This window comes from Ranitomeya variabilis, chromosome 4 (assembly GCF_051348905.1).
Source record: "Ranitomeya variabilis isolate aRanVar5 chromosome 4, aRanVar5.hap1, whole genome shotgun sequence".
In the NCBI taxonomy this organism is placed as follows: domain Eukaryota; kingdom Metazoa; phylum Chordata; class Amphibia; order Anura; family Dendrobatidae; genus Ranitomeya; species Ranitomeya variabilis.
This window is the reverse complement of record NC_135235.1, coordinates 367,970,206-368,042,294: the sequence shown is the minus strand read 5'-3', so window position 1 is coordinate 368,042,294 and position 72,089 is coordinate 367,970,206.

The window sequence follows — 72,089 nt, the reverse complement described above, 5'->3', positions numbered from 1 at the left end:
CCTGTTTGCCTTTTTAAATCCTCTTTTGATGGTCCTTTTACTGTATCCACGGTCAACTAGCCTATAGGCCAGATCTGATGCTTGCCGCATGAAATCTTCTTCCGTGGTACAGATTCTTTTTAACCTCATGAATTGGCCAGTCGGAATACCTTTTAATGTTGATCCATGATGGGCTGAGGATGCGTGTAACAGACTATTAGTCACTGTTTTCTTTCTAAACACATCCGTAACCACATTTCCATCTGCAAGGGCTTCAATTTTGAGATCCAAAAAATCAACTTTTCTCCCATAATTGAAAGTAAGCTTAATGTATAGCTCATTCTGATTCAGCCTTTCCATGAGTAGCAGCAAATTTTCAACAGAACCTTCCCATATAAAGATAATGTCGTCGATGTAGCGACTCCAACCATGTATGGAGTCGCTACCGACGACAACCTCTTCCTGAAAGATCTTTCTCTCCCAGAATCCCATGAAAAGGTTCGCATACGAGGGGGCACATAAGGCCCCCATCCCTGTACCTTGATCTTGCAGAAAAATTTCTGTATTAAAAATGAAGACATTATGCTCTAATACAAATTTAAGAAGCAACAATATAAATTCAATTAGAGGGGGGTCCAAATTACTCTCATATAAAAAATGAGAGACTGCCAACAAACCATCTTCATGCCTTATGGACGAATACAGTGCTTCTACATCTGCAGTGACAAAAATTGCCCCCTCTTCCAATTGTAATTAGGGTTGAGCGAAACGGGTCGTTCATTTTCAAAAGTCGCCGACTTTTGGCAAAGTCGGCGTCTCATGAAACCGAGCCGATCACAGCGTTGCATCGGCCATGCGGTACGCGACTTTCGCGCCAAAGTCGCGTTTCAATGACGCGAAAAGCGCCATTTCTCAGCCAATGAAGGTAAACGCAGAGTGTGGGCAGCGTGATGACATAGATCTCAGTCCCCACCATCTTAGAGAAGGGCATTGCAGTGATTGGCTTGCTTTCTGCGGCGTCACAGGGGCTATAAAGGGGCGTTCCCGCCGACCGCCATCTTACTGCTGCTGATCTGAGCGTAGGGAGAGGTTGCTGCCGCTTCTTCAGAAGCAGGGACAGTGATAGGCAGGGTACATAAAGCTGCAAACCACTTGTGCTGTAGCGATTTCCACTGTCCAACACCACCTTTTGTTTGCAGGGACAGTGGAAGCTAAATTTTTTTTTCCTCAGCGCTGTCGCTCATTGGGCTGCCCTAGAAGGCTCCCTGACCCTGATAGCTGCGTTGCTGTGCCTGTGTGTGTACGACGCTGTGCAAACCAACTGCTTTTTTCAAAGCACAAATCCTCTTGTTCCTTCCTTTTTGCACAGCTATCTTTTTTGTTTGTCCACACTTTTTATTTAATTTGTGCATCAGTCCACTCCTTATTGCTGCCTGCCATACCTGGCTGAGATTACTGCAGGGAGATAGTAATTGTAGGACAGTCCCTGTTTTTTTTTTTTTTTTGTGGGAGATTAAGATTGGCATTTCTGCTAGAGTGCCATCCTTGTGTGTGCCATCTCTCACTCAGTGGGCCATAGAAAGCCTATTTATTTTTTTGCTTGATTTGGGTTCTAAAATCTACCTGACAAAAAATCACTACATCAATCAGTGGGAGAAAAATATTGGCCTCAGGGCTTGTGTGCCACTCCTGACTCCTGTGTGTGCCGTCTCTCACTCAGTGGGCCATAGAAAGCCTATTTATTTTTTTGCTTGATTTGGGTTCTAAAATCTACCTGACAAAAAATCACTACATCAATCAGAGGGAGAAAAATATTGGCCTCAGGGCTTGTGTGCCACTCCTGACTCCTGTGTGTGCCGTCTCTCACTCAGTGGGCCATAGAAAGCCTATTTATTTTTATTATTTGGTTTCTAAAGTCTCTCTGAAAAAAAATAAAAAATTCAAACAGTGGGAGATTAATATTGCCCTTTCTGCTTGTGTGCCACTCCTGACTCCTGTGTGTGCCGTCTCTCACTCAGTGGGCCATAGAAAGCCTATTTATTTTTATTATTTGGTTTCTAAAGTCTCCCTGAAAAAAAAAAAAAAAAATTCAAACAGTGGGAGATTAATATTGCCCTTTCTGCTTGTGTGCCACTCCTGACTCCTGTGTGTGCCGTCTCTCACTCAGTGGGCCATAGAAAGCCTATTTTTTTTTTGCTTCATTTGGGTTCTAAAATCTACCTGAAAAAAAATCACTACATCAATCAGTGGGAGAAAAATATTGGCCTCAGGGCTTGTGTGCCACTCCTGACTCCTGTGTGTGCCATCTCTCACTCAGTGGGCCATAGAAAGCCTATTTATTTTTTTGCTTGATTTGGGTTCTAAAATCTACCTGAAAAAAAATCACTACATCAATCAGTGGGAGAAAAATATTGGCCTCAGGGCTTGTGTGCCACTCCTGACTCCTGTGTGTGCCGTCTCTCACTCAGTGGGCCATAGAAAGCCTATTTATTTTTTTGCTTGATTTGGGTTCTAAAATCTACCTGACAAAAAATCACTACATCAATCAGTGGGAGAAAAATATTGGCCTCAGGGCTTGTGTGCCACTCCTGACTCCTGTGTGTGCCGTCTCTCACTCAGTGGGCCATAGAAAGCCTATTTATTTTTATTATTTGGTTTCTAAAGTCTCCCTGAAAAAAAAAAAAATTCAAACAGTGGGAGATTAATATTGCCCTTTCTGCTTGTGTGCCACTCCTGACTCCTGTGTGTGCCGTCTCTCACTCAGTTGGCCATAGAAAGCCTATTTATTTTTTTGCTTGATTTGGGTTCTAAAATCTACCTGAAAAAAAATCACTACATCAATCAGTGGGAGAAAAATATTGGCCTCAGGGCTTGTGTGCCACTCCTGACTCCTGTGTGTGCCATCTCTCACTCAGTGGGCCATAGAAAGCCTATTTATTTTTTTGCTTGATTTGGGTTCTAAAATCTACCTGACAAAAAATCACTACATCAATCTGTGGGAGAAAAATATTGGCCTCAGGGCTTGTGTGCCACTCCTGACTCCTGTGTGTGCCGTCTCTCACTCAGTGGGCCATAGAAAGCCTATTTATATTTATTATTTGGTTTCTAAAGTCTCCCTGAAAAAAAAAAATAAATTCAAACAGTGGGAGATTAATATTGCCCTTTCTGCTTGTGTGCCACTCCTGACTCCTGTGTGTGCCGTCTGTCACTCAGTGGGCCATAGAAAGCCTATTTATTTTTTTGCTTGATTTGGGTTCTAAAATCTACCTGAAAAAAAATCACTACATCAATCAGTGGGAGAAAAATATTGGCCTCAGGGCTTGTGTGCCACTCCTGACTCCTGTGTGTGCCATCTCTCACTCAGTGGGCCATAGAAAGCCTATTTATTTTTTTGCTTGATTTAGGTTCTAAAATCTACCTGAAAAAAAATCACTACATCAATCAGTGGGAGAAAAATATTGGCCTCAGGGCTTGTGTGCCACTCCTGACTCCTGTGTGTGCCGTCTCTCACTCAGTGGGCCATAGAAAGCCTATTTATTTTTATTATTTGGTTTCTAAAGTCTCCCTGAAAAAAAAAAAAAAATTCAAACAGTGGGAGATTAATATTGCCCTTTCTGCTTGTGTGCCACTCCTGACCCCTGTGTGTGCCGTCTCTCACTCAGTGGGCCATAGAAAGCCTATTTATTTTTTTGCTTGATTTGGGTTCTAAAATCTACCTGACAAAAAATCACTACATCAATCAGTGGGAGAAAAATATTGGCCTCAGGGCTTGTGTGCCACTCCTGACTCCTGTGTGTGCCGTCTCTCACTCAGTGGGCCATAGAAAGCCTATTTATTTTTATTATTTGGTTTCTAAAGTCTCCCTGAAAAAAAAAAAAAAATTCAAACAGTGGGAGATTAATATTGCCCTTTCTGCTTGTGTGCCACTCCTGACTCCTGTGTGTGCCATCTCTCACTCAGTTGGCCATAGAAAGCCTATTTATTTTTTTGCTTGATTTGGGTTCTAAAATCTACCTGAAAAAAAATCACTACATCAATCAGTGGGAGAAAAATATTGGCCTCAGGGCTTGTGTGCCACTCCTGACTCCTGTGTGTGCCATCTCTCACTCAGTGGGCCATAGAAAGTCTATTTATTTTTTTGCTTGATTTGGGTTCTAAAATCTACCTGACAAAAAATCACTACATCAATCAGTGGGAGAAAAATATTGGCCTCAGGGCTTGTGTGCCACTCCTGACTCCTGTGTGTGCCGTCTCTCACTCAGTGGGCCATAGAAAGCCTATTTATTTTTATTATTTGGTTTCTAAAGTCTCCCTGAAAAAGAAAAAAAAAAAAAAACAGTGGGAGATTAATATTGACATTTGTGCTTGAGTGACAGTCCTGCATGTGTGGCATCTCTGTGATTTGGTGCCACAGAAAACAGAGTGTGTAACATTGTGCCTGATTTTCCTTGTGGTCTCACCAACCTGTTAAGGGATATTGAAATCATACTGAAGTTATAGCTCACCGTGTAAGTTGTTTGACAGCAACAAATAAAGTTACTTTGGTTAAGTTTTTAAAACAATGAGGAAGTCTGGTGCAAGAGGTCGTCGTGGCCGTGGGCGTTCATTGTCAGCTGGTAATGATGGTAGTGGTAGTGGAGCATCAGGTGGTCGTGGGGATAAAAATATTCCACCTAAGTCTGGAGCTGTGGAGCCAGTTTCGTCGTCTGGCTACACAAGGCCTCGAACGCTCTCTTTTCTGGGAGTAGGAAAACCGCTTTTAAAGGCGGAGCAGCAACAGCAAGTTTTGGCTTACATTGCAGACTCAGCCTCTAGCTCTTTTGCCTCCTCTTCTGAAACTGGTAAATGTAAAAGCAGCGCGTCGCTTGTGGATGTTCACGGTCAGGGACAAGTCGCTTCCTTGTCCTCTTCAGCAAAAACTACAACAAGAGAGAAGGATGCAGCAGGCGACACAACGGGTTACTCCATGGAGCTCTTTACACATACCGTCCCTGGCTTAGAAAGTGAAACACTTAACAGGCCATGCCCATTACAAGTAGATTCTGACATGGAGTGCACTGATGCACAGCCACAGCCAGAGTACTATGCTGCTCCTTTGACTCAGACCACCACATTGCCCTCTCAGGGTACTGATCCACAATCAGACCCTGATGAGACTATGTTGCCCCGCCACGAACGCTATACCACCGACCGACACAGTGACACAGACGAAGTTGCACACGAGCTCGAAGAGGAGGTAATAGATGACCCAGTTGTTGACCCCGATTGGCAGCCATTGGGGGAACAGGGTGCAGGCGGCAGTAGTTCAGAAGCGGAGGTGGAGGAGGGGCCGCAGCAGGCATCAACATCGCAACAGGTTCCATCTGCCGGGCCCGTATCTGGCCCAAAACACGTGTCAAAGCCAAAATCTGTTGGAGGACAGCGTGGCCATCCGGTTAAAGCTCAGTCTGCAATCCCTGAAAAGGGATCCGATGCTAGGAAGAGTGCAGTCTGGCATTTTTTTAAACAACATCCAATTGATCAGCGCAAAGTCATCTGTCAAAAATGTTCAACTAGCTTAAGCAGAGGTCAGAATCTGAAAAGTCTCAATACTAGTTGCATGCATAGACACTTAACCACCATGCATTTTCAAGCCTGGACTAACTACCAAACGTCCCTTAAGGTTGTAGCACCCTCGGCCAATGAAGCTAGTCAGCAACGCAACATCCCTTCCGTCACTGTAAGGCCACCATTTTCCGCACCACCGGCAGTATCTGTGCAGGTTTCTTTGCCAGCCAAAAGCAGTCAGGGTCAGGGAATCACCAGTTTTGTAGGAGGAAATATTGCATCTAGGTCACCGGCGGAAACAATACCGCCTCCAACCGTCTCTCAGTCTGCCATGTACACCGGCACACCCGAAAGTTCCTTGATCTCCAGCTCTCCAGTCCAGCTCACCCTACATGAGACTCTGGTTAGAAAAAGGAAGTACTTATCCTCGCATCCGCGTACACAGGGTTTTAACGCCCACATAGCTAGACTAATCTCGTTAGAGATGATGCCCTACCGGTTAGTTGAAAGCGAAGCTTTCAAAGCCCTGATGGAGTACGCTGAACCACGATACCAGCTACCCAGTCGACACTTTTTTTCCAGAAAAGCCATCCCAGCCCTGCACCAGCACGTTAAACAGCGCATCGTCCATGCACTCAGGCAATCTGTGAGTACAAAGGTGCACCTGACTACAGATGCATGGACCAGTAGGCATGGCCAGGGACGTTATGTGTCCATCATGGCACACTGGGTGAATGTGGTGGATGCAGGGTCCACAGGGGACATAAATTTCGGGACAGTTGTGCCTAGCCCACGGTCTAGGAAACAGTTGGCTGTAGGCGTTCGCACCCCCTCCTCCTCCTCCTCCTCGTCCTCCTGCAGAAGCTACAGCTCTTCCACAGACCGCAGTCGGCCAACCACTCCATCGGCAAATGACACTGTTGCACACCAGTTGTCCCATTATGGGCCAGCTACTGGCAAGCGTCAGCAGGCTGTATTGGCTATGAAGTGTTTGGGCGACAACAGACACACCGCGGAAGTTCTGTCCGAGTTCTTGCAACAAGAAACGCAGTCGTGGCTGGGCACAGTAGATCTTGAGGCAGGCAAGGTAGTGAGTGATAACGGAAGGAATTTCATGGCTGCCATCTCCCTTTCCCAACTGAAACACATTCCTTGCCTGGCTTACACCTTAAACCTGGTGGTGCAGTGCTTATTGAAAACTTATCCTGGTTTCTCCGACCTGCTCCTCAAAGTGCGTGGACTTTGCTCACATATCCGACGTTCGCCTGTACACTCCAGCCGTATGCAGTCCTATCAGCGGTCTTTGAACCTTCCCCAGCATCGCCTAATCATAGACATTGCAACAAGGTGGAACTCAACACTGCACATGCTTCAGAGACTGTGCCAACAGAGGCGGGCTGTTATGTTTTTGTGGGAGGATACACATACACGGGCAGGCAGTAGGATGGCAGACATGGAGTTGTCAGGTGTGCAGTGGTCAAAGATACAAGACATGTGTCAAGTCCTTCAGTGTTTTGAGGAATGCACACGGCTGGTTAGTGCAGACAACGCCATAATAAGCATGAGCATCCCCCTAATGCGTCTGCTGATGCAAAGTTTGACGCACATAAAGGATCAGGCGTCTGCACCAGAGGAAGAGGAAAGCCTTGATGACAGTCAACCATTGTCTGGTCAGGGCAGTGTACAGGACGAGGTAGCGGGCGAAGAGGAGGTGGAGGACGAGGAGGATGATGGGGATGAGTATATTTTTAATGCGGAAGCTTTCCCGGGGGCACTGGAAATTGGTTGCGTGGCAAGGCCGGGTTCTGGTTTTTTGAGGGACACAAGTGACGTAGATTTGCCTGAAACTGCCCCTCAACCAATCACAACCGGAGATTTGACAACTGGAACTTTGGCCCACATGGCGGATTATGCCTTACGTATCCTAAAAAGGGACACACGCATTACGAAAATGATGAACGATGACGATTACTGGTTGGCCTGCCTCCTTGATCCACGCTATAAAGGCAAATTGCAAAATATTATGCCACATGAGAACTTGGAACTAATATTAGCAACCAAACAATCAACTCTTATTGACCGTTTGCTTCAGGCATTCCCAGCACACAGCGCACGTGATCGTTCTCACACGAGCTCCAGGGGGCAGCAGACTAGGAGTGTTAGGGGTGCTCACATCAGAAGTGGCGTTGGACAGAGGGGTTTTCTGACCAGGTTGTGGAGTGATTTTGCTATGACCGCAGACAGGACAGGTACTGCTGCATCAATTGAAAGTGAAAGGAGACAACATTTGTCCAGTATGGTTACTAACTATTTTTCATCCCTTATCGATGTTCTCCCTCAACCGTCATTCCCATTTGATTACTGGGCATCAAAATTAGACACCTGGCCAGAATTGGCAGAATATGCATTGCAGGAGCTTGCTTGCCCGGCAGCAAGTGTCCTATCAGAAAGAGTATTCAGTGCTGCAGGTTCAATATTAACCGAAAAAAGGACTCGTCTGGCTACCCAAAATGTTGATGATCTAACATTCATTAAAATGAACCACAACTGGATTTCGAAATCTTTTGCCCCACCTTGCCCGGCCGACACCTAGCTTTCCTATGAAAAGCTCTTGCCTGTGGACTACTGTGAATTACTTTTCTATTGTCTAATTTGCTGCAGCTGATTGTCCAGCATACGACATGTTTACACCTCCCTAAATGGCCAAACTCCCCACACGGGGCCGTGGTATCGCGACTTGGCGCAAGCACCCGAGAGACTGCTGTTTGTCTGAAGAGGTGGGTGTGCTCGCTTTTGGTCGACGGCATTGCTACTGGGTCCCTCATAGTACAATAAAGTTTCTCTGGCGGTGGTGGTGCGCACCCAACGTCAGACACACTGTTGTAACATGAGGGGCCCTGGGCCTGTACCGCCGGCCACAAGAGAGTTCACCCACCCCCAGGTCAAACATTGCTCTACCACTTCCACAGTTATCTCTCACACTTCCACCAATGTTTAGTCTATGCGCTGACATCCTTCCATACCTGCCACTGACAATACCATTGTGTTGACATGTATGATGGTACTTAACATAGTCAGGGGCAGTGTCCTCTATTTACCACAGTAAATACTTTGCGCTAAATTAGTAGGTCTGAAACAACGCAGAGGATCCCACCCCTGAACCTAACAATTGCACCCTTTAGTGTTTTTGTTTTGTTTTAATGCGAGACATTCACATTTATTTTTTGTTTTTGACTACTAACTGGCAGACACTCATTCCACTAGGCCTCCACTGACCTGACCACTGCTGCCCGTGTACCCCTGGAACCTATTTTACAGTGCCTACAGCCAGCCCATTTTATTATGTTAGGCCTTCGAAGCCTGTCTGCGGTCCCTCCTTCCACTAGGCCTCCACTGACCTGACCACTGCTGCCCGTGTACCCCTGTAACCAATTATAAAGTGCCTACAGCCAGCCCATTTTATTATGTTAGGCCTTCGAAGCCTGTCTGCGGTCCCTCCTTCCACTAGGCCTACACTCACCAGACCACTGCTGCCCGTGTACCCCTGGAACCAATTATAAAGTGCCTACAGCCAGCCCATTTTATTGTGTTAGGCCTTCGAAGCCTGTCTGCGGTCCCTCCTTCCACTAGGCCTCCACTGACCAGACCACTGCTGCCCGTGTACCCCTGGAACCTATTTTACAGTGCCTACAGCCAGACCATTTTATTGTGTTAGGCCTTCGAAGCCTGTCTGGGGTCCCTCCTTCCACTAGGCCTCCACTGACCAGACCACTGCTGCCCGTGTACCCCTGGAACCTATTTTACAGTGCCTACAGCCAGCCCATTTTATTGTGTTAGGCCTTCGAAGCCTGTCTGCGGTCCCTCCTTCCACTAGGCCTCCACTCACCAGACCACTGCTGCCCGTGTACCCCTGGAACCAATTATAAAGTGCCTACAGCCAGCCCATTTTATTGTGTTAGGCCTTCGAAGCCTGTCTGCGGTCCCTCCTTCCACTAGGCCTCCACTCACCAGACCACTGCTGCCCGTGTACCCCTGGAACCAATTATAAAGTGCCTACAGCCAGCCCATTTTATTGTGTTAGGCCTTCGAAGCCTGTCTGCGGTCCCTCCTTCCACTATGCCTCCACTGACCAGACCACTGCTGCCCGTGTACCCCTGGAACCTATTTTACAGTGCCTACAGCCAGCCCATTTTATTGTGTTAGGCCTTCGAAGCCTGTCTGCGGTCCCTCCTTCCACTAGGCCTCCACTGACCAGACCACTGCTGCCCGTGTACCCCTGGAACCTATTTTACAGTGCCTACAGCCAGCCCATTTTATTGTGTTAGGCCTTCGAAGCCTGTCTGCGGTCCCTCCTTCCACTAGGCCTCCACTGACCTGACCACTGCTGCCCGTGTACCCCTGGAACCTATTTTACAGTGCATAGAGCCTATTGTTTTATTTTATTTAATATGAATAAAGCCATGATGGACTACGCTGTACCACGCTATGAGCTACCCAGTTGACAATTCTTTTGCGAGAAAAGCCATCCCACCCCTCCACCAGCATGTTAAAGACCACATTGTCCTTTCATTCTGTCAATCTGTGAGTCCAAAGGTACACCTGACAACAGACACATGGAGCGGAAGGCATGGCCACGGAAGGTTACGTGTCCTTTGTGGCGCAATGGGTTAATGTATTGCATGCATGGTCCACACAGGGGACAGCCTGGTAAGTCTGTCTGCAGTCCCTAATTCAAATTGTCCTCAACTAAATAAAGCTGAGCTTCTACCTTCTGGCTCTGATTAACTGCTGTTTTTAAAAAAAATTGGTGGTTTCCGGCCTACTAACGGTGTCTGCCCCTGCCTGGTGTTGTCCTCAACTGAATAAGGCTGAGCTTCTACCTTCTGGCTCTGATTAAGCTTTTTTTTTTTTTTTTTTTTTTTTTTTTTATAATTGCTGGATGGGGCCTAATACCTCTGTTTGCTGCTCCCTGGTGTTTGTCCTCAACTGAATAAAGCTGAGCTTCTACCTTCTGGCTCTGATTAACTGCTGTTTTTAAAAAAATTGGTGGTTCCGGCCTACTAACGGTGTCTGCCCCTGCCTGGTGTTGTCCTCAACTGAATAAAGCTGAGCTTCTACCTTCTGGCTCTGATTAACTGCTGTTTTTAAATAAATTGGTGGTTCCCGCCTACTAACGGTGTCTGCCCCTGCCTGGTGTTGTCCTCAACTGAATAAAGCTGAGCTTCTACCTTCTGGCTCTGATTAACTGCTGTTTTTAAAAAAATTGGTGGTTCCGGCCTACTAACGGTGTCTGCCCCTGCCTGGTGTTGTCCTCAACTGAATAAAGCTGAGCTTCTACCTTCTGGCTCTGATTAACTGCTGTTTTTTTAAAAAATTGGTGGTTTCCGGCCTACTAACGGTGTCTGCCCCTGCCTGGTGTTGTCCTCAACTGAATAAAGCTGAGCTTCTACCTTCTGGCTCTGATTAACTGCTGTTTTTAAAAAAATTGGTGGTTTCCGGCCTACTAACGGTGTCTGCCCCTGCCTGGTGTTGTCCTCAACTGAATAAAGCTGAGCTTCTACCTTCTGGCTCTGATTAAGCTTTTTTTTTTTAATTGCTGGATGGGGCCTAATACCTCTGTTTGCTGCTCCCTGGTGTTTGTCCTCAACTGAATAAAGCTGAGCTTCTACCTTCTGGCTCTGATTAACTGCTGTTTTTTAAAAAATTGGTGGTTCCGGCCTACTAACGGTGTCTGCCCCTGCCTGGTGTTGTCCTCAACTGAATAAGGCTGAGCTTCTACCTTCTGGCTCTGATTAAGCTTTTTTTTTTTTTTTTTTTTTTTTTTTAAATTGCTGGATGGGGCCTAATACCTCTGTTTGCTGCTCCCTGGTGTTTGTCCTCAACTGAATAAAGCTGAGCTTCTACCTTCTGGCTCTGATTAACTGCTGTTTTTAAAAAAATTGGTGGTTTCCGGCCTACTAACGGTGTCTGCCCCTGCCTGGTGTTGTCCTCAACTGAATAAAGCTGAGCTTCTACCTTCTGGCTCTGATTAACTGCTGTTTTTAAAAAAATTGGTGGTTTCCGGCCTACTAACGGTGTCTGCCCCTGCCTGATGTTGTCCTCAACTGAATAAAGCTGAGCTTCTACCTTCTGGCTCTGATTAACTGCTGTTTTTAAAAAAAAATTGGTGGTTTCCGGCCTACTAACGGTGTCTGCCCCTGCCTGGTGTTGTCCTCAACTGAATAAAGCTGAGCTTCTACCTTCTGGCTCTGATTAACTGCTGTTTTTCAAAAAAAATTGGTGGTTTCCGGCCTACTAACGGTGTCTGCCCCTGCCTGGTGTTGTCCTAAACTGAATAAAGCTGAGCTTCTACCTTCTGGCTCTGATTAACTGCTGTTTTTAAAAAAATTGGTGGTTCCGGCCTACTAACGGTGTCTGCCCCCGCCTGGTGTTGTCCTCAACTGAATAAAGCTGAGCTTCTACCTTCTGGCTTTTGGCCTACAGTAGCAAATATTAAACTGCATTTGGCCTATTAGTGTGTTTGGGCCCTTAAAACAGTGTCTGCTGCTCCTGGGTTTGCTACTCCACTCAACAAAGCAATGCCGCCTGTTTAGTCCTGTTACCAATTTTGAACTGCATTTAGCCTACTTTATTCTTTGGCCCTATATCTGTTTCCTCCTCATCCTGCCCATTCCCCAGCCACTGCTAGATGAGTCTGCTGGTACATTGACCTAGACCACTACATTCCCCTTGCACTCTACACAGCCAGAATCTGACCCTGCTGAAAGTAAGGTTCCCCTTCCCGCATGTTATACCACCTTACACAGGGACAAAGAGGAAGGTGCAGATGAAAGTGCAGGTTCCTTCATCAGGTGGGGGGGGGGCATACTCGTTGGCGACGTCACTGGCACAGGGCCCCTCAGAGTACGCAAAAGTGTCGCTGCCGGTGGGAGGCGCCCCCGCCGTGCAAACACACCGCTGTACTTTGAGGGGCCCTGTGCCAGTGCCAATGCCAACGAGTGGGCCCCCCCTGCTTGCTTAGGATCACAGCACTTGCAAACTTGACATACTTACCTCTCACTGCTCCACCGCCGTGACATAGTCCACGTTTCCTGTGCCCACTAAAACCTTGAACCAGCCCTACCCCCCACAACTTTTGCCAAATGACCCCAATTTCCAATGCCCAACTATTATTATAAAGTTAATTAAGATTGACAAGCTTCAGAAACAAGAATGGATGTTTTTGCCATTAAAATGGGCACTGTAGGTGTTTTCCTGGCCTCCACTCACTGCCGACTATGCTTCCCTATTGACTTGCATTGGGTTTCGTGTTTCGGTCGATCCCCGACTTTTACCGATAATCGGCCGACTGCACTCGACTCGACTCTGGACAAAGTCTGGTTTCACAAAACCCGACTCGACCGTAAAAAAATGAAAGTCGCTCAACCCTAATTGTAATGAGTCTAATCTCCTCAACATACTGGTCGTATCTTTAATATAGGAAGGTAAAGAAAGCACTAATGGCTGCAAGTAGTAATCAATTATTGCACAGATGTTTTCACATAGACCCCCTATGGCTGACACAATAGGTCTCCCAGGTGGGTCTATTAGGTCTTTGTGCAACTTAGGTAAAATGTAAAAAGTTGCTAGTCTAGGCTGCAATTTTTTGGTTTCATCTACCAGTTTTTTAGGGATGATGCCGTCCTCATATGCTGTTTCAAGAATATTAACCAGTTTTTGCTGAAATTCAATAAGGGGATTATAGTGTAATTTCCTGTAGCATTTATCATAATTCAAAATTTTAGCAACCTGTCTTTCGTATAGTGTACAGGGCCAAATCACTGTATTTCCCCCTTTGTCAGCCTTTTTGATGACTACATCTTTCAAAGACTGTAATTCTGTAAGTGCTCTCTTATCTTTACCACTTAAATTTGAGACCCAATTAGGAACCAGGGGTAAATTTTCAACATCCTCAGTCACTAATTTCGTGAAAATCTCCACAGCAGAGCAAGTGCTCAGACTTGGAAACTTACGCGATTTATTGATCAAATGTATTGGAAACTTACCTTCTTCCAATATTTTATTCTCTTCCAGAAGATCTTCTAAATCCCTCAAAGTTTCTCTTTCCACCTCAGTATAACAGGCCAAATCACAGTCATTTCTATGATGCAATTTTTGTAAAATGACTTTTCTTGCGAACAGATGAAGATCCTTCATTACCTGGAATGTGTCTAGATGTGAGGAGGGGGAAAAATTAAGACCTTTCTCTAATAATTTAATTTGAGAATCACTCAAAATATAATTAGATAAATATATTGCCTTTGGTTTATCGGTGAATTTCCTATTCGTCCTTCTATGATTGAAGATATCAGGGTATTTTTTATTTTCACGATTACCTGCTCTGCTTTGCATACGGCTGTCACTAATACTTTCAGCTTCACTGCATGAAGTGCTGCTTTCAGCATAAGATATCTGTTCACGTCTTGTGCTTGTATCTTTGAATCCATCTGATGCAGGTTTTTTCTTTGGAAGTTGCCATCTAAAAATTTTATCTGCTTCAAAGTCGGCTGTATCTCTCAAAAAATTTTTAAGTTTCAATTCACTAATATCCTTCTCCCATTTATCTATGTCTTTCTCAATTGTTATGATGAAGTTCTCCATTCTATCCACAGCCAACTGTTTTTTGAGAGTTTTATGTAGCTCTTCAATTTCAATATCCAGGGCATTCATGCTGCTTGTGTTCTTATCTATAATAATTTTAATAAACTCTATAGAACATGCAATAGCCGCCTTTTTCCACCTCTGGACTAACTCCAAATCTTCTAATTCAAAAGAAGGGTAAACTTGCACTCTAAGCCCCCTGGGGACAATAGTCTGTGTTAGATAATTCTCCAGGGTGGCTTTATTCCACCATAATTTTGTTTTTTTATGAATGGCATTTTTATATTGCAGGGAAAGATCTCTATGTTCCACTGTAAATTCCTGTGATCCTGAAGAAACCCCTTGCTTGAACAAATCTGATACTTTAGACCACCAAGTGGTTTCCCTGGCTCTTAGGTCCATTTTAGATATAGCGGACACTCTGTTAGAAAACAGAACAACAATTTTATACATTACCAAAAAAGGTCCAATAGTGGAACAGCCACCTCCAATCAATATAATAAACTCATATTCACCAGAAAAATAACTGGTGAAATACCGAGGCTAAGACAAAAGTAGATAAAAATAAATGTTTTTATTAACATTTATTTAACAACAAAAATATAAAATCGCACATAAAGTAAGACAAGGGAATTTCCAAAATACGAAATAACTGATGGTCACACACATGCAAGAATCAAATAATAATGAGAGTACACAGATTCAAAAACGGTATAAAGATAAATCCTATATTGCCCATTTAAATGAAGTGCATCATGCAAACAAATGTTACTGTTATATTAAATAGGGCAAGGCAGAGAGAAATTGCTGACTACAAGGAACTCTATTGAATCTAGATACTGTATTTATATATATATGAACACTAAATATGTCCTAACCTGATATATATAAAGTGCATAGTACTGTGCAAATATGCATTTAACTATTTAGAGTAACAGCAATAGTAACCGGCATTATATAAAGTGCTCTGTGCTGTACAAATTATGCATATTGCAAACGGACTAGCTACAGAAAAAAGGATAATGATCCAAAGTGCAATAAAGAATGACTGTACCCCAGCATGCGAATGTTATTACTTACACAGGAGAGATACAAAGATTCAAAAACGGTATAAAGATAAATCCTATATTGCCCATTTAAATGAAGTGCATCATGCAAACAAATGTTACTGTTATATTAAATAGGGCAAGGCAGAGAGAAATTGCTGACTACAAGGAACTCTATTGAATCTAGATACTGTATTTATATATATATGAACACTAAATATGTCCTAACCTGATATATATAAAGTGCATAGTACTGTGCAAATATGCATTTAACTATTTAGAGTAACAGCAATAGTAACCGGCATTATATAAAGTGCTCTGTGCTGTACAAATTATGCATATTGCAAATGGACTAGCTACAGAAAAAAGGATAAAGATCCAAAGTGCAATGAAAAATGACTGTACCCCAGCATGTGAATGTTATTACTTACAAAGGAGAGACCATCAGTGACCCCGACAGCGCCGTTTCGCCATATTGGCTTCCTCAAATGGGGGCATGTCTGTGTGCTATGATGTCCGTCCATTTAAACCCACCTAGCGCGCGCATACACAGCTGTTTCAGATGTCAGCGTCCCCGGCGTATATTTGCGCATGTGCCGTTTTGCGGGCTTCCTCTAATGAAAAGAGTGACTTCCCTTGCTGCACGCCTGTAACGCAGGCGTGGAACACACTGCATCCAGCAGAGGGCGGGACAGGAAGTCACAGAGTCACCCCAAACCGCGCATGCGCTGGCCGTGCGCTGAGATGAACAGAAAAAAAAAAAACGAGAAAAAAGAAAAAATAAATAAAGAGGAGACTATACGGACTGCAATAGTAGCCAATACTAAGTAAGCACTGGACACCACCTTATCCATCCACAAAGTGCGACCAATGTATTCCTTTGAAAAGGAATCCTAAACCTCCAAATCGGCCCTGATCTCCTGATTAATGCAAACAAAATGGTGTGGGACAGACTTCCCTGACATGGCCACTAATAACCGCCTGAAAAACACCCGGCCTATTGGCATAATCTGGTAAGCAAAGTTAAGCTTACCCAATAGAGACTGTACTACCTTCAATCTCACTTTCTTGGCTCGACTCAAAGCCGCTACCGCCAGAGGCAAATCAACCACTTTTTCCTCTGCAAGGCTACACTCCATTGCTATACTATTGACCTCTATGTCAAAAAAACACATCACTGTAGGCGGGCCCTCAGTTTTGTCTGAAGCTAATGGAATACCAAACAATGAAGGAACCTTTTTAAGATTACCAGTAAAACTAAACAAACCATCGAACCTGAGGGACCAACACAAAAGAAATCGTCCAAGTAGTGAAAGATCAAAGGAACACCTGACACATTCCATACAATACGCTCAACAAATGAACTTAAATCCTTGAAATACGAATGCGAGATGGAGCAACCCACGGGTAAACATTGATCAATATAAAATTCTCCATCCCACATACACCCCCAGCAGTTGAAAACCTTGTACTGGGAGCAGGCGAAAGCCGTTTCAATGTCGGATTTCACCATCAAAGCCCCTCGTCCCGCTGTCCTTACCAAATCCAATGCCCTATCAAATGAGACATATGACACAGACAATAGATTTGACGAGATGCTGTCACGGAGCCCCCTGCCAAATGGGATAAGTGATGGATGGAGGATCCCGAAATGGACATGACATGCGTCCCAATGCCACTTCTTTGCATATCTTTTCCTTCACTATCCCTGGATGCTCCCTTGCTAACTTCAAATTTCCTGGAAGAAAAATAGGCTTTCCGGGGTCAAACGGGATCCTGAATCCTTTTAAAAAACAAACTTAAAAGAAGAACTCAGCCACTTCCTCCACCAGAAAAAGTCCATGGTGAAGAAGAGTGCATTGTGGATAAAATTCTGGACTCTAGAAGATTTAGAGAAAGATTCGAATGGGATCCAGAATCCTTCCAAAAATACAAACTTAAGTAATGCATCAGCCTCAGAATTTCGGTATCTACTAAAAAACGGAAGCATTACAGCGACCCTCACCAGGGTCCTCCCTTTTTCCAGCATCTTTACCTGACTTTCTCTTTGATCGCTTGAATCACCTGGTGAGACCATAACTGCCCCCACAACCGGAACATTCATGTTTAAACTTGCATGTTGCCCCAAACTTGCACTGACCCTCGTTAAACTGCCAACAGAAACCTTTCTTTTGGGTCGCCGAGGATCCACTGGCTGAGCTAGAACCCCAAGCACAGTTCTACATCTCAAAGTCCCAAAGCCCATTTTTTGGTAACTGTGGCTTGCATCCGATATTCGAAAGTATCGGTATCGGATTGGATCGGCCGATACCGGCAAAATATCGGATCTCGCCGATACCGATACCCGATACCAATGCAAGTCAATGGGAGCAAAATATCGGAATTAAAATAAACCCTTTATTTCCTTGTAGCCTATTTCCACATGAAGGAAAACAACTAAGAATAACGTAGAATGTATCGGAGAAGGTGGAGGGGACATTAAAGGCATAGAGGTTTAGCCCATTCAAATGGAATAGCAGGAATTATAAATTTTTTAAGACGTTCAGAGTTACAAAGAATTTGACTATGTTTAGATTTTTTAGATTTTGTCAGATATTTTTGTTTCTCTACTTCCATGCTCTGCACCTTTTTTTTACTTCTAACACACTTTCTTCTTCATCAACCTCAGCAGCAGCATATTTTTCATCAACTTCTTCTCCACCTTATTCCTCTTCTTCACCTTCTTCCTATTATTCTTTTTTAAAAAAATCTTCATATTCTTCTCATTCAACTCTTATTCTTCTCCATATTCAAGTTCATAATCTCCTTCATATTCCTCTTCTTCATCAAAATCTTATGTGTGACAGGCATTCCTGTAGTTGTTATCTATCAAAGTTTGAAGATTACACCTTCGGTTCTGCCTGTCGCAAAAGATTTAAAACAGGATTTGTCCGCGTTCAGTTTGGCCTGCAGCAGCAGGCTTTATCCAGGGGCACCACGAGGAGGAACGGACTCACCCCCATACACTGCTTAGTCTTCTTCTGCTTATAATTTAGATTATATCTTTTGCTCTGATGTCTAGTCTTATGCTTAATGTTCTTCTGCTCTTTGTTCTGCAGCCTCTTGTTCTTCTGCTTCTCGGTCTTCCATGTCGTCGTCTCCAGGGTCGTCGTCTCCGGGGTCGTCGTCGTCATCGGGGTCGTCGTCATCGGGGTGGTCATCAGGGTCATCGTCTCCAGGGTCGTCATCTCAGTGGTTGTCGTATCTGGTGTCGTCGTCATCTTAGGGGTGGTCTTCTGGGTTGTCGTCTTTAGGGTCTTGAACTTGGAAATGTAGCAGAAGGTACAAGAAGGCTGAGAAAATGCCGAGAACCAGCTGATGGAACTGGAACTCGGATGGCTACCCGAAGGTCCAAGAGCCAATGGAACTACCGAGGACCAGCTGACGTTACTGGAACCCGGTTACTAAGCAGGAGGTACCCGTGTCAGAAAGCACTACCAAGGACCACCTGACATTGGTGGAACTCGGATACCCAGAAGGAGGCACCTAAGCCAAAGGCTCTGCCCGGAACCAGCTGACGGTACTGGAACCAGGATGGGGAGCAGAAGGTACAAGAGCAAAAGACACTGCCGAGAACCAGCTGACGGTACTGGAACCCAGATGGGTAGCCGAAGGTCCAAGAGCCAATGGAACTACCGAGGACCAGCTGACGTTACTGGAACCCGGTTACTAAGCAGGAGGTACCCATGCCTGAAAGCACTACCAAGGACCACCTGACGTTGGTGGAACTCGGATACCCAGAAGGAGGCACCTAAGCCAAAGGCTCTGCCCAGAACCAGCTGACGGTACTGGAACCAGGATGGGGAGCAGAAGGTACAAGAGCAAAAGACACTGCCGAGAACCAGCTGATGGTACTGGAAGCCGGATGGGTAGCCGAAGGTACAAGAGCCAATGGAACTACCGAGGACCAGCTGACGTTACTGGAACCCGGTTACTAAGCAGGAGGTACCCGTGCCTGAAAGCACTACCAAGGACCACCTGACGTTGGTGGAAATCGGATACCCAGAAGGAGGCACCTAAGCCAAAGGCTCTGCCCGGAACCAGCTGACGGTACTGGAACCAGGATGGGGACCTATTCAAGATTGTCTTCCTAGAGCCCCAACTAGCGGTGTTAGAGCAAAGGGTCAGCAGGGGGAGCAGAGTGTAGGCCGAAGCCTGCACTGGAGGCATTTGGAGGTCCGTTGTGTCTGCGTGGCGTTTGCAGGACACGATGCCAGCTACACAGCAGGGGAACAGCTGGTGTTGCTGAACTCCACTGACAAAGTGGCGGGTGTTTTTCTCTGTGCAGCCAGCACTACCGGGCACCAGCTGGCGGTGTTAGAGCCCAGGGAATCAAGGAGGAGCAGAGTGTACGCCAAAACCTGCACTGGAGGCAGCTTTGTGTCTGCATGGCATTTGCAGGACACGTTGCCGGCTACACAGCAGGGGAACAGCTGGCGTTGCTGAACCCCACTGACACATTGACGGTTGTGTTTTTCTCTGTGCAGCTAGCACTTCCGAGCACCAACTGGCGGTGTTAGAGCCCAGGGTCAGCAGGAGGAGTAGAGTGTAGGCCGAAGCCTGCACTGGAGGCAGTTTAATATCTGTTGTGTCTGCGTGGCATTTGCAGGACACGTTGCCGGCTACACAGCAGGGGAACAGCTGGCATTGCTGAACCCCACTGACACATTGACAGGTGTTTTTCTCTGTGCAGCTAGCACTTCCGGGCACCAACTGGCGGTGTTAGAGCCCAGGGACAGCAGGAGGAGCAGAGTGTAGGCCGAAGCCTAATTGGAGCAAATTGAAAGGCAACGTTTAAACCCCCCTCAGGTGTTACAAACTAGAAGAGCCACCTTGTGCAGCAGTAATGCTGCACAAGTAAAAGATTGCGCTTTTAATTTCGTTCCTTGCACACGCTGATTGAAACACGTATAAAATTTAGCCCCTTATACAGTCAAACTGTCTTGGAGACGGGACTTTCCTTCTGAATGAGACGCAGCACAGCTGTCAAAAATACCACCTTGGTGCTGGGCGCTGCCTCCTGAGTGTTGCTTTTTTGTGTTCCGTAGTCTGCTGTTATGATCCTTAGTGGTATAGGATCACGAATTACTCCAGCTAAGTAACAAACATAGGACGAGCTCTAGGGAGGTGGCAAACTGGACTAACCGCAAATCTGAACCTATCCAAACACACTAGAAGTAGCCGGTGAACGTGCCTAAAAAATCCTAGACGTCTCGAGCCAGCCTGAGGAACTAACTACCCCTAGAGAGAAAGAAAGACCTCTCTTGCCTCCAGAGAAATAATCCCCAAAAATATAGAAGCCCCCAACAAATAATAACGGTGAGGTAAGAGGAAGGCACATACATAGGGGTGAAAACAGATTCAGCAAATGAGGCCCACTAATACTAGATAGCAGAAAATAGTAAGGGGTCTGTGCGGTCAGTAAAAAACCCTAACAAAATATCCACACTGAGATTTCAAGAACCCCCGCACCAACTAACGGTGTGGGGGGAGAAACTCAGTCCCCTAGAGCAACCAGCAAGCGAGGAGATCACATCTTAGCAAGCTGGACAAGAAACATGATGAATGCTGATAATCAAAAAATGAACGGACAAAAACTTAGCTTGTCTTGGAGAGGCTGGGAGCAAGGTAATCACAAGGAATCTGAAGAGCACTGAATACATTGATAGCAGGCAAGGAACTGAGTATCCAGGTGAGTTAAATAGGAAACGAACCAAGGATAACGAACCAACTGATGCAGCCAACCTGCAGAAGACAACACTACACAGTACCGCTTATGACCACTAGAGGGAGCCTAAAAATAGAGTTCACAACAGTACCCACCCCTTGAGGAGGGGTCACCGAACCCTCATCAAGACCCCCAGGGCGATCAGGATGAGCCGCGTGGAAGGCACGAACCAAATCGGCCGCATGAACATCAGAGGCGACAACCCAGGAATTATACTCCTGACCATAGCCCTTCCACTTCACCAAATACTGAAGCCTCCGTATAGAGATACGAGAATCCAAAATCTTCTCCACCACATACTCCAATTCACCCTCGACCAGCACCGGAGCAGGAGGGTCAACAGAAGGAACCACAGGTACCACATACCTCCGCAACAAAGACCTATGGAACACATTATGAATGGCAAAAGATGCTGGGAGATCCAAACGAAAAGACACCAGGTTAAGGATTTCCAAGATCTTATAAGGACCGATGAAGCGAGGCTTGAATTTAGGAGAGGAGACCTTCATAGGAACATACCGAGAAGACAGCCACACCAAATCCCCAACACGAAGTCGGGGACCCACACCGCGGCGGCGGTTGGCAAAGCACTGAGCCTTCTCCTGTAACAACCTCAAATTGTCCACCACATGGTTCCAAATCTGCTGCAACCTATCCACCACAGAATCCACCCCAGGACAGTCAGAAGACTCAACCTGACCCGAGGAAAAACGAGGATGGAAACCAGAATTGCAGAAAAAAGGCGAAACCAAAGTAGCAGAACTAGCCCGATTATTAAGGGCAAACTCGGCCAATGGCAAAAAAGTCACCCAATCATCCTGATCAGCAGAAACAAAACATCTCAAATAAGTTTCCAACGTCTGATTAGTTCGCTCGGTTTGGCCATTAGTCTGAGGATGGAAGGCCGACGAAAAAGATAAATCAATGCCCATCTTAGCACAAAAAGTCCGCCAAAACCTGGACACAAACTGGGATCCTCTATCAGACACAATATTTTCAGGAATGCCGTGCAAGCGAACCACATTCTGAAAAAATAGAGGAACCAAATCGGAGGAAGAAGGCAACTTAGGCAAGGGCACCAAATGGACCATCTTGGAAAAACGATCACACACCACCCAGATGACAGACATTTTCTGAGATACTGGAAGATCCGAAATAAAATCCATGGAAATGTGCGTCCAAGGCCTCTTCGGGACAGGCAAAGGCAAAAGTAAACCGCTGGCACGAGAACAGCAAGGCTTAGCCCGAGCACAAATCCCACAAGACTGCACAAAGGAACGCACATCCCGCAACAAGGAAGGCCACCAGAAGGACCTAGCCACCAAATCTCTGGTACCAAAAATCCCAGGATGACCCGCCAACACCGAAGAATGAACCTCGGAAATAACTCTGCTGGTCCATCTATCCGGAACAAACAGTCTCTCTGGTGGACAACGGTCAGGTCTATCCGCCTGAAATTTCTGCAGCACTCGTCGCAAATCTGGGGAAATGGCAGACAAAATCACTCCCTCTCTGAGAATACCAGCCGGCTCAGAAACTCCCGGAGAGTCAGGCACAAAACTCCTAGAAAGTGCATCAGCCTTCACGTTCTTCAAACCAGGCAGGTATGAGACCACAAAGTTGAAACGGGAGAAAAACAGCGACCAACGAGCCTGTCTAGGATTCAGGCGCTTGGCAGATTCGAGGTAAATCAGGTTTTTGTGATCAGTCAAGACCACCACACGATGTTTAGCTCCTTCGAGCCAATGTCGCACTTAGCGCTGCCCGTCTTCTGACATCATTTGGTGTCAGGCTGGCTGTGCCTGTGCGGCCGCGCTGCCCGAGATCCCGCCTCGCAGTGTCGTCTAATGTAATCCCACTGCGGGCCTGGGATCCATGGGCATGCGCAGTGCATATCCTCGCCTCTCACTCCCCTCCCTCCGGCTTCTTCAGACTGTGCGGCGTCACGGCCGTGGCATGCTATTAGGGATCAGCTGACGGCGCACAGTCTGAAGAAGGCGGAGGGAGATGAGTGAGAGCCTGAGGTGAAGATATGCACTGCGCATGCCCATGGATCCCAGGCCCGCAGTGTGATTAAATCAGAAGACACTGCGAGGCGGGATCTCGGGCAGCGCGGCCGCATAGGCGCAGCCTGCCTGACACCAAATGATGTCAGAAGACGGGCAGCGCTAAGTGCGCCTGGCCAAGGGATAACATAACAGCGCAGGCCCCGTGACAGAATCAAACAACGCTGAGGAGGCGGCGCACGGAGCCAAGGGGGTAGGAATGACGGCTGTGTTGCTTCACAGTACAAAGGAAAGTACCACCTACGGGACGGTTTAACGGTGTGAGGGGACACATTTCATAAGTGTTAGGTTCAGCATGTGCAAGGAGCACAACGAAAAGAGGCACCTTTTCCTTGTGGAGCATTACTGCTGCACAAGGTGGCTCTTTCAGTAACAAACGCCTGGGGGGGGGACAGGTTCCCTTAAATTTCAGTAGTTGTGTCAGCGTGGCGGTCGCATGACACGTTGCCGGATACACAGCAGGGGAGCAGCAGGCATTACTGAACCCCACTAACACATTGGCGAGGTGTTTGGCTCTGTGCAAACAGCACTTCCGGGCAGCAACCAGCGGTGTTGGAGCCCAGGGACAGCAGGAGGAGCAGAGTGTAGGCCGAAGCCTGCACTGGAGGCATGTAAATGTCTGTTAGTGTGCCAGCGTGGCGGTCGCATGACACGTTGCCGGATACACAGCAGGGGAGCAGCTGACGTTACTGAACCCCAATAACAGAGGAGCGACTGTTGACTGTGCGGACAGCACTTCCAGGCACCAACTGGCGGTGTTGGAGCCCAGGGACAGCAGGAGGAGCAAATTGGAGGTATTGCCGCACACACAGCTGAGGAACAGCCGACGTTACTGAACCCCAATAACACGGCAGCAAGTGTTAACTGTGCAGCCAGCACTTCCAGGCACCAACTGGCGGTGTTAGAGCCCAGGGACAGCAGGAGGAGCAGATTTGTTTTGCCAGATACGCAGCAGGGGAGCAACTGACGTTACTGAACCCCAATAACACGGCAGCAAGTGTTAACTGTGCAGCCAGCACTTCCAGGCACCTACTGGTGGTGTTAGAGCCCAGGGACAGCAGGAGGAGCAGATTGGAGGTATTGCCGCACACACAGCTAGGGAACAGCTGACGTTACTGAACTCCAATAACAGAGGAGCGACTGTTGATTGTGCGGACAGCACTTCCAGGCACCAACTGGCGGTGTTAGAGCCCAGGGACAGCAGGAGGAGCTGAGTGTAGGCCGAGGCCTAATTGGGTCAAGTTAAAAGTGAACCTTTAATCCCCCCCATGCGTTAGCAACTGAAAGAGCCAACTTGTGCAGCACAAGGTGGTTCTTTTAATTATGCTCCTTGCACACGGTGAACTAAACACTTATAAAATGTGACCCCTGATACCGTGATACCGTCCCACAGGTGGTACTTTCCGTCGTGATGAGACGCAGCACAGCCGGCATTCACACCCCCATGACGCCGGGCGCCGCCTCATCAGCGTTGCTTGAATCTGTCACGGAGCCTGCGCTGTTATGTTAAACCTTGGCCATGCTGTTGTGAATTAGACTTTTTGGCTCCCTCTTGTGGTTACTTGTGATATGACTCTGGGATTGTCTTTCCTCAGTTTGGCACCCACCTGGGTCGTTAGTCCAGGGGTGTTGCTATATAAGCTTCCTGGATCCTTAGTCCAGTGCCTGGCATCGTTGTAATCAGATCCTTTCTGTTTGCTCCTGTCTGCTGGTCTTGGTTCGTGCTAAATTAAGCTAAGTCCTGCTTCTTTGTTTTTTGGTTATTTGCTTTGCTCTTATTTTTGTCCAGCTTGTACTAAATGTGATTCCTGACTTTGCTGGAAGCTCTAGGGGGCTGGTGTTCTCCCCCCGGGCCGTTAGACGGTTCGGGGGTTCTTGAATATCCAGCGTGGATATTTTGATAGGGTTTTTGCTGACCATATAAGTCATCTTACTTATTCTGCTATTAGCTAGTGGGCCTCTCTTTGCTAAATACCTAGCTCATTCTTACGTTTGTCTTTTCCTCTTACCTCACCGTTATTATTTGTTGGGGGCTTGTATCCAACTTTTGGGGTCTTTTCTCTGGAGGCAAGAAAGGTCTTTCTTTTCCCTTCTAGGGTTAGTTAGTTCTCCGGCTGGTGCGAGACGTCTAGAACCAACGTAGGCACGTTCCCCGGCTGCTGCTATTTGTGGTGCTAGGATTAGATATATGGTCAGCTCAGTTACCACTGCCCTATGAGCTGGTTTTTTGTGTTTGCAGACTTAGTAATTATTTCTGAGACCCTCTGCCATTGGGGTCATAACAGTATGCCAGGCCCAACATTGAATGTTTAATGCATTGCAGAAGCGGGATAATAAGAAAGGAAATTCTGAGTTTTTTTTGTTTTTTTTTTTCCTCTCTTCCTCCCCTTTACCTCTGAGTGGCTTGTGCTTGCTGCAGACATGAATGTCCTGACCTTGATTACAAGTGTAGACCAGCTTGCTGCTCGTGTGCAGGGCATACAAGATTTTGTTACCAGTAGTCCAATGTCTGAACCTAAAATACCTATTCCTGAACTGTTTTCTGGAGACCGATTTAAGTTTAGGAATTTTTGGAATAATTGTAAATTGTTTCTATCTCTGAGACCCCGTTCATCTGGAGATTCAGCTCAGCAAGTTAAAATTGTTATCTCTTTTTTACGGGGCGACCCTCAGGATTGGGCTTTCTCGCTAGCGCCAGGAGATCCGGCATTGGCAAATATTGATGCATTTTTTCTGGCGCTCGGATTGCTTTACGAGGAACCCAATCTTGAAGTTCAGGCAGAAAAAGCCTTGCTGGCTATTTCTCAGGGCCAGGATGAAGCTGAAGTGTATTGCCAAAAATTTCGGAAATGGTCCGTGCTTACTCAGTGGAATGAGTGTGCTCTGGCCGCAAATTTCAGAAATGGCCTTTCGGAAGCCATTAAGACTGTGATGGTGGGTTTCCCCATTCCTACAAGTCTGAATGATTCCATGGCGCTGGCTATTCAAATTGACCGGCGTTTGCGGGAGCGCAAAACCGCTAATCCTCTGGTGGTGTTGTCTGAACAAACACCTGATTTAATGCAATGTGATAGAATTCAGACTAGAAATGAGCGGAAAAATCAAAGACGTCAGAATGGGTTGTGTTTTTACTGTGGTGATTCTACACATGTTATATCAGCATGCTCTAAACGCCTAACAAGGGTTGTTAGTCCTGTCGCCATTGGTAATTTGCAACCTAAATTTATTTTGTCTGTGACTTTAATTTGCTCATTGTCTTCTTACCCTGTTATGGCGTTTGTGGATTCAGGTGCTGCCCTGAGTCTTATGGATCTGTCATTTGCCAAGCGCTGTGGTTTTGTTCTTGAACCGTTGGTAAATCCTATTCCTCTTAGAGGTATTGATGCTACGCCATTGGCGGAAAATAAACCGCAGTTTTGGACGCATGTAACCATGTGCATGACTCCTGAACATCGGGAGGTGATTCGTTTTCTTGTTCTGCATAAAATGCATGATTTGGTCGTTTTGGGTCTGCCATGGTTACAGACCCACAATCCAGTCTTGGATTGGAAGGCAATGTCTGTGTCAAGTTGGGTCTGTCAGGGAATTCATGCTGATTCTCCGCCGGTGTCTATTGCTTCCTCTACTCCTTCGGAAGTTCCTGAGTATTTGTCTGATTATCAGGATGTATTCAGCGAGTCCAGGTCCAGTGCTCTGCCTCCTCATAGGGACTGTGACTGCGCCATAGATTTGATTCCAGGTAGTAAATTTCCTAAGGGAAGACTGTTTAATCTGTCTGTACCTGAGCATGCCGCAATGCATTCGTATATCAAGGAGTCTCTGGAGAAGGGGCATATCCGTCCATCCTCTTCCCCTCTTGGTGCGGGATTCTTTTTTGTGGCCAAGAAGGATGGATCTTTGAGACCTTGTATTGACTATCGGCTTCTGAATAAAATCACTGTTAAATTTCAGTATCCTTTGCCTCTGTTGTCGGACTTGTTTGCCCGGATTAAAGGTGCCAAGTGGTTCACCAAGATAGATCTTCGTGGTGCGTACAACCTTGTGCGCATTAAGCAAGGAGATGAATGGAAGACAGCATTTAATACGCCCGAAGGTCATTTTGAGTACTTGGTGTTGCCTTTTGGGCTCTCTAATGCTCCCTCAGTGTTTCAGTCCTTTATGCATGATATTTTCCGGAAGTATCTGGATAAATTTATGATTGTTTATCTGGATGATATTCTGGTTTTCTCTGAAGATTGGGACTCACATGTGGAGCAGGTCAGGATGGTGTTTCAGGTTTTGCGTGAGAATGCTTTGTTTGTTAAGGGCTCAAAGTGTCTCTTTGGAGTACAGAAGGTTCCCTTTTTGGGGTTTATTTTTTCCCCTTCTGCTGTGGAGATGGACCCAGTCAAGGTCCGAGCTATTCATGATTGGACTCAACCCACGTCAGTTAAGAGTCTTCAGAAGTTCTTGGGTTTTGCTAACTTCTACCGTCGTTTTATCGCTAATTTTTCTAGCGTTGTTAAACCTTTGACGGATATGACCAAGAAAGGTTCTGATGTTGCTAACTGGGCTCCTGCAGCCGTGGAGGCGTTCCAAGAGTTGAAGCGCCGGTTTACTTCGGCGCCTGTTTTGTGCCAGCCTGATGTCTCACTTCCCTTTCAGGTCGAAGTGGATGCTTCTGAGATTGGGGCAGGGGCCGTTTTGTCGCAGAGAGGCCCTGGTTGCTCGGTAATGAGACCATGTGCTTTCTTCTCTAGGAAGTTTTCGCCTGCTGAGCGGAATTATGATGTTGGCAATCGGGAGTTGCTGGCCATGAAGTGGGCATTTGAGGAGTGGCGTCATTGGCTCGAGGGTGCTAAGCATCGTGTGGTGGTCTTGACTGATCACAAAAATTTGATGTATCTCGAGTCTGCTAAACGCCTGAATCCTAGACAGGCCCGCTGGTCATTGTTTTTCTCCCGGTTTGACTTTGTGGTCTCGTATTTACCAGGTTCAAAGAATGTGAAGGCTGATGCTCTTTCAAGGAGCTTTGTGCCTGACTCTCCTGGAGTCGCAGAACCAGTTGGTATTCTTAAAGAGGGAGTTATCTTGTCGGCCATTTCTCCTGATTTGCGACGTGTTTTGCAGAGATTTCAGGCTGGTAGACCGGACTCTTGTCCACCTGACAGACTGTTTGTTCCTGATAAGTGGACCAGCAGAGTCATTTCCGAGGTTCATTCCTCGGTGTTGGCAGGGCATCCGGGAATTTTTGGCACCAGAGATCTGGTGGCTAGGTCCTTTTGGTGGCCTTCCTTGTCACGGGATGTGCGGTCATTTGTGCAGTCCTGTGGGACTTGTGCTCGAGCTAAGCCTTGCTGTTCTCGTGCCAGCAGGTTGCTCTTGCCCTTGCCTGTCCCGAAGAGGCCTTGGACACACATTTCCATGGATTTCATTTCAGATCTCCCGGTGTCTCAGGGCATGTCTGTCATCTGGGTGGTATGTGATCGCTTTTCTAAAATGGTCCATTTGGTGCCTTTGCCTAAGCTGCCTTCCTCTTCCGATCTGGTTCCTGTGTTCTTTCAGAATGTGGTTTGTTTACACGGCATTCCTGAGAATATTGTGTCTGACAGAGGATCCCAGTTTGTTTCCAGGTTCTGGCGATCCTTTTGTGCTAGGATGGGCATTGATTTGTCGTTTTCGTCTGCCTTTCATCCTCAGACTAATGGACAAACAGAGCGAACTAATCAGACTCTGGAGGCTTATTTGAGGTGTTTTGTTTCGGCAAATCAGGATGATTGGGTGACCTTCTTGCCGTTGGCTGAGTTTGCCCTTATTAATCGGGCTAGTTCCGCTACTTTGGTTTCGCCATTTTTCTGCAACTCTGGTTTCCATCCTCGTTTTTCCTCGGGACATGTGGAGCCTTCTGACTGTCCTGGGGTAGATTCTGTGGTGGATAGGTTGCAGCAGATCTGGAATCATGTGGTGGACAACTTAAAGTTGTCACAGGAGAAGGCTCAGCATTTTGCCAACCGCCGCCGCGGTGTGGGTCCCCGACTTCGTGTTGGGGATTTGGTATGGCTGTCTTCTCGATTTGTTCCTATGAAGGTCTCCTCTCCTAAATTTAAGCCTCGCTTCATTGGTCCTTACAAGATATTGGAAATCCTTAATCCTGTGTCCTTTCGCTTGGATCTTCCGGTGTCATTTGCCATTCACAACGTGTTCCATAGGTCTTTGTTGCGGCGGTACGTTGTACCTGTGGTTCCATCTGTTGAGCCTCCTGCTCCGGTGTTGGTTGAGGGCGAGTTGGAGTATGTGGTGGAGAAGATCTTGGATTCTCGTCTCTCCAGACGGAGGCTTCAGTATCTGGTCAAGTGGAAGGGCTATGGTCAGGAGGATAATTCCTGGGTGGTTGCTTCTGATGTGCATGCGGCCGATTTAGTTCGTGCCTTTCACGCTGCTCATCCTGATCGCCCTGGTGGTCTTGGTGAGGGTTCGTTGACCCCTCCTTAAGGGGGGTACTGTTGTGAATTAGACTTTTTGGCTCCCTCTTGTGGTTACTTGTGATATGACTCTGGGATTGTCTTTCCTCAGTTTGGCACCCACCTGGGTCGTTAGTCCAGGGGTGTTGCTATATAAGCTTCCTGGATCCTTAGTCCAGTGCCTGGCATCGTTGTAATTAGATCCTTTCTGTTTGCTCCTGTCTGCTGGTCTTGGTTCGTGCTAAATTAAGCTAAGTCCTGCTTCTTTGTTTTTTGGTTATTTGCTTTGCTCTTATTTTTGTCCAGCTTGTACTAAATGTGATTCCTGACTTTGCTGGAAGCTCTAGGGGGCTGGTGTTCTCCCCCCGGGCCGTTAGACGGTTCGGGGGTTCTTGAATATCCAGCGTGGATATTTTGATAGGGTTTTTGCTGACCATATAAGTCATCTTACTTATTCTGCTATTAGCTAGTGGGCCTCTCTTTGCTAAATACCTAGCTCATTCTTACGTTTGTCTTTTCCTCTTATCTCACCGTTATTATTTGTTGGGGGCTTGTATCCAACTTTTGGGGTCTTTTCTCTGGAGGCAAGAAAGGTCTTTCTTTTCCCTTCTAGGGTTAGTTAGTTCTCCGGCTGGCGCGAGACGTCTAGAACCAACGTAGGCACGTTCCCCGGCTGCTGCTATTTGTGGTGCTAGGATTAGATATATGGTCAGCTCAGTTACCACTGCCCTATGAGCTGGTTTTTTGTGTTTGCAGACTTAGTAATTATTTCTGAGACCCTCTGCCATTGGGGTCATAACACCATGCGCAGTTAGCGCTGCCCGTCTTCTAACATCAATTGGTGTCATGGTAACTGTGCCTGTGCGGCCGCACTGCCCGAGAAACCGCCTCACAGTGACTTCAGATTTAGTCCCACTGCAGGGCTGGGATTCCTGGGCATGTGCAGTGCATATCTTCGCCTCTCACTACTCTCCATCCGCCTTCTTCAGAGTGTGCGGCGTCACGGCCGTGGCATGTGAATTGGGATCAGCTGACGCCACACTGTCTGTAGAAGGCGGAGGGAGAAGAGGGAGAGGCAAAGATATGCACTGTGCATGCCCAGGCATCCCAGCCCTGCAGTGGGACTAAATCAGAAGACACTGCGAGGCGGTTTCTCGGGCGGTGCGGCCGCACAGGCACAGTTACCATGACACCAAATGATGTTAGAAGACCGGCAGCACTAACTGTGCATGCCCAAGGTTAAACATAACAGCGCTGGCTCCGGGACAGATGCAAACAACGCTGAGGAGGCGGCGCTCGGCACCATGGGGGTATGAATGCCGGCTGTGCTACGTCTCATAGCAAAGGAAAGTCCCACCTACGGGATGCTTTCACGGTATGAGGGGACACATATTTTATATGTGTTAAGTGCAGCGTGTGCAAGAAGCAGAACTAAAGGAGCCACCTGTTCCTTGTGCAGCGTTTGTGCTACACAAGGTGGCTCTTTCAGTTACAGACGCCTGGGGGGGACAGGTTCCCTTTAATTGCTGTTGTAGTGAAAGCTGGACACGTTGCCGGATACACAGCAGGGGATCAGCGGACGTTACTGAAACCCAATAACACTGGGTCATGTGTTGTCTGTGCAGCCGGCACTTCTGGGCAGCAACTGGCAGTGTTGGAGCCCAGGGATTTAAGTTCAGTTGGTTGAAACATGAACACAGCTGGAGACCTGGATACTGTTGGCAACCAATTATTTAATCGGTAAGAGGAGTGGCGAATTCCTGTGAGATCCAGGCCTTGTTCATTTTCAAAAAAGTAAGCCGGTCAACGTTATCGGATGATAGTCGCATGTGACGGTCTGTTAGTACACCACCTGCAGCACTAAAGACGCGTTCCGATAATACACTGGCAGCAGGGAAAGCCAGCACCTCCAACGCACACTGGCTAAGCTCTGGCCATGTATCCAGCTTAGAGACCCAAAACTTGAAGGGGGAAGAACCGTCTGGGAGTACACTGAGAGTGCAAGACATGTAGTCTGTCACCATCTGACGGAAACGTGGCCTCCTGCTGACTGGATCCGTCACCGTCAGTGATGGTGTAGACATTAGTGGCGGGCACACAAAACTTTGCCACTGTTGGAACAGACTGGTCTTGGCTTGTGCTGGGCCACTGCTTCTGCTACCTCTTTGTGCAGAGATTCCTCCACTGCCTCTACGCACAGAGCTGCTTTGCAAAGCAGTAGCAGGCGCAGCACTTCTCTCGATTGGACTGGAGAAGATGGTGGACTGCACCAGTGTGTCTTGGTACAGCCGCATTTTACGCTCCCGCTGCAACGGTGGTATAAGGGTTTGCAAATTGTCCCTGTAGCGCGGGTCGAGGAGGGTGTACACCCAATAATCAGCCGTGGTAAGAATGTGGGCGATGCGGTGGTCGTTTCTCAGGTACTGCAGCATGAAATCAACCATGTGCTGCAGACTGCCAACTGGCCAAGAAACGCTGCCCTCTGCTTGAGGCGTGATGTCTGCCTGCTCTGCATCACCCCACCCTCACTCTACATACTGACTACTGGAGATTTGTGTAACTCCCTCCTCTGGAAAGATGTCTTCCTCCTCCATTGACTCCTCCTCATCCTCCTCACAAAAGGTCCCCTGCCTATTCCTTTGTGAGGAACCACGTCGCGCAGACTGTCCAGAAGCTGATGGAATTGGTAACTCCTCATCCTCAACCTCTTCCACCACCTCATCCCTTAGCGCTTGCAGGGTTCTTTCAGGCAGGCAGATAAGGGGGACAGTCATGCTGACTAGAGCATCATCTGCACTCGTCATCCGCGTGGATTCATCAAAGGCCCGCAAAACCTGGCAGATGTCCTTCATAGTAGCCCACTCAGTGGTTGTGAAGTCTGAATGGCGCGCACTGCGACTTCTTTGCGCCTGATGCAGCTGGTACTCCATTACTGCTGGCTGCTGCTCACACAACCGCTCCAACATATGTAACGTGGAATTCCACCTGGTGGGAGGTCACATATGATGCGATGTTCCGGAAGACGGAATCGGCGCTGCAGACTTGCAATGCGCGATCTGGCCATGCTGGAACGCCGCAAGTGAGCACACTCAAGGCGGACCTTGTGCAGCAGTGCATCAAGATCCGGATAGTCCCTCAGAAAACTCTGCACAACCAAATTGAGCACATGTGCCAGACATGGGATGTGAGTGAGGTTGCCAAGGGCCAGAGCTGCCACCAGATTTTGGCCATTGTCACACACTACCATGCCTGTCTGGAGATTCGCTGGCGCAAACCACTTGTCGCTCTCAAAATTGATGGCATTCCAGAGCTCCTGCACTGTGTGGCTTCGATTCCCCAAAGAAATTAATTTAATTACGGCCTGTTGACGTTTGGCCACAGCTGTGCTCATATCGGTTGTTACAGGTAAGCGTTCACGGGTCAAGGTAGAGGTAGACCGTGACGGCTCCTGCAGCGATGATTCTGAGGAACTGCAGTATGAGGAGGAGTCAATGTGCACAGACTGGATTCCTGCAATCCTTGGCATTGGCAGTACACGTACAGCGCCACTCGCCATGTCTGTACCCGGCTCCACAACATTGACCCAATGGGCAGTGAGGGAAAGGTATCATCCCTGTCCATGGTGACTGGTCCACGCATCGGTGGTGAGGTGGACCTTGCTACTAACGGCGTTTAGTAGCGTATGTTTGATGTTTGCCTCCACATGCTTTTGCAGGGCAGGGACGGCTTGCCTGCTGAAATAAAAGCAGCTGGGCACATTGTATTGTGGGACTGCCAATGCCATCAAGTTACGGAAGCTGTCAGTCTCCACCAGCCTGAATGAGAGCATTTCCAGTGACAAAAGTTTGGCAATGCCTGTGCTCGTGGGTGGTTTGCCGAGAATGGCCGCCTTTTCTCCCATACCTGTGCTACTGATGGCTGTAGACTGGGCAGGGAGTGTGAGGATGACTGGGAACGTGGTGCTGTGGGTGGAATTACACCGGGTCTCTGGACAACAGTGCCAGAGGTTCTTCCATGGCGATCCTGTGAGGAAGCCGAACCAGCAGTGTGTGAGCTGGAGGAAGAGGCAACAACACGAGCTGAAGAGGTGGTAGGTGCCGCTGTAGGTTGGCCTAGGTCTTCAGTGTGTTTTTGTAACTCCACCGCGTGCTTGGTCCGCACATGTTTCCACATGTTTGAGGTATTGAGGTTGCTGGCATTTCTACCTCATTTGATTTTCTGACTACACAGCTTGCATTTGACAAAGCAAATGTCATCTGCAACTGTGTCAAAAAAGGACCAGGCACTGCAACTCTTGGGAGCACCCGCTTTGGCTTTTGGAAGAGGCATGCTCCTAACGGGTGCCGACGTGGAGGCTCCAGGCGCTGCAGTCTTCCCCCTCCCTCTCCCAGCCGTTCAGGGAATCTCTTCCTCAGAGCTGCTCCCACCACCTTCCTGTTCCTAACGCCATGATGGGTTGAGGACCTCATCATCTCCGCTACCCTCTGCCTCCAACTGCTTCTACTGGGTAGTCTCGGCAGCACAGTATGAACCAGAAACTGGCACCTGAGTCTCATCATCTGATGCGTACTGAGAAGTTGTAACCGGAGGCACTGTCCCACCCGCCTCTTCTGATTCAGAGAGACAAAACTGTTGGGCATCACTGCATACAGCCTCTTCTTCTGATTCTCTAATGCTGCTTGGCTGGCCCCCTGTTTCCAAGCCAAGAGATTCAGAGAACAGAAGTAGAGATGGCTCCTGTCCTGGGGTCTCTGACTGCCTGGGCAATTTGGCAGGTGGTGAAGAGACAGATGGTTGCTCTTCAGTGCTCTGTGCCTGAGAGGATGTGGCACTAATTGAAGTCGATGCGTTAGCTGCCATCCATCCGACAACGGCTTCAATTTGTTCGTCCCGCAGCAGCGGGGTACGGCGAGCTCCGACAAAGCTGCGAATGAAGGTCTGCTCCCTGCTGAAACTGGGGGATGATGAGTCACCGGTGCCCGCAGCTGGCGCAGAATCCCCACGTCCTCTCCCTGCTCCACGCCCACGTGCCTTACTCCCTGCCTTCTTCATCCTGACTGAGTGGTTAAGATAGGCAGAAAAGTACTAATTGCTTAGTGCGCTTATTCCTGAACAGCTGCTAACAGGTATAAGAAACACTTATTTTATGGAGGGTGGACTAGACTTTATTATGAGCTTATGTGGCCTACACAACAGTAAAGTGGAGTGTTTGGTGAACTTTGGGTTTATTTCGCAGAACAGACACTACAGAGTGAGTGCAGTACTCACACACAGACCGTGCAGACAGCCGTGAACGGCGCTGCAAGGCCAAAGAATGCTCCTCTATCTAATCCTATATAGTGATTTTCCACAATCTAGCAGGATACAGATGGAAAGCCACTAATATAGGATATATTTGAGAAAATGTGCAGCAGACTGCACTAAATTTTAAAAAAAAATGGATTTAGCAGTATGAGTCAGTGACGCACTCTGAGCTGAACACAACCGGCTGTGGCTATGGACAGACAGCAGAGTGAGCTGCACCCACACAGACCGTGCAGACAGCCGCGAACGGCGCTGCAAGGCCAAACAAAGCTCCTCTATCTAATCCTATATATAGTGATTTTCCACAATCTAGCTGGATACAGATGGAAAGCCAGTAATATAGCACATATTTGAAAAAATGTGCAGCAGGCTGCACTAATTTAAAAAAAAAATGGATTTAGCAGTATGAGTCAGTGACGCACTCTGAGCTGAACACAACCAGCTGTAGCTGCGGACAGACAGCAGAGTGAGCTGCACCCACACAGACCGTGCAGACAGCCGCGAACGGCGCTACAAGGCCAAACAAAGCTCCTCTATCTAATCCTATATAGTGATTTTCCACAATCTAGCAGGATACAGATGGAAAGCCACTAATATAGGATATATTTGAAAAAATGTGCAGCAGGCTGCACTAATTAAAAAAAAAATGGATTTAGCAGTATGAGTCAGTGACGCACTCTGAGCTGAACACAACCAGCTGTGGCTGCGGACAGACAGCAGAGTGAGCTGCACCCACACAGACCGTGCAGACAGCCGCGAACGGCGCTGCAAGGCCAAACAAAGCTCCTCTATCTAATCCTATATAGTGATTTTTCACAATCTAGCAGGATACAGATGGAAAGCCACTAATATAGGATATATTTGAAAAAATGTGCAGCAGGCTGCACTAATTAGAAAAAAAAAAAAAAAGGATTTAACAGTATGAGGCAGTGAAGCACCCTGAGCTGAACACAACTGGCTGTGGCTATGGACAGACAGCAGAGTGAGCTGCACTCACACACACACACACACACACACACAGAGACCTTGCAGACAGCTGTGAACAGCGCTGCAAGGCAAAAGCAAGGTGAACACACAGCGGTTGCTAATTTAGCCTGGATTAAGCACAATTAAGCAAATCGCAATCTCTCAACTGGGCCTCAGTCAGAACACAGCGTCCTGTCACTAACTGAATTCACAGCAGAGTGAGCACAAAATGGCGGCGGCGACTTTTAAAGGGCGTCGTGACATCATTTCAGCCATACCTCCCAACCGTCTTGGATCCTGCGGGACTGTCCTGATTTTGACAGTCAGCCCCGGGATCCCGGGCGGGACATTAGTTGCCCCGCATTACGTGCCTGGGGCGGGGACAATGCAGGGGGCGGCACCTGAGTAACTTAGGTATGTGGCTGTTTTTTTTTTTTTTTGTTTGTTTTTTTTTAAATAAAAGCTGGGTGGGTCACGTCCCGAGCGACAACGCCTCCACCCTCCCGCCCCCTGTGCGGCACTGCCACGCTGAGGGAGAGAGCCAGCAGCAATCACAATGAAAGGTCAGCGACTCAGCATACCTCCTGTGTGTGCACGGAGCTCTGGCTTCTCCTGCTCTTATCTGCTATCCCGGCAGAGAAGGAGAGACGGGGGAGGTGCCGGGACAGTGCAGAGATGTGAGCAGCCGGAGAAACTGAAGAGCTGCACATGGACATCAGCGGCCCCTGCACCACAGAGGAGATTGTGTGTGTGTGTGTGTGTGATGTGTGTGATGCTGCATGTGTGTGTGTGTGTGTGTGACATGCTGCATGTGTGTGTGTGTGTGTGATGCTGCATGTGTGTGTGTGTGTGTGTGATGCTACATGTGTGTGTGTGTGTGTGTGTGAGATGCTACATGTGTGTGTGTGTGTGAGATGCTGCATGTGTGTCATGTGTGTATGAGGTATCTGGTGTGTGTGTGATGGCTGTGTGTGTGTGTGTGATGGCTGCGTGTGTGTGTGTGATGGCTGCGTGTGTGTGTGATGGCTGCGTGTGTGTGTGATGGCTGCGTGTGTGATGCATTTGTGTCAAAGCTGCATGTGTTTGTGAGCTGCGTGTGTATGTGTGATACTGCATGTGTGTGATGCTGCATGTGTGTGTGTGATGCTGCGTGTGTGAGAGCTGCATGTGTGTGTGTACTGCGTGTGTGTGAGCCATGTGTGTGAGCTGTGTGCGTGTGTGTGAGCGTGTGTGTGAGCTGCGTGCCTGTATGTCATTATACAGTATGGAGAACTGTGGCCATTATACAGTATGGAGCATCATGTGCAGTCATTATACAGTATGGAGCATCATGTGCAGTCATTATACAATATGGAGCATCATGTGCAGCCAGTATACAGTATGGAGCATCATGTGCAGTCATTATACAGTATGGAGCATCATATGCGGTCATTATACAGTATGCAGCATCATGTGCGGTCATTATACGGTATGCAGCATCATGTGCGGTCATTATACAGTATGCAGCATCATGTGCGGTCATTATACAGTATGGAGCATCATGTGCGGCCATTATACAGTATGGAGCATCATGTGTGGCCATTATACAGTATGCAGCATGTGCGGCAATTATACAGTATGGAGCATCATGTGCGGTCATTATACAGTATGGAGCATCATGTGCGGTCATTATACAGTATGGAGCATCATGTGCGGTCATTATACAGTATGGAGCATCATGTGCGGCCATTATACAGTATGGAGCATCATGTGTGGCCATTATACAGTATGGAGCACTGTGTGGTCATTATACAGTATGGAGCACTGTGTGGCCATTATACAGTATGGAGCACTGTGTGGCCATTATACAGTATGGAGCATCATGTGCAGCCATTATACAGTGTGCAGCATCATGTGCGGCCATTATACAGTATGGAGCATCATGTGCGGTCATTATACAGAATGGAGCGTCATGTGGGGCCATTATACAGTATGGAGCATCATGTGTGGCCGTTATACAGTATGGCGCATCATGTGCGGCCATTATACAGTGTGCAGCATCATGTGAGGCCATTATACAGTATGGAGCATCATGTGCAGTCATTATACAGTATGGAGCGTCATGTGTGTTCATTATACAGTATGGAGTGTCATGTGTGGTCATCGTACAGTATGGAGCATTGTGTGGCCATTATACAGTATGGGGCACTGTGTGACCATATTTTTTTGTTTATAATTATTGTATATGAAACAGTGTGATCGGCAGTGCTAAATGGGTGTGGTTGGGACGTGGATATGGGTGTGACTAATTATGAATGGGTGTGGTCAGAGGCGTGGCCTAAAACTTGCCACAGCGCGCTTTGCGCGCAGCAAACTTTGTCCCTCTTTCCCGTCTTCAAAAGTTGGGAGGTATGTTTCAGCAGCCAATCACAGCCATGACAGTAGTTACATGCCCACCATGCAGAACAGGATGTGCCCACACTTCAAATCATTCCTCATTGGCTGATTCATAAAAAACCGGGAGTTTGCATGATGTGAATTTCCGATTCCGGTTTCCGATACACTGAAAGTATCGGAACTCGGTATCGGAATTCCGATACCACGAATATCGGCCGATACCCGATACTTGCGGTATCGGAATGCTCAACACTACTAATGCTCCATTGAATACTTTGGTTCCTGCTGTTACTGACAGACTTACTAAGTTGCGGAAAGCTCAGGAAGAACTAATTGAGATGTTACAAAAGGCCCAAGAAGATTACAAAGAAACAGTGGATAAACATTGCAAAGCCCCTCCTACCCTTCAGGTTGGTGACAAGGTTTGGCTTTCTACAAAAAATCTGAAAACAAACATACTGTCTTCTAAATTGGGTTAAAGATTCATAGGCCTTTTTAATATTTCTGCACAAATTAACCCAGTTGCTTTCCGTTTAAAACTTACTAACAGCCTGAAAATACATCCTGTACTCCATGCATCCTTGCTCAAACCATACAGTGAAAACTCGTTTCCAGGAAGAACTCAGCCACCTCCTCCACAAGAAAAAGTCCATAGTGAAGAGGAGTACATTGTGGATAAAATTCTGGACTCTAGAAGATTTAAATATTTGGTGCAGTGGAGGGGTTACTGGCCAGAAAATAATCCTTGGAGGCCAGAGAACAAAGTTCATGCATCCAGGCTTACAAGAGCCTTTCACCAGAGACAGCCAGAGAAGCCAAGTGCCTGAGATCATCTTGGGACCACTGTCAGGATTTGAACCCAGCAGCTATAGTACACCAGGCGGCAGCTCTTCCCTCTGAGCTATTCTGCTCACTGGACAGTTCCTTGCTAAATCAGATACTAGTAGTACCTATGTTGTTCCTAACGTCTCCACTCCAAGTTCCTGATTGGCTAACCCTGTGATCTCCTGATTGAGCACCCTACTTAAACCTGGCACTGAACTTCCATCATTGTGAGATTATTGAGTTCCCAGCTTTCCTTTAAGGTACCTTCACAGTTTCCTTTAAGGTACCTTTCGTTAACGATATCGTTGCAACGTCACGCTTTTTTGTGACGTAGCAACGATCCCGCTAACGATCTCGTTATGTGTGACAGCGACCAACGATCAGGCCCCTGCTGGGAGATCGTTGGTCGTAGGGAATGATCAGGACCTTTATTTGGTCGCTGATCACCCGCTGTCATCGCTGGATCGGCGTGTGTGACGCCGATCCAGCGATGTGTTCACTTGTAACCAGGGTAAACATCGGGTTACTAAGTGCAGGGTCGCGCTTAGTAACCCGATATTTACCCTGGTTACCATTGTAAAAGTTGAAAAAAAAAAAACACTACATACTTACATTCTGATGTCTGTCACGTCCCCCGCCGTCAGCTTCCCGCACTGTAGGATAGCTGCGGAGACACCATCACGTGTTTCTCAACGCAAGCAGTGAATAGCCAGACCTTTCCCCGGGAAGGAACAACCACGGGAAGGGCAGCATCCTGGATCACTGCGTTGAGAAACACGTGATGGTGTCTCCGCGGTGTTGGATGTTTTGGTCTCCCCGAGGCCAATCATCTGTTCCTTCACAGCTTCCCGCACTGACTGTCAGTGCCGGCCGTAAAGAAGAGCACACCGGTGACGGCCCTGCGCTTAGTAACCCGATATTTACCCTGGTTACCCGGGTACTTTGTATGCACGGTGACTGCGCCACCACCTCTTGATATGGGTAAGCCTTGCTTCTAAACGTACCGTCCTGCACAATTGCACTTTAGCATGAGCACTTTTTTAGGACAGTATGAGTGGTACTCTCTTTACCTAGGAGGGGCCAGATACGTTTATAGACTTAGGTTTCTATACTGGATGCGTAATACGTTTTTTTCTACCCTAGTCTTATGGCTTACTGGCATTGGGCTAATATGCCAATGATAAAATTCCTCATTTACCCATCCCCCAGTGGTGTGTAACTGCAGCTATTGTGCATACTATTTTTTGCTCTCTTTTCCCCTTTCAGACACTTGTCCATAGAATTTATGTGTGTGTAGAGATATACATATATATTGGGCCGGTATGTCCTTTCCTGTTTGTTATTAATAAAATTTATATTTACATGGATTTGGAGTTGGCCCTGTGTAGTTTTGAGTCCTGAGCTCCTTTTCTCTTATAGGTATTATGTTCTCATTGGGAGAGACTCTTATTGCATAATGCATTTTCAGATGTTATAAGGATATCCGCTATGTCAGTCCTTGTTAATCATGTGATGCTCCAGCCCGCCCACTTCTGACATCATCACAGGTCCTCCTTGTGCACACAGCACTCAGCTCCAGCCCAGGCAGGTATGCAGCGATCTCCTCTCCCCCTGACCCTACTGCTGCTGCCTCCTCCTCCCCCAAACACACAAATCTCCACAGCTGCTGCAGGAATCAGCACTGGGGAAACCATGTGTGTCCCTGCTTAAGTGCATCCCTGCTTAAGTGCAGTATTCATTTGCTGCTCCCAGCTCACTGCTCAGCTGATAGGTGGGCGGGGAGAGGCTAATGAATATTCACTACACTTAATCATCGGGACCACATGGTTTCCCCAGCACTGATTCCCGTCAGTGGGGACATTTTTCTGCCTCCTAAAGTGGGATAACAGTGCGATCCCACTCGCTGCTGCCCCCCTCCCCACATGCTACATCCCTACCCTAAGACGCACCCACACTTTCCTCCCAAATTTGGAGGAAAAAAAGTGCGTCATGGTCAGAAAAATACGGTAAATGTTCATTTTTTCCTTCCACAGTGCTTCAGTTCCTGTGAAGCACCTGAAGGGATAATAAACTTCTTGAATGTGGTTTTGAATACCTTGAGGGGTGAAGTTTTTAGTATGGTGTAATTTTTGTTTATTTTCTGTGAGATTGACCCCTCAAAGTCACTTCAAATGTGAGGTGGTCCCTAAAAAATGGTTTTGTAAAGCTTGTTAGGAAAATGAGAAATCGCTTGTCTACTTTTAACCCTTATAACGTCCTAACAAAAAAAAATTATGTTTCCAAAATTGTGTTGATGTAAAGTAGACATATGGGAAATGTTATTTATTAACTATTTTGTGTGATATAACTCTGATTTAACCCCTTCGTGCCATGCACCGTACTAGTACGGCGCTGCCGGCACTGCATTAGTGCCAGCCGAAGTACTAGTACGGCGCATAGATCACCGCGGTCTCGCGCTGAGCGCCGCGGTGATCGGGTGCGGGTGTCAGCTGTATATGACAGCTGACACCGATCGCCGATTGCGGGCATTTAACCCCTCTGATGCCGCTGTCAATCGTGACAGCGGCATAGAGGGGGATCGCGCAGGGACGGGGGCTCCCTGCGCTCTCCCACCGGAGCAGCGCGATGAGATCGCGCTGCTCCGGTGACCTGGAAGGAGTCCCCGGATCCAAGATGGCCGCGGGACTCCTTCCTGGTCATGACATGACCCTGCTTGCCGGCGCCTGCTGAGAATTCCTCATAGCAGGCGCCGGCAAGCCTCTGTAACGTGCCTCTAAGATCGGTGATCTGACAGAGTGCTGTGCACACTGTCAGATCACCGATCTGTGAAGTCCCCCCCTGGGACAAAGTAAAAAAGTTTAAAAAAAAAAAAATGTCCACATGTGTAAAAAAAAAAAAGAAAAAAAAATTCCTAAATAAAGAAAAAAAAAATATTCCCATAAATACATTTCTTTATCTAAATAAAAAAAAAATCACACAATAAAAGTACACATATTTAGTATCGCCGCGTCCGTAACGACCCCACCTATAAAACTATATCACTAGTTAACCCCTTCAGTGAACACCGTAAAAAAAAAAAAAAAAACGAGGCAAAAAACAACGCTTTATTCTCATACCGCCAAACAAAAAGTGGAATAACACGCGATCAAAAAGACGGATATAAATAACCATGGTACCGCTGAAAACGCCATCTTGTCCTGCAAAAAAAAAGCCGCCATACAGCATCATCAGCAGAAAAATAAAAAAGTTATAGCTCTCAGAATAAAGCGATGCAAAAACAATTATTTTTTTATATAAAATAGTTTTTATTGTGTAAAAGCGCCAAAACATAAAAAAATTACATAAATGAGGTATCGCTGTAATCATACTGACCTGAAGAATAAAACTGCTTTATCAATTTTACCACACGTGGAATGGTATAAACGCCCCCCCCTAAAAGAATTTCAGGAATTGCTGGTTTTTGTTCATTCTGCCTCTCAAAAATCAGAATAAAAAGCGATCAAAAAAGTCATGTGCCCGAAAATGGTACCAATAAAAACGTCAACTCGTCCCGCAAAAAACAAGATCTCACATGACTCTGTGGGCCAAAATATGGATAAATTATAGCTTTCAATATGTGGTGATGCAAAAACTAGTTTTTGCAATAAAAAGCGTCTTTTAGTGTGTGATGGCTGCCAACCATAAAAATCCGCCTAAAAAACGCTATAAAAGTAAATCAAATCCCCCTTCATCACCTCCTTAGTTAGGGAAAAATAATAAAATTTTAAAAAATATATTTATTTCCATTTTCCCGTTAGGCTACTTTCACACTAGCGTCGGTACGGGGCCGTCGCGCTGCGTCGGCCCGACGTACTGACGCATACTGTGCAAGCGCCGCACAACAGGGGCAGCGGATGCTGTTTTTCCACGCATCCGCTGCCCCATTGTGAGGTGCGGGGAGGTGGGGGCAGAGTTCCAGCCGCGCATGCACGGTCGGAAATGCTGGACCGTCGGCACAAAAAAAGTTACATGTAACGTTTTTTGCTGCCGGCGGTCCGCCACAACACGACGACGGTTGTGACGTGTGTCAATACGTCGCAATGCGTCGCTAATGTTAGTCTATAGGGAAAAAATGCATCCTGCAGATGACTTTGCGGGATGCATTTTTTCACCAAAACGACGCATTGCGACGTATGCAAAAAAACGCTAGTGTGAAAGTAGCGCTAGGGTTAGGACTAGGGTTAGGGCTAGGGTTAGGGTTGGGGTTAGGGCTAGGGTTAGGGTTGGGGTTAGGGTTTCAGTTAGAATTGGGGAGTTTTCACTGTTTAGGCACATCAGGGGCTCTCCAAACGCGACATGGCGTCCGATCTCAATTCCAGCCAATTCTGCTTTGAAAAACTAAAACAGTGCTCCTTCCCTTCCGAGTTCTCCTGTGCGCCCAAACAGTGTGCGCCAAACATATGGGGTATCAGCGTTCTCAGGACAAGTTGGACAACAACTTTTGTGGTCCAATTTGTCCTGTTACCCTTGGGAAAATAAAAACGTGGGGGCTAAAATATCAGTTTCGTGGAAAAAAAATTTTTTTTTATTTTCACGGCTCTGCGTTATAAACTGTAGTGAAACACTTGTTGGTTCAAAGTTCTCACAACACATCTAGATAAGTTCCCTGGGGGGTCTAGTTTCCAATATGGGGTCACTTGTGGGGGGTTTCTACTGTTTATGTACATCAGGGGCTCTGCAAATGCAACATGACACCTGCAGACTAGTGTTGAGCATTCCGATACTGCAAGTATCGGGTATCGGCCGATACTTGCTGTATCGGAATTCCGATACCGAGATCCGATGCTTTTGTGGTATCGGGTATCGGGTATCGAAACAACATTAATGTAATAATGTGTAAAAGAGAGAATTAAAATAAAAAATATTGCTATACTCACCTCTCCGACGCAGCCCGGACCTCAGCGAGGGAACCGGCAGCGTTGTTTGTTTAAAATTCACGCGTTTACTTGGTTACGTGAAGTCCCGGCTTGTGATTGGTCGCGGCGGCCATGTTGCCGGGACGCGGACCAATCACAGCAAGCCGTGACGTAATTTCAGGTCCTTGCAGGATTTTAAAATTACGTTCCGGCGTTGTGATTGGGCGCGTCGTGGTCACATGGGCGACATAACCAATCACAAGCCGGGACGTCACGGGAGGATGGACACGCGCACATTTTAAAATGCGCGCGTGTCCAGCCTCCCGTGACGTCCCGGCTTGTGATTGGTCGCGGCGGCCATGTTGCCGGGGCGCGGACCAATCACAACGCCGGAACGTAATTTTAAAATCCTGCAGGACCTGAAATTACGTCACGGCTTGCTGTGATTGGTCCGCGTCCCGGCAACATGGCCGCCGCGACCAATCGCAAGCCGTGACGTCACGGGAGGCTGGACATGCGCACATTTTAAAATGCGCGCGTCCAGCCTCCCGGCTTGTGATTGGTTGACCGCGATGCAACCAATCACAAGCCGTGACGTCACGGGAGGCTGGACAAGCGCGCATTTTAAAATACGCGCGTGTCCAGCCTCCCGTGACGTCACGGCTTGTGATTGGTTGCGTCGCCCATGTGACTGCGGCGCAACCAATCACAACGCCGGGACGTAATTTTAAAATCCTGCAGGACCTGAAATTACGTCACGGCTTGCTGTGATTGGTCCGCGTCCCGGCAACATGGCCACCGCGACCAATCACAAGCCGGGACGTCACGGGAGGCTGGACACGCGCTTATTTTAAAATGCGCGCGTGTCCAGCCTCCCGTGACGTCACGGCTTGTGATTGGTCACGTCACCCATGTGACCACGACGCGCCCAATCACAACGCCGGAACGTAATTTTAAAATCCTGCAAGGACCTGAAATTACGTCACGGCTTGCTGTGATTGGTCCGCGTCCCGGCAACATGGCCGCCGCGACCAATCACAAGCCGGGACTTCACGTAACCAAGTAAACGCGCGAATTTTAAACAAACAACGCTGCCGGTTTCCTCGGTAAGGTGCAGGCTGCGTCGGAGAGGTGAGTATAGCAATATTTTTTATTTTAATTCTTTCTTTTACACATTAATATGGTTCCCAGGGCCTGAAGGAGAGTTTCCTCTCCTTCAGACCCTGGGAACCATCAGGAATACCGTCCGATACTTGAGTCCCATTGACTTGTATTGGTATCGGGTATCGGTATCGGATTGGATCCGATACTTTGCCGGTATCGGCCGATACTTTCCGATACCGATACTTTCAAGTATCGGACGGTATCGCTCAACACTACTGCAGACCAATCCATCTAAGTCTGCAATTCAAACAGCGCTCCTTCCCTTCCGAGCTTTGCCGTGCGCCCAAACAGTGGTTCCCCCTCATATATGGGGTATCAGTGTACTCAGGACAAATTGGACAACAACTTTTGTTGTCTAATTTCTCCTGTTACCCTTGGGAAAATAAAAACGTGGGGGCTAAACTATCATTTTTGTGGAAAAAAAAATATTTTTTATTTTCGCGGCTCTGCGTTATAAACTGTAGTGAAACACTTGTTGGTTCAAAGTTCTCACAACACATCTAGATAAGTTCCCTGGGGGGTCTAGTTTCCAATATGGGGTCACTTGTGGGGGGTTTCTACTGTTTAGGTACATCAGGGGCCAGTGGCGTAACTACAAAGTTATGGGCCCCGGTGCGAACTTCCAAATGGGGCCCCCCCCGCCATAAAATTCAATGTAAGCCCCATAGAATACAATGCAGCCCCCCTCATAGTATAATGCAGCCCCTCCATACAGGGGCAGTGACAAAGACACGAGCAAATGGTGACGAGGGGGCAGAGGAGAGGGAACAAGGGGGCAAGGAAGACAGGCACTAGGGGACACATGGGGGCTAGGAGGCAGGGGAGAAGGATACAAGGGGTCTAGTGGGCAAGGGAGACTGACACAAGTGGGCAAGGGAGACTGACACACGGGGACAAGGGACAAGCACAAGGGGACAAGGGAGACAGGCACAAGGGGACACATAGGGACTAGTGAGCAAGAGACTGACACAAGGGGACAAGGGATACAAGCACAAGGGGACACACAGGGACAAGTGGGAAAGGGAGACTGACACACAGGGACTAGTGGGCAAAGGAGACTGACACAAGCACAAGGGGACAAAGGAGACTGACACAAGCACAAGGGGACATAGGAGACAGGCACATGGGGACACACAGGGACTAATGGGCAAGGGAGACTGGCACACGGGGACACAAGCATAAGGGAGACAGGCTCAAGGGGACACACAGGGACTAATGGGCAAGGGAGACTGGCACACGGGGACAAGGGACACAAGCATAAGGGGACAAGGGAGACAGGCACATGGGGACACACAGGGACTAATGGGCAAGGGAGACTGGCACATGGGGACACAAGCATAAGGGAGACAGGCTCAAGGGGACTCACGGCCCCCTGACCTGCCAGAGCCGCTTGCAGCTGCGACCGTAGTAGTTACGCCGCTGCCTCACACACACACATACTACAGATATCACACACACACTACAGATATCACACACACACACACATCATACTACAGATATCACACACACACACACACACACACATCAGTTATTACACACACTACAGATATCACACACACATCATATTACAGATATCACACACATACTACAGTTATCACACACACACACTACAGATATCACACACACACACAGACATACTACAGATATCACACACACACACACACACACTACAGATAACACACACACACACACACACATACACACACTACAGATATCACACACACACACACACATACACACACTACAGATATCACACACACAAACACACACATCATACTACAGATATCACACACACACTACAGATACCACACACACACACACACACACACACACACCAGAGATACCAGCTCATATACACAACTCACAATCTCCTCTCTGGTACAGGGGTGGCTGATGTAAACCGGCTGCAGCTCCTCAGCTTCTCCTGACTAAGGCTAGTTTCACACTAGCGTCGGGAACAACCCGTCGCTGTGCGTCGGGCCGACGTTCCCGACGCTAGTGTGGTCTCCGCCGCACAACGGGGGCAGCGGATGCATTTTTCCCACGCATCCGCTGCCCCATTGTGAGGTGCGGGGAAGTGCGGGGAGGTGGGGGCGGAGTTCCGGCCGCGCATGCGCGGTCGGAAAAAGTGGACCGTCGGGAGCAAAAAACGTTACATGTAAGGTTTTTTTCTCCCGACGGTCCACTACCACACGCCCAAGCGTCGCAAAACGGACGCGACGTTTGGCAATGCGTCGCAAATGCGTCGCTAATGTTAGTCTATGACGAAAAAACGTATCCAGCAAGAACTTTTGCTGGATGCGTATTTTCGGCAAAACGACGCATTTGCGACGTATTGCAGTTAACGCTAGTGTGAAACTAGCCTAAAGCGGCTCTGTCCCGCACCTCCCCCCTGCTCTCGCCTTCTGTCCCGGGTTTATTTTGGCTTTCTCTTAAAGGGCACCTGTCACCCCGTTTTTTCCGTATGAGATAAAAATACTGTTAAATAGGGCCTGAGCTGTGCATTGCAATAGTGTATTTTGTGGACCCCGATTCCCCACCTATGCTGCCGAAATACGTTACCAAAGTAGTCGTTTTCGCCTGTCAATCAGGCTGGTCTGGTCAGATGGGCGTGGTGTCTTCCCCCAGATCTTGCTTAGTTTTCCGTTGGTGGCGTAGTGGTGTGTGCATGCCCAAGGTCCCGAATCCACTGCACAGGGGAGTGAAAATAGCGTGATGTGCGACATTTCATTGGTGATCGGTGGGGGCGGCCATCTTCCTTTGGCCGCGCGTGCGCAGAAGCGGCGCTCTGCTGGCCGCGGCTTCAGGAAAATGGCCGCAGGATGCCTCGCGTGCCCAGATGGAGATCGCGGCGGCCATTTTCCTGAAGCAGAGATGCGACACCTCGTACACACCCGACTCCGCTCCGTACACACCCGACTCCGCTCCGTACACACCCGACTCCGCTCCGTACACACCCGACTCCGCTCCGTACACCTCGTACACACACGGCTCCGCTCCGTACACCTCGTACACACACGGCTCCGCTCCGTACACCTCGTACACACACGGCTCCGCTCCGTACACCTCGTACACACACGGCTCCGCTCCGTACACCTCGTACACACACGGCTCCGCTCCGTACACCTCGTACACACACGGCTCCGCTCCGTACACCTCGTACACACACGGCTCCGCTCCGTACACCTCGTACACACCCGGCTCCGCTCCGTACACCTCGTACACACCCGGCTCCGCTCCGTACACCTCGTACACACCCGGCTCCGCTCCGTACACCTCGTACACACCCGGCTCCGCTCCGTACACCTCGTACACACCCGGCTCCGCTCCGTACACCTCGTACACACCCGGCTCCGCTCCGTACACCTCGTACACACCCGGCTCCGCTCCGTACACCTCGTACACACCCGGCTCCGCTCCGTACACCTCGTACACACCCGGCTCCGCTCCGTACACCTCGTACACACCCGGCTCCGCTCCGTACACCTCGTACACACCCGGCTCCGCTCCGTACACCTCGTACACACCCGGCTCCGCTCCGTACACCTCGTACACACCCGGCTCCGCTCCGTACACCTCATGCACACCCGGCTCCGCTCCGTACACCTCATGCACACCCGGCTCCGCTCCGTACACCTCGTACACACCCGGCTCCGCTCCGTACACCTCGTACACACCCGGCTCCGCTCCGTACACCTCGTACACACCCAGCTCCGCTCCGTACACCTCATGCACACCCGGCTCCGCTCCGTACACCTCATGCACACCCGGCTCCGCTCCGTACACCTCATACACACCCGGCTCCGCTCTGTACACCTCATACACACACTGCTCTGCTACATCCACCCAAACCCCTCCTGACCTCACACAAAAGCTTACCCTCCTCCAGCATGATGACAAACAGCACTGCACTACTGTCCTGCACTACACGGAAGCCCTTGATCATGTGACTCCAACTCCTCCCCTCCTGTGACCTCATCACAGGTCCTGTGCGCACAGAGCAGTGGCAGCTATAGTAGTGGTGTGCGGCTCTCTGCGGTGGAGGGGCTCTGCTGCGGGTCAAGTGCAGTCCCACCCGTGATCGCGAGTGCACGCGCAGCAGGGCCTGTGTAAGGAAGAATTATTTAAAGGGCCGGCGGCCCATTTTGTAGCTTAGAGTTCTTAGGAGCCCGCCCAGTCTGCTGGACTGGGTGGGCCCCTAAGCACTGCGGGCCCCGTCGCAATTGCGACCCCTGCGACCGCGGTAGTTACGCCCCTGTCAGGGGCTCTGCAAATGCAACATGACACCTGCACACAAATCCATCTAAGTCTGCATTTCAAACGGCGCTCCTTCCCTTCCGAGCTCTGCCGTGCGCCCAAACAGTGGTTCCCCCCAATGTATGGGGTATCAGCGTACTCAGGACAAATTGGACAATAACTTTTGTGGTCCAATTTCTCTTGTTACCCTTGGGAGAAAAAAAAAATTGCGGGCTAAAACATCATTTTGTGGAAAGAAAAAATGATTTTTTAATTTTCACAGCGCTACATTCTAAACTTTAGTGAAACAATTGGGGGTTAAATGTGCTCACCACACATCTAGATAAGTTCCTTAGGTGGTCTTCTTTCCAAAATGGTGTCACTTGTGGGGGTTTCCACTGTTTAGGCACGTCAGGGGCTCTCCAAACACGACATGGGTTCCGATCTCAATTCCAGCCAATTTTGCATTGAAAAGTCAAATGGCGCTCCTTCCCTTCCGCGCTCTGCCATGCGCTCAAACAGTGGTTTATCCCCATATATGAAGTATCAGCGTACTCAGGACAAATTGCACAACAACTTTTGGGGTCCAATTTATCCTGCTACCCTTGGGAAAATAAAAAATTTGGGGCAAAAATATCATTTTTTGTGAAAATTAATATGATTTTTTTTTTACGGCTCTACATTATAAACTTCTGTGAAGCACTTGGAGGTTCAAAGTGCTCACCACACATCTAGATTAGTTCCTTAGAGGGTCTACTTTCCAAAATGGTGTCACTTGTGGGGGTTTCCACTGTTTAGGCACATCAGGGGCTCTCCAATCGTGACATGGGTTCCGATCTCAATTCCAGCAAATCTTGCATTGAAAAGTAAAATGGCGCTCCTTCCCTTCCGAGCTCTGCCATGTGCCCAATCAATGGTTTACCCCAACATGTGGGATATCGGCGTACTCAGGACAAATTGTACAACGACTTTTTGGTCCAATTTCTCCTGTTACCCTTGGTAAAAGAAAGCAAATTGGATCTGAAGTAAAAATTTTGTGAAAAAAAAGTTAAATGTTCAATTTTTTTTAAACATTCCAAAAATTCCTGTGAAGCACCTAAAGGGTTAATAAACTTTTTGAATGTGGTTTTGAGTACCTTGAGGGGTTCAGTTTTTAGAATGGTGTCACTTTTGGGCATTTTCTGTCATATAGACCCCTCAAAGTCACTTCAAGTGTGAGGTGGTCCGTAAAAAAAATGGTTTTGCAAATTTTGTTGCAAAAATGAGAAATCGCTGGTTAACTTTTAACCCTTATAACTCCCTAACAAAAATAAATTATGTTTCCAAAATTGTGCTGATGTAAAGCAGACATGTGGGAAATGTTGTTTATTAACTATATTATGAGATATAACTCTCTAATTTAAGGGCATAAAAACTAAAAGTTTGAAAAAGGCTAAATTTTCATAATTTTCGACAAATTTTTGTTTTTTCACAAATAAATGCAAGTCATATCGAAGAAGTTTTACCACTATCATGAAGTACAATATGTCACGAGAAAACAATGTCAGAATCACCAGGATCCGTTTTAGAGTTATAACCTCATAAAGTGACAGTGGTCAGAATTCTAAAAATTGGCCCTGTCACTTAGGTGAAAACAGGCTTCGGGGTGAAGGGGTTAAGGGCATAAGAAGTAAGTTTGAAAATTGTGAAATGTTGAAACATTTTGCCAAATTTTCATTTTTTTTCACAAATATATAGAAGAAATTTTACCACTATCATCAAGTACAATATATCTCAGAATCAGTGGGATCTGTTGAAGCGTTCAAGAGTTACAACCTCATAAAGTGACAGTGGTCAGAATTGTAAAATTTGGCTTGGTCATTAAGGTCAAAATTGTTTCGGTCACTAAGGGGTTAAAATAATGACAATCAATCACATACATTGTGTTAATAATATGCAAAGTTTAAAACAACAGTTAAATGTTAACGCTACCCATACAACACTATTATTAGGTAAAACCTGGAAATAGTATTTCAATATAAATACACTCACCGGCCACTTTATTAGGTACACCATGCTAGTAACGGGTTGGACCCCCTTTTGCCTTCAGAACTGCCTCAATTCTTCGTGGCATAGATTCAACAAGGTGCTGGAAGCATTCCTCAGAGATTTTGGTCCATATTGACATAATGGCATCACACAGTTGCCGCAGATTTGTCGGCTGCACATCCCAAAGATGCTCCATACAAGGCAGGATGGATCCATGCTTTCATGTTGTTTACGCCAAATTCTGACCCTACCATCCGAATGTCGCAGCAGAAATCGAGACTCATCAGACCAAGCAACGTTTTTCCAATCTTCTACTGTCCAATTTCGATGAGCTTGTACAAATTGTAGCCTCAGTTTCCTGTTCTTAGCTGAAAGGAGTGGTACCCGGTGTGGTCTTCTGCTGCTGTAGCCCATTGGCCTCAAAGTTCGACGCACTGTGCGTTCAGAGATGCTCTTAGGCCTACCTTGGTTGTAACGGGTGGTGATTTGAGTCACTGTTGCCTTTCTATCAGCTCGAACCAGTCTGCCCATTCTCCTCTGACTTCTGGCATCAACAAGGCATTTCCGCCCACAGAACTGCCGCTCACTGGATCTTTTTTCTTTTTCGGACCATTCTCTGTAAACCCTAGAGATGGTTGTGCGTGAAAATCCCAGTAGATCAGCAGTTTCTGAAATACTCAGACCAGCCCTTCTGGCACCAACAACCATGCCACGTTCAAAGGCACTCAAATCACCTTTCTTCCCCATACTGATGCTCGGTTTGAACTGCAGGAGATTGTCTTGACCATGTCTACATGCCTAAATGCACTGAGTTGCCGCCATGTGATTGGCTGATTAGAAATTAAGTGTTAACAAGAAGTTGGACAGGTGTACCTAATACAGTGGCCAGTGAGTGTATATGGTAACATTTCCACAATTTATAACATTAGGTTGTTTAGTCTACCTCAATACATTTCTCTCTAAAGCAATTTTTTTTCTCTAATTGCCTCCTTGTTCGGGACAAGTGACCTTTTCGATCCCATAGCAAACAAAATTATTTAAATTATTTTAATGCACCTCTACAAAGGGATTAGTTGCTCTTGAATATGTGTTTTATCATATACAGCAGAGGTGTCAAACTGCATTCCTCGAGGGCCGCCAACAGGTCATGTTTTCAGGATTTCCTTGTATTGCACAGGTGATAATTTAATCACCTGCACAGAATGATACCAGCACCTTGTGGAATGCTAAGGAAATCCTGAAAACATGACCTGTTGGTGGCCCTCGAGGAATGCAGTGTTTGACACCTCTGATATTAATAATATTATTATTATATTATATATATATATAAAATATATTATATTATATATTATATAATATATATATATTATATATATATATATAATATATTATTATATTATATATATATATAAAATATATATATTATTATATTATTATAATAATAATAATAATAATATAATAATACCTCTGGTATTAATATTGTGAATGTGTTCCAATATGCGTTTTTTTTATTTTCTTAAGGCATAGCTTATACTACATGTTATAGACGTCATACAGTATATTTCATGATGTGTATTACAGTTTATTCATGTATTAATTTTGCATTCCTTATTTTGTGGTAATATTATTGTTTTTTCGTATATATTGGCATAGGTAATATTTATTTTCTCCACAGTTGAAAAAAACATTCTGTGATAACCACGTTATTTGCTTCAGTGTATAAACTAAGTGATAACATATTTCCTAAAGTTTAATCTCTTTTTTTTTTGCTATCATTCTGTACCCATTTTTCAAAATTTCATTAAGTTTGTTATCTTGATAAAAAAAATCAGTAGACATCTTGTCATTATTTTAATCAAAATGCCAGACAACCACATTGTGACTTATGCCATGCGTAAAGTTACGCTAAAGAAAACCTCAAAAGGAGGAAAAATATTAACCCACTCCATAAATATACATAGGAAAAATTTGAGGAAAATTGAGTATATAGGGTTTAAAAATAGGTACTTTATTATAGGCAAATCAAGTGACAATCATACAATACAAAAGATAAAAGAGAAGAAAAGGAGGTTGTGCGGGATCACAGGCGCCACCCAACCCCCAATAATGAGCAAAGTCCCTGAGGTGTATACAGCGTGCTCTAAATAAGGTGCAAACATATATATTTTTCCAGAGCAACGCTTACCAGTAGAAAATCAATGGGTTAGAGGGCACCGAATTGCATCCGAGAGCGCCCCAACGCACGTTTCGCCTGTTGGTATATAGCTTTTTCAAGGGGATAACTCTATAACCAAGCAAGGACCTTTTACATCCCATTAGTAATCATTTGGGGCCGGTCACATGTTTGTTATGGAACCAGAAACACATGGGCCACTTGCACATAGAACAAGTCTGTAGGAACCTGTTCACACCACCAAAAAACTTGAAGACACAAAAGAGCACAGCGAGGTCAAAAATACTCTGTTGTAAAAAAAATCACAGTAATCAGCAAGTGCTAGTCAAAAGATGTAAAGAAAACAGGCTATTTAGTTGATATGTTTTTTTGCAAAAAAATGTATACTAAGCTGCTCCACCAAATCGTCAAGGTATACCCTTATAGAGCAGTCCTAACTAATGTATAAAATCCCTATCTGATATATTTAAAACCTGATCATCTGTATAGTACCTGTATAAGCAGGGTTCAGAGAAGGACTATCCATGTGGACATGCAGGATGGAACAGCTTAAATGCAAATGACCCACAGAGGAGTGGTGGACTCCCCAGTCTTGTAGAAACAAGAGAACAATTAGAGAACCAGAAACACATGGGCCACTTGCACATAGAACAAGTCTGTAGGAACCTGTTCACACCACCAAAAAACTTGAAGACACAAAAGAGCACAGCGAGGTCAAAAATACTCTGTTGTAAAAAAAAATCACAGTAATCAGCAAGTGCTAGTCAAAAGATGTAAAGAAAACGGTATTTAGTTGATACTTTTTTTGCAAAAAAATGTATACTAAGCTGCTCCACCAAATCGTCAAGGTATACCCTTATAGAGCAGTCCTAACTAATGTATAAAATCCCTATCTGATATATTTCAAACCTGATCATCTGTATAGTACCTGTATAAGCTGGGTTCAGAGAAGGACTATCCATGTGGACATGCAGGATGGAACAGCTTAAATGCAAATGACCCACAGAGGAGTGGTGGACTCCCCAGTCTTGTAGAAACAAGAGAACAATTAGAGAACCAGAAACACATGGGCCACTTGCACATAGAACAAGTCTGTAGGAACCTGTTCACACCACCAAAAAACTTGACGACACAAAAGAGCACAGCGAGGTCAAAAATACTCTGTTGTAAAAAAAAATCACAGTAATCAGCAAGTGCTAGTCAAAAGATGTAAAGAAAACAGGGTATTTAGTTGATACTTTTTTTGCAAAAAAATGAATACTAAGCTGCTCCACCAAATCGTCAAGGTATACCCTTTTAGAGCAGTCCTAACTAATGTATAAAATCCCTATCTGATATATTTAAAACCTGATCATCTGTATAGTACCTGTATAAGCAGGGTTCAGAGAAGGACTATCCATGTGGACATGCAGGATGGAACAGCTTAAATGCAAATGACCCACAGAGGAGTGGTGGACTCCCCAGTCTTGTAGAAACAAGAGAACAATTAGAGAACCAGAAACACATGGGCCACTTGCACATAGAACAAGTCTGTAGGAACCTGTTCACACCACCAAAAAACTTGAAGACACAAAAGAGCACAGCGAGGTCAAAAATACTCTGTTGTAAAAAAAATCACAGTAATCAGCAAGTGCTAGTCAAAAGATGTAAAGAAAACAGGGTATTTAGTTGATACGTTTTTTTGCAAAAAAATGTATACTAAGCTGCTCCACCAAATCGTCAAGGTATACCCTTATAGAGCAGTCCTAACTAATGTATAAAATCCCTATCTGATATATTTAAAACCTGATCATCTGTATAGTACCTGTATAAGCAGGGTTCAGAGAAGGACTATCCATGTGGACATGCAGGATGGAACAGCTTAAATGCAAATGACCCACAGAGGAGTGGTGGACTCCCCAGTCTTGTAGAAACAAGAGAACAATTAGAGAACCAGAAACACATAGGCCACTTGCACATAGAACAAGTCTGTAGGAACCTGTTCACACCACCAAAAAACTTGAAGACACAAAAGAGCACAGCAAGGTCAAAAATACTCTGTTGTAAAAAAAATCACAGTAATCAGCAAGTGCTAGTCAAAAGATGTAAAGAAAACAGGGTATTTAGTTGATATGTTTTTTTGCAAAAAAATGTATACTAAGCTGCTCCACCAAATCGTCAAGGTATACCCTTATAGAGCAGTCCTAACTAATGTATAAAATCCCTATCTGATATATTTAAAACCTGATCATCTGTATAGTACCTGTATAAGCAGGGTTCAGAGAAGGACTATCCATGTGGACATGCAGGATGGAACAGCTTAAATGCAAATGACCCACAGAGGAGTGGTGGACTCCCCAGTCTTGTAGAAACAAGAGAACAATTAGAGAACCAGAAACACATGGGCCACTTGCACATAGAACAAGTCTGTAGGAACCTGTTCACACCACCAAAAAACTTGAAGACACAAAAGAGCACAGCGAGGTCAAAAATACTCTGTTGTAAAAAAAATCACAGGAATCAGCAAGTGCTAGTCAAAAGATGTAAAGAAAACAGGGTATTTAGTTGATACGTTTTTTTGCAAAAAAATGTATACTAAGCTGCTCCACCAAATCGTCAAGGTATACCCTTATAGAGCAGTCCTAACTAATGTATAAAATCCCTATCTGATATATTTAAAACCTGATCATCTGTATAGTACCTGTATAAGCAGGGTTCAGAGAAGGACTATCCATGTGGACATGCAGGATGGAACAGCTTAAATGCAAATGACCCACAGAGGAGTGGTGGACTCCCCAGTCTTGTAGAAACAAGAGAACAATTAGAGAACCAGAAACACATGGGCCACTTGCACATAGAACAAGTCTGTAGGAACCTGTTCACACCACCAAAAAACTTGAAGACACAAAAGAGCACAGCGAGGTCAAAAATACTCTGTTGTAAAAAAAATCACAGGAATCAGCAAGTGCTAGTCAAAAGATGTAAAGAAAACAGGGTATTTAGTTGATACGTTTTTTTGCAAAAAAATGTATACTAAGCTGCTCCACCAAATCGTCAAGGTATACCCTTATAGAGCAGTCCTAACTAATGTATAAAATCCCTATCTGATATATTTAAAACCTGATCATCTGTATAGTACCTGTATAAGCAGGGTTCAGAGAAGGACTATCCATGTGGACATGCAGGATGGAACAGCTTAAATGCAAATGACCCACAGAGGAGTGGTGGACTCCCCAGTCTTGTAGAAACAAGAGAACAATTAGAGAACCAGAAACACATGGGCCACTTGCACATAGAACAAGTCTGTAGGAACCTGTTCACACCACCAAAAAACTTGAAGACACAAAAGAGCACAGCGAGGTCAAAAATACTCTGTTGTAAAAAAAATCACAGTAATCAGCAAGTGCTAGTCAAAAGATGTAAAGAAAACAGGGTATTTAGTTGATACGTTTTTTTGCAAAAAAATGTATACTAAGCTGCTCCACCAAATCGTCAAGGTATACCCTTATAGAGCAGTCCTAACTAATGTATAAAATCCCTATCTGATATATTTAAAACCTGATCATCTGTATAGTACCTGTATAAGCAGGGTTCAGAGAAGGACTATCCATGTGGACATGCAGGATGGAACAGCTTAAATGCAAATGACCCACAGAGGAGTGGTGGACTCCCCAGTCTTGTAGAAACAAGAGAACAATTAGAGAACCAGAAACACATGGGCCACTTGCACATAGAACAAGTCTGTAGGAACCTGTTCACACCACCAAAAAACTTGAAGACACAAAAGAGCACAGCGAGGTCAAAAATACTCTGTTGTAAAAAAAAATCACAGTAATCAGCAAGTGCTAGTCAAAAGATGTAAAGAAAACAGGGTATTTCGTTGATACGTTTTTTTGCAAAAAAATGTATACTAAGCTGCTCCACCAAATCGTCAAGGTATACCCTTATAGAGCAGTCCTAACTAATGTATAAAATCCCTATCTGATATATTTAAAGCCTGATCACCTGTATAGTACCTGTATAAGCAGGGTTCAGAGAAGGACTATCCATGTGGACATGCAGGATGGAACAGCTTAAATGCAAATGACCCACAGAGGAGTGGTGGACTCCCCAGTCTTGTAGAAACAAGAGAACAATTAGAGAACCAGAAACACATGGGCCACTTGCACATAGAACAAGTCTGTAGGAACCTGTTCACACCACCAAAAAACTTGAAGACACAAAAGAGCACAGCGAGGTCAAAAATACTCTGTTGTAAAATAATTCACAGTAATCAGCAAGTGCTAGTCAAAAGATGTAAAGAAAACAGGGTATTTAGTTGATACGTTTTTTTGCAAAAAAATGTATACTAAGCTGCTCCACCAAATCGTCAAGGTATACCCTTATAGAGCAGTCCTAACTAATGTATAAAATCCCTATCTGATATATTTAAAACCTGATCATCTGTATAGTACCTGTATAAGCAGGGTTCAGAGAAGGACTATCCATGTGGACATGCAGGATGGAACAGCTTAAATGCAAATGACCCACAGAGGAGTGGTGGACTCCCCAGTCTTGTAGAAACAAGAGAACAATTAGAGAACCAGAAACACATGGGCCACTTGCACATAGAACAAGTCTGTAGGAACCTGTTCACACCACCAAAAAACTTGAAGACACAAAAGAGCACAGCGAGGTCAAAAATACTCTGTTGTAAAAAAAATCACAGTAATCAGCAAGTGCTAGTCAAAAGATGTAAAGAAAACAGGGTATTTAGTTGATACGTTTTTTTGCAAAAAAATGTATACTAAGCTGCTCCACCAAATCGTCAAGGTATACCCTTATAGAGCAGTCGTAACTAATGTATAAAATCCCTATCTGATATATTTAAAACCTGATCATCTGTATAGTACCTGTATAAGCAGGGTTCAGAGAAGGACTATCCATGTGGACATGCAGGATGGAACAGCTTAAATGCAAATGACCCACAGAGGAGTGGTGGACTCCCCAGTCTTGTAGAAACAAGAGAACAATTAGAGAACCAGAAACACATGGGCCACTTGCACATAGAACAAGTCTGTAGGAACCTGTTCACACCACCAAAAAACTTGAAGACACAAAAGAGCACAGCGAGGTCAAAAATACTCTGTTGTAAAAAAAATCACAGTAATCAGCAAGTGCTAGTCAAAAGATGTAAAGAAAACAGGGTATTTAGTTGATACGTTTTTTTGCAAAAAAATGTATACTAAGCTGCTCCACCAAATCGTCAAGGTATACCCTTATAGAGCAGTCCTAACTAATGTATAAAATCCCTATCTGATATATTTAAAACCTGATCATCTGTATAGTACCTGTATAAGCAGGGTTCAGAGAAGGACTATCCATGTGGACATGCAGGATGGAACAGCTTAAATGCAAATGACCCACAGAGGAGTGGTGGACTCCCCAGTCTTGTAGAAACAAGAGAACAATTAGAGAACCAGAAACACATGGGCCACTTGCACATAGAACAAGTCTGTAGGAACCTGTTCACACCACCAAAAAACTTGAAGACACAAAAGAGCACAGCGAGGTCAAAAATACTCTGTTGTAAAAAAAATCACAGTAATCAGCAAGTGCTAGTCAAAAGATGTAAAGAAAACAGGGTATTTAGTTGATACGTTTTTTTGCAAAAAAATGTATACTAAGCTGCTCCACCAAATCGTCAAGGTATACCCTTATAGAGCAGTTGTAACTAATGTATAAAATCCCTATCTGATATATTTAAAACCTGATCATCTGTATAGTACCTGTATAAGCAGGGTTCAGAGAAGGACTATCCATGTGGACATGCAGGATGGAACAGCTTAAATGCAAATGACCCACAGAGGAGTGGTGGACTCCCCAGTCTTGTAGAAACAAGAGAACAATTAGAGAACCAGAAACACATGGGCCACTTGCACATAGAACAAGTCTGTAGGAACCTGTTCACACCACCAAAAAACTTGAAGACACAAAAGAGCACAGCGAGGTCAAAAATACTCTGTTGTAAAAAAAATCACAGTAATCAGCAAGTGCTAGTCAAAAGATGTAAAGAAAACAGGGTATTTAGTTGATATGTTTTTTTGCAAAAAAATGTATACTAAGCTGCTCCACCAAATCGTCAAGGTATACCCTTATAGAGCAGTCCTAACTAATGTATAAAATCCCTATCTGATATATTTAAAACCTGATCATCTGTATAGTACCTGTATAAGCAGGGTTCAGAGAAGGACTATCCATGTGGAGATGCAGGATGGAACAGCTTAAATGCAAATGACCCACAGAGGAGTGGTGGACTCCCTAGTCTTGTAGAAACAAGAGAACAATTAGAGAACCAGAAACACATGGGCCACTTGCACATAGAACAAGTCTGTAGGAACCTGTTCACACCACCAAAAAACTTGAAGACACAAAAGAGCACAGCGAGGTCAAAAATACTCTGTTGTAAAAAAAAATCACAGTAATCAGCAAGTGCTAGTCAAAAGATGTAAAGAAAACAGGGTATTTAGTTGATACATTTTTTGCAAAAAAATGTATACTAAGCTGCTCCACCAAATCGTCAAGGTATACCCTTATAGAGCAGTCCTAACTAATGTATAAAATCCCTATCTGATATATTTAAAACCTGATCATCTGTATAGTACCTGTATAAGCAGGGTTCAGAGAAGGACTATCCATGTGGAGATGCAGGATGGAACAGCTTAAATGCAAATGACCCACAGAGGAGTGGTGGACTCCCTAGTCTTGTAGAAACAAGAGAACAATTAGAGAACCAGAAACACATGGGCCACTTGCACATAGAACAAGTCTGTAGGAACCTGTTCACACCACCAAAAAACTTGAAGACACAAAAGAGCACAGCGAGGTCAAAAATACTCTGTTGTAAAAAAAAATCACAGTAATCAGCAAGTGCTAGTCAAAAGATGTAAAGAAAACAGGGTATTTAGTTGATACATTTTTTGCAAAAAAATGTATACTAAGCTGCTCCACCAAATCGTCAAGGTATACCCTTATAGATCAGTCCTAACTAATGTATAAAATCCCTATCTGATATATTTAAAACCTGATCATCTGTATAGTACCTGTATAAGCAGGGTTCAGAGAAGGACTATCCATGTGGACATGCAGGATGGAACAGCTTAAATGCAAATGACCCACAGAGGAGTGGTGGACTCCCCAGTCTTGTAGAAACAAGAGAACAATTAGAGAACCAGAAACACATGGGCCACTTGCACATAGAACAATTCTGTAGGAACCTGTTCACACCACCAAAAAACTTGAAGACACAAAAGAGCACAGCGAGGTCAAAAATACTCTGTTGTAAAAAAAAATCACAGTAATCAGCAAGTGCTAGTCAAAAGATGTAAAGAAAACAGGGTATTTAGTTGATACGTTTTTTTGCAAAAAAATGTATACTAAGCTGCTCCACCAAATCGTCAAGGTATACCCTTATAGAGCAGTCCTAACTAATGTATAAAATCCCTATGTGATATATTTAAAACCTGATCATCTGTATAGTACCTGTATAAGCAGGGTTCAGAGAAGGACTATCCATGTGGACATGCAGGATGGAACAGCTTAAATGCAAATGACCCACAGAGGAGTGGTGGACTCCCCAGTCTTGTAGAAACAAGAGAACAATTAGAGAACCAGAAACACATGGGCCACTTGCACATAGAACAAGTCTGTAGGAACCTGTTCACACCACCAAAAAACTTGAAGACACAAAAGAGCACAGCGAGGTCAAAAATACTCTGTTGTAAAAAAAAATCACAGTAATCAGCAAGTGCTAGTCAAAAGATGTAAAGAAAACAGGGTATTACGTTGATACGTTTTTTTGCAAAAAAATGTATACTAAGCTGCTCCACCAAATCGTCAAGGTATACCCTTATAGAGCAGTCCTAACTAATGTATAAAATCCCTATCTGATATATTTAAAACCTGATCATCTGTATAGTACCTGTATAAGCAGGGTTCAGAGAAGGACTATCCATGTGGACATGCAGGATGGAACAGCTTAAATGCAAATGACCCACAGAGGAGTGGTGGACTCCCCAGTCTTGTAGAAACAAGAGAACAATTAGAGAACCAGAAACACATGTTCCACTTGCACATAGAACAAGTCTGTAGGAACCTGTTCACACCACCAAAAAACTTGAAGACACAAAAGAGCACAGCGAGGTCAAAAATACTCTGTTGTAAAAAAAATCACAGTAATCAGCAAGTGCTAGTCAAAAGATGTAAAGAAAACAGGGTATTTAGTTGATACGTTTTTTTGCAAAAAAATGTATACTAAGCTGTTCTACCAAATCGTCAAGGTATACCCTTATAGAGCAGTCCTAACTAATGTATAAAATCCCTATCTGATATATTTAAAACCTGATCATCTGTATAGTACCTGTATAAGCAGGGTTCAGAGAAGGACTATCCATGTGGACATGCAGGATGGAACAGCTTAAATGCAAATGACCCACAGAGGAGTGGTGGACTCCCCAGTCTTGTAGAAACAAGAGAACAATTAGAGAACCAGAAACACATGGGCCACTTGCACATAGAACAAGTCTGTAGGAACCTGTTCACACCACCAAAATACTTGAAGACACAAAAGAGCACAGCGAGGTCAAAAATACTCTATTGTAAAAAAAATCACAGTAATCAGCAAGTGCTAGTCAAAAGATGTAAAGAAAACAGGGTATTTAGTTGATACGTTTTTTTGCAAAAAAATGTATACTAAGCTGCTCCACCAAATCGTCAAGGTATACCCTTATAGAGCAGTCGTAACTAATGTATAAAATCCCTATCTGATATATTTAAAACCTGATAATCTGTATAGTACCTGTATAAGCAGGGTTCAGAGAAGGACTATCCATGTGGACATGCAGGATGGAACAGCTTAAATGCAAATGACCCACAGAGGAGTGGTGGACTCCCCAGTCTTGTAGAAACAAGAGGACAATTAGAGAACCAGAAACACATGGGCCACTTGCACATAGAACAAGTCTGTAGGAACCTGTTCGCACCACCAAAAAACTTGAAGACACAAAAGAGCACAGCGAGGTCAAAAATACTCTGTTGTAAAAAAAATCACAGTAATCAGCAAGTGCTAGTCAAAAGATGTAAAGAAAACAGGGTATTTAGTTGATACTTTTTTTGCAAAAAAATGTATACTAAGCTGCTCCACCAAATCGTCAAGGTATACCCTTATAGAGCAGTCCTAACTAATGTATAAAATCCCTATCTGATATATTTAAAACCTGATCATCTGTATAGTACCTGTATAAGCAGGGTTCAGAGAAGGACTATCCATGTGGACATGCAGGATGGAACAGCTTAAATGCAAATGACCCACAGAGGAGTGGTGGACTCCCCAGTCTTGTAGAAACAAGAGAACAATTAGAGAACCAGAAACACATGGGCCACTTGCACATAGAACAAGTCTGTAGGAACCTGTTCACACCACCAAAAAACTTGAAGACACAAAAGAGCACAGCGAGGTCAAAAATACTCTGTTGTAAAAAAAAATCACAGTAATCAGCAAGTGCTAGTCAAAAGATGTAAAGAAAACAGGGTATTTAGTTGATACGTTTTTTTGCAAAAAAATGTATACTAAGCTGCTCCACCAAATCGTCAAGGTATACCCTTATAGAGCAGTCCTAACTAATGTATAAAATCCCTATCTGATATATTTAAAACCTGATCATCTGTATAGTACCTGTATAAGCAGGGTTCAGAGAAGGACTATCCATGTGGACATGCAGGATGGAACAGCTTAAATGCAAATGACCCACAGAGGAGTGGTGGACTCCCCAGTCTTGTAGAAACAAGAGAACAATTAGAGAACCAGAAACACATGGGCCACTTGCACATAGAACAAGTCTGTAGGAACCTGTTCACACCACCAAAAAACTTGAAGACACAAAAGAGCACAGCGAGGTCAAAAATACTCTGTTGTAAAAAAAATCACAGTAATCAGCAAGTGCTAGTCAAAAGATGTAAAGAAAACAGGGTATTTAGTTGATACGTTTTTTTGCAAAAAAATGTATACTAAGCTGCTCCACCAAATCGTCAAGGTATACCCTTATAGAGCAGTCCTAACTAATGTATAAAATCCCTATCTGATATATTTAAAACCTGATCATCTGTATAGTACCTGTATAAGCAGGGTTCAGAGAAGGACTATCCATGTGGACATGCAGGATGGAACAGCTTAAATGCAAATGACCCACAGAGGAGTGGTGGACTCCCCAGTCTTGTAGAAACAAGAGAACAATTAGAGAACCAGAAACACATGGGCCACTTGCACATAGAACAAGTCTGTAGGAACCTGTTCACACCACCAAAAAACTTGAAGACACAAAAGAGCACAGCGAGGTCAAAAATACTCTGTTGTAAAAAAAAATCACAGTAATCAGCAAGTGCTAGTCAAAAGATGTAAAGAAAACAGGGTATTTAGTTGATACGTTTTTTTGCAAAAAAATGTATACTAAGCTGCTCCACCAAATCGTCAAGGTATACCCTTATAGAGCAGTCCTAACTAATGTATAAAATCCCTATCTGATATATTTAAAACCTGATCATCTGTATAGTACCTGTATAAGCAGGGTTCAGAGAAGGACTATCCATGTGGACATGCAGGATGGAACAGCTTAAATGCAAATGACCCACAGAGGAGTGGTGGACTCCCCAGTCTTGTAGAAACAAGAGAACAATTAGAGAACCAGAAACACATGGGCCACTTGCACATAGAACAAGTCTGTAGGAACCTGTTCACACCACCAAAAAACTTGAAGACACAAAAGAGCACAGCGAGGTCAAAAATACTCTGTTGTAAAAAAAAATCACAGTAATCAGCAAGTGCTAGTCAAAAGATGTAAAGAAAACAGGGTATTTAGTTGATACGTTTTTTTGCAAAAAAATGTATACTAAGCTGCTCCACCAAATCGTCAAGGTATACCCTTATAGAGCAGTCCTAACTAATGTATAAAATCCCTATCTGATATATTTAAAACCTGATCATCTGTATAGTACCTGTATAAGCAGGGTTCAGAGAAGGACTATCCATGTGGACATGCAGGATGGAACAGCTTAAATGCAAATGACCCACAGAGGAGTGGTGGACTCCCCAGTCTTGTAGAAACAAGAGAACAATTAGAGAACCAGAAACACATGGGCCACTTGCACATAGAACAAGTCTGTAGGAACCTGTTCACACCACCAAAAAACTTGAAGACACAAAAGAGCACAGCGAGGTCAAAAATACTCTGTTGTAAAAAAAATCACAGTAATCAGCAAGTGCTAGTCAAAAGATGTAAAGAACAGACATTTCTGTATTTTTGACCTCGCTGTGCTCTTTTGTGTCTTCAAGTTTTTTGGTGGTGTGAACAGGTTCCTACAGACTTGTTCTATGTGCAAGTGGCCCATGTGTTTCTGGTTCTCTGATTGTTCTCTTGTTTCTACAAGACTGGGGAGTCCACCACTCCTCTGTGGGTCATTTGCATTTAAGCTGTTCCATCCTGCATCTCCACATGGATAGTCCTTCTCTGAACCCTGCTTATACAGGTACTATACAGATGATCAGGTTTTAAATATATCAGATAGGGATTTTATACATTAGTTAGGACAGCTCTATAAGGGTTTACCTTGACGATTTGGTGGAGCAGCTTAGTAAACATTTTTTTGCAAAAAATGTATCAACTAAATACCCTGTTTTCTTTACATCTTTTGACTAGCACTTGCTGATTACTGTGATTTTTTTTACAACAGAGTATTTTTGACCTCGCTGTGCTCTTTTGTGTCTTCAAGTTTTTTGGTGGTGTGAACAGGTTCCTACAGACTTGTTCTATGTGCAAGTGGCCCATGTGTTTCTGGTTCTCTAATTGTTCTCTTGTTTCTACAAGACTGGGGAGTCCACCACTCCTCTGCGGGTCATTTGCATTTAAGCTGTTCCATCCTGCATGTCCACATGGATAGTCCTTCTCTGAACCCTGCTTATACAGGTACTATACAGATGATCAGGTTTTAAATATATCAGATAGGGATTTTATACATTAGTTAGGACTGCTCTATAAGGGTATACCTTGACGATTTGGTGGAGCAGCTTAGTATACATTTTTTTGCAAAAAAACGTATCAACTAAATACCCTGTTTTCTTTACATCTTTTGACTAGCACTTGCTGATTACTGTGATTTTTTTTTACAACAGAGTATTTTTGACCTCGCTGTGCTCTTTTGTGTCTTCAAGTTTTTTGGTGGTGTGAACAGGTTCCTACAGACTTGTTCTATGTGCAAGTGGCCCATGTGTTTCTGGTTCTCTAATTGTTCTCTTGTTTCTACAAGACTGGGGAGTCCACCACTCCTCTGTGGGTCATTTGCATTTAAGCTGTTCCATCCTGCATGTCCACATGGATAGTCCTTCTCTGAACCCTGCTTATACAGGTACTATACAGATGATCAGGTTTTAAATATATCAGATAGGGATTTTATACATTAGTTAGGACTGCTCTATAAGGGTATACCTTGACGATTTGGTGGAGCAGCTTAGTATACATTTTTTTGCAAAAAAACGTATCAACTAAATACCCTGTTTTCTTTACATCTTTTGACTAGCACTTGCTGATTACTGTGATTTTTTTTACAACAGAGTATTTTTGACCTCGCTGTGCTCTTTTGTGTCTTCATGTTTGTTATGGACTGGTGATTTAGGAACGACATGCGACTAGCTCTGAGCAGGTGGTAACTATACGGACCGCAGTTCCTGATATTAACACAACACTAGAAGTAGCCGTGGGATGTTCCTGTCACTCCCTGGACACCTCGTCACAGCCGGAGAACTAGCTACCCCTAAAGGTAGAAACAGGAAAGCTATCTTGCCTCAGAGAGAATCCCCAAAGGATAGACAGCCCCCACAAATAATGACTGTGAGTGGAGAAGGAAATGACATACATAGAATGAAACAAGATTTAGCAAAGGAAGCCACTTCTAGCTAGATAGATAGTACAGGATAGAACACTGTGCGGTCAGTAAAAAAAACTAGAAAAAGTCCACCGCAGGGAAATGCAAAAATCTCCACACCTGACTAAAGGTGTGGAGGGCAAAATCTGCTGCCCAGAGCTTTCAGCTTAGCTGAATAGATCCATACTGATAAGCTGGGCAAATGAGCAAAACATAGAATGTGCTGAACAATAAAGTCCACAACAAGAGGACTGCAAAAAGACAAGCAAGGACTTATCTTTGCTGAACAGGTCAGAGTGTCAGGGAAATCCAAAAGAGCCGTGACTCCAAGCAGGAACAATTGACAACTGGCATTGATTGAGAGATAAGGCCAGACTAAAATAGCCAAGCCAGAAAGACGATCAGTGGAATCAGCTGCTGATGCTAAATCCAAGAAGCAGCCATACCACTCAAAACCACCGGAGGGAGTCCAAAAGCAGAACTCACAAAAGTGCTACTTACAACCACCGGAGGGAGCCCAAGAGCGGAATTCACAACAGTACCCCCCTTGAGGAGGGGTCACCGAACCCTCACCTGTTAGTGGTTGAGGATCACAAATTACTCCAGCTAAGTAACAAACATAGGACAAGCTCTAGGGAGGTGGCAAACTGGACTGACCGCAAATCTGAACCTATCCAAACACACTAGAAGTAGCCGGTGAACGTGCCTAAAAATCCTAGACATCTCGAGCCAGCCTGAGGAACTAACTACCCCTAGAGAGAAAGAAAGACCTCTCTTGCCTCCAGAGAAATAATCCCCAAAGATATAGAAGCCCCCAACAAATAATAACGGTGAGGTAAGAGGAAGGCACATACACAGGGGTGAAAGCAGATTCAGCAAATGAGGCCCACTAATACTAGATAGCAGAAAATAGAAAAGGGAATCTATGCGGTCAGTAAAAAACCCTTACAAAATATCCACTCTGAGATTTCAAGAACCCCCACACCAACTAACGGTGTGGGGGGAGAAACTCAGTCCCCTAGAGCAACCAGCAAGCGAGGAAATCACATTTTAGCGAGCTGGACTAAAAACATAATGAACGCTGATAATCAAAAAATGATCTAACAAAAACTTAGCTTGTCTTGGAGAAACTGGGAGCAAGGTAGACACAAGGAATCTGAAGAGCACTGAATACATTGATAGCAGGCAAGGAACTGAGTATCCAAGTGGGCTAAATAGGAAACCAACCAAGGATAACGAACCAGCTGATGCTGCAACCTGCAGAAAGACAACACTACACAGTACCGCTTGTGACCACTAGAGGGAGCCCAAAAATAGAGTTCACAACAGTACCCCCCCCTTGAGGAGGGGTCACCGAACCCTCATCAAGACCCCCAGGGCGATCAGGATGAGCCGCGTGGAAGGCACGAACCAAATCGGCCGCATGAACATCAGAGGCGACAACCCAGGAATTATCCTCCTGACCATAGCCCTTCCACTTAACCAAATACTGCAGCCTCCGTCTAGAGATACGAGAATCCAAAATCTTCTCCACCACGTACTCCAATTCGCCCTCGACCAGCATCGGAGCAGGAGGCTCAACAGAAGGAACCACAGGTACCACATACCTCCGCAACAAAGACCTATGGAACACATTATGAATGGCAAACGATGCTGGGAGATCCAAACGAAAAGACACCGGGTTAAGGATTTCCAAGATCTTATAAGGACCAATGAAGCGAGGCTTGAATTTAGGAGAGGAGACCTTCATAGGAACATACCGAGAAGACAGCCACACCAAATCCCCAACACGAAGTCGGGGACCCACACCGCGGCGGCGGTTGGCAAAGCGCTGAGCCTTCTCCTGTGACAACCTCAAATTGTCCACCACATGGTTCCAAATCTGCTGCAACCTATCCACCACAGAATCCACCCCAGGACAGTCAGAAGGCTCAACCTGACCCGAGGAAAAATGAGGATGGAAACCAGAATTGCAGAAAAAAAGGCGAAACCAAAGTAGCAGAACTAGCCCGATTATTAAGGGCAAACTCGGCCAAAGGCAAAAAAGTCACCCAATCATCCTGATCAGCAGAAACAAAACATCTCAAATAAGTTTCCAATGTCTGATTAGTTCGCTCGGTTTGGCCATTAGTCTGAGGATGGAAGGCCGACGAAAAAGACAAATCAATGCCCATCTTAGCACAAAAAGTCCGCCAAAACCTGGACACAAACTGGGATCCTCTATCAGACACAATATTTTCAGGAATGCCGTGCAAGCGAACCACATTCTGAAAAAATAGAGGAACCAAATCGGAGGAAGAAGGCAACTTAGGCAAGGGCACCAAATGGACCATCTTGGAAAAATGATCACACACCACCCAGATGACAGACATTTTCTGAGATACTGGAAGATCCGAAATAAAATCCATGGAAATGTGCGTCCATGGCCTTTTCGGAACAGGCAAAGGCAAAAGCAAACCGCTGGCATGAGAACAGCAAGGCTTAGCCCGAGCACAAATCCCACAAGACTGCACAAAGGAACGCACATCCCGCGACAAGGAAGGCCACCAGAAGGACCTAGCCACCAAATCTCTGTTACCAAAAATCCCAGGATGACCCACCAACACCGAAGAATGAACCTCGGAAATAACTCTGCTGGCCCATCTATCCGGGACAAACAGTCTCTCTGGTGGACAACGGTCAGGTCTATCCGCCTGAAATTTCTGCAGCACTCGTCGCAAATCTGGGGAAATGGCAGACAAAATAACTCCCTCTCCGAGAATACCAGCCGGCTCAGAAACTCCCGGAGAGTCAGGCACAAAACTCCTAGAAAGGGCATCAGCTTTCACGTTCTTCGAACCGGGCAGGTATGAGACCACGAAGTTGAAACGGGAGAAAAACAACGACCAACGAGCCTGTCTAGGATTCAGGCGCTTGGCAGATTCAAGGTAAATCAGATTTTTGTGATCCGTCAAGACCACCACACGATGTTTAGCTCCTTCGAGCCAATGTCGCCACTCCTCAAATGCCCACTTCATAGCCAACAACTCCCGATTACCAACATCATAATTCCGCTCGGCAGGCGAAAACTTTCTTGAAAAGAAAGCACATGGCTTCATCACAGAGCCATCAGAGCTTCTCTGCGACAAAACAGCTCCTGCTCCAATCTCAGAAGCATCAACCTCGACCTGGAAGGGGAGAGAGACATCTGGCTGACATAAGACTGGAGCTGAAGAAAACCGGTGCTTCAGCTCCTGAAAGGCCTCCACGGCCGCAGGAGACCAATTAGTCACATCAGATTCAGAACCCTTCTTGGTCAAATCCGTCAAAGGTTTAACCACGCTAGAAAAATTAGCGATGAAACGACGGTAAAAATTAGCAAAACCCAAGAACTTCTGAAGACTCTTAACAGACGTGGGCTGAGTCCAGTCATGAATAGCCTGGACCTTGACTGGGTCCATCTCCACAGTAGAAGGAGAAAAAATAAAACCCAAAAAGGAGACCTTCTGTACTCCGAACAGGCATTTTGAGCCCTTCACAAATAAAGCATTAGCACGCAGGACCTGAAACACCATCCTGACCTGCTTCATATGGGACTCCCAATCATCAGAAAAGACCAAAATGTCATCCAGATAAACAATCATAAATTTATCCAGATATTCTCGGAAGATGTCATGCATGAAGGACTGAAACACAGAAGGAGCATTAGAGAGTCCAAAAGGCATCACTAAGTACTCAAAATGGCCTTCGGGCGTATTAAATGCTGTTTTCCATTCATCTCCCTGCTTAATGCGCACAAGGTTATACGCACCACGGAGATCTATCTTGGTGAACCAACTGGCACCCTTAATCCGAGCAAACAAATCAGACAATAGTGGCAAAGGATACTGAAATTTGACTGTAATTTTATTCAGAAGACGATAATCTATACAAGGTCTCAAAGAACCGTCCTTCTTGGCCACAAAAAAAAATCCTGCACCAAGAGGGGAAGAGGATGGGCGAATATGTCCCTTCTCCAAAGACTCCTTTATATAACTCCGCATCGCAGCGTGCTCTGGTATAGACAAATTAAAAAGTCGTCCCTTAGGGAATTTACTACCAGGAATTAAATTTATAGCACAGTCACAATCCCTATGAGGGGGCAGGGCACTGGACCTGGGCTCATCAAATACATCCTGGAAGTCAGACAAAAACTCAGGGACCTCAGAAGGAGTGGAAGAAGCAATAGACACCAACGGAGTATCGCCATGAATTCCCTGACAACCCCAACTCGACACAGACATAGCTTTCCAATCTAAAACTGGATTATGAGCTTGCAGCCATGGCAGACCCAAAACGACAACATCATGCAAATTATGCAGAACAAGAAAGCGAATCACCTCCTGATGTACGGGAGTCATGCACATGGTCATTTGCGTCCAATACTGAGGCTTATTCTCAGCCAATGGCGTAGCATCAATTCCCCTCAGAGGAATAGGAAATTCCAAAGGCTCCAGGACAAAACCACAGCGCCTGGCAAACGACAAATCCATCAGATTCAGGGCAGCACCCGAATCCACAAAAGCCATAACCGGGTAGGACGACAAAGAACAAATCAAAGTAACAGACAAAATAAATTTAGGCTGTATAGTACCAATGGTGACAGGTTTAGTGATCTTTTTTAAGCTTTTAGAGCATGCTGAGATAACATGAGTAGAATCACCACAGTAAAAGCACAACCCATTTTGACGTCTATGACTTTGTCGCTCAATTCTGGTCAGAGTTCGTCACATTGCATAGACTCAGGTCTCTGTCCAGAAAATACCGCCAAAGGATGAGCAGATTTGCGCTCCCGCAAACGCCGATCAACCTGAATGGCTAAAGCCATAGAATCACTCAGACTTGTAGGGGTGGGAAACCCCACCATAACATTCTTAACGGCCTCAGAAAGACCTTCTCTGAAATTTGCAGCCAGGGCACACTCATTCCATTGAGTAAGCACCGACCATTTCCGAAATTTTTGACAATACACCTCTGCTTCATCCAGACCTTGAGATAGGGCCAGCAACGCTCTTTCTGCCTGATTCTCAAGATTAGGCTCCTCATAAAGCAGTCCAAGAGCCAGAAAAAATGCATCTACATTAAGCAATGCAGGATCTCCTGGCGCCAGAGAGAAAGCCCAATCTTGAGGGTCGCCACGCAACAAGGAGATAACAATTTTAACTTGCTGAGCGGAATCACCAGAGGAACGAGGTCTCAGAGATAGAAATAACTTACAATTATTCTTAAAATTTAGAAACCTAGATCTATCTCCAGAAAACAACTCAGGAATGGGTATCTTTGGTTCTGACATAGGGCTATGAATAACAAAATCCTGAATACTTTGCACCCGTGCAGTAAGATGATCCACACTAGAAGTCAGAGTCTGAACATTCATGTCTGCAGCTGAGCTCAAAACTACCCAGAGTTCAAGGGGATGAAAGAAGCTAAACAGACTGCAGCAAAGGAAAAAAGGAAAAGCGGGAGGAAAAAAAAAAATGTACTCAGGTCTTCTTTTTATCCCACTTCGGCGATGCATTAAACACTTTTTGGCCTGCTATACTGCTATGATCCTTAGTGGTTGAGGATCACGAATTACTCCAGCTAAGTAACAAACATAGGACAAGCTCTAGGGAGGTGGCAAACTGGACTGACCGCAAATCTGAACCTATCCAAACACACTAGAAGTAGCCGGTGAACGTGCCTAAAA